General features: G+C 30.7%; 3 protein-coding genes, 1 long non-coding RNA gene and 1 other non-coding gene across 12 annotated transcripts; all 5 read right to left on the bottom strand.

The window, feature by feature from the left end:
• Window positions 1-249: 249 nt before the first annotated feature.
• On the bottom strand, window positions 250-336 carry LOC128193434 (small nucleolar RNA snoR114). The gene has a single exon (XR_008244656.1). It is a non-coding gene; the product is annotated as a small nucleolar RNA snoR114 (small nucleolar RNA).
• A 1,828-nt stretch (window positions 337-2,164) lies between these two features.
• LOC108338101 (uncharacterized) lies at window positions 2,165-15,311 on the bottom strand. 8 transcript variants are annotated; one of them, XR_008250297.1, is made up of 10 exons: window positions 14,710-15,307; window positions 9,585-9,770; window positions 8,430-8,522; window positions 7,960-8,142; window positions 7,735-7,837; window positions 7,473-7,655; window positions 4,362-5,281; window positions 3,812-4,248; window positions 3,265-3,656; window positions 2,206-2,423 (listed from the first exon to the last, which is right to left on the bottom strand). XR_008250297.1 is itself a non-coding variant. In XM_052879884.1 (10 exons), the coding sequence occupies exons 1-9, from the start codon at window positions 14,956-14,958 to the stop codon at window positions 3,596-3,598; spliced, it is 2,415 nt and encodes an 804-aa protein (XP_052735844.1). In that variant the 5' UTR covers window positions 14,959-15,310; the 3' UTR covers window positions 3,080-3,510; window positions 3,580-3,595. The 8 variants fall into 8 exon arrangements, 6 of the variants coding, with proteins under 6 accessions (XP_017430294.1, XP_017430295.1, XP_017430298.1 ...); XR_008250296.1 differs by having other exon boundaries at window positions 2,206-2,420; XM_052879884.1 differs by lacking the exon at window positions 2,206-2,423 and having other exon boundaries at window positions 3,080-3,510; window positions 3,580-3,656; window positions 14,710-15,310.
• A 7,544-nt stretch (window positions 15,312-22,855) lies between these two features.
• LOC108337306 (expansin-A8) lies at window positions 22,856-25,142 on the bottom strand. The gene is made up of 3 exons (XM_017573802.2): window positions 24,956-25,142; window positions 23,417-23,705; window positions 22,856-23,219 (listed from the first exon to the last, which is right to left on the bottom strand). The coding sequence occupies exons 1-3, from the start codon at window positions 25,095-25,097 to the stop codon at window positions 22,916-22,918; spliced, it is 735 nt and encodes a 244-aa protein (XP_017429291.1). The 5' UTR covers window positions 25,098-25,142; the 3' UTR covers window positions 22,856-22,915.
• A 7,607-nt stretch (window positions 25,143-32,749) lies between these two features.
• LOC108337118 (expansin-A4) lies at window positions 32,750-34,871 on the bottom strand. Its single transcript, XM_017573576.2, has 3 exons — window positions 34,681-34,871; window positions 34,162-34,474; window positions 32,750-33,330 (listed from the first exon to the last, which is right to left on the bottom strand). Exons 1-3 carry the CDS (start codon window positions 34,826-34,828, stop codon window positions 33,027-33,029), a joined length of 765 nt encoding a protein of 254 aa, XP_017429065.1. The 5' UTR covers window positions 34,829-34,871; the 3' UTR covers window positions 32,750-33,026.
• Window positions 34,872-51,220: 16,349 nt separating this feature from the next.
• LOC128197673 (uncharacterized) lies at window positions 51,221-51,940 on the bottom strand. The gene is made up of 3 exons (XR_008250295.1): window positions 51,787-51,940; window positions 51,650-51,693; window positions 51,221-51,393 (listed from the first exon to the last, which is right to left on the bottom strand). It is a non-coding gene; the product is annotated as an uncharacterized LOC128197673 (long non-coding RNA).
• Between the last annotated feature and the right edge of the window lie 9,008 nt (window positions 51,941-60,948).

Raw genomic sequence — 60,948 nt, 5'->3', positions numbered from 1 at the left:
ATTTGACACTGAGGGTATCTTTTTCTTAGAAACTTTGCAAGTGTGATAGATATTGAACCTGACAACAATTATATCTTTGAAAGCCTTAAGGAAGAAATCATTCCCTGCAAGGTGTAAACAAAATGCCATCAAAACATTCATGAATGAACTGTATGGTGCTTAGAAATGTGAACCTGTTAATAAGATATATATTTCAATTATCTTATTAAGCTTCAAAATATTATGAGTAAGATGAAAAATGTTAACTTTGAGCTCTGAGGTGTTACTATTCGTCTGAAAGATCAGAAGAGTGAGATAGACCCATCTACCACATCGAACACAGTTTCGTCACTGCTCGACAACTGCACCAGCCGGGAATCGAACCCGTGTCTGTATCGTGGCAGAGTACTTTTCTACCACTAGACCACTGGTGCTTTTGTGTTTACTAAGTAACAGTTTAATATATATATATATATATATTTAGTTTAATGCGTCTTAAATTCATATTTTATTTTCGATATATATGAAATATAAAATCATAAAATAAAATTGACTGATTAAAGAATAAAGAGATTAAAATTGTAATTTTTCCTCTAGATTTAGTAGGATATTTTATAAATGAGGCTTTATTGATATGTATTTTGAATAAGGTTGATAAAGTGGTGCATGTCACTTTTTGTGAAAAACTTTGCAGTGGATTTTATATTTGAGGAATGAGATTAGAATATTTTTGTTGGTAATGATAAGGTAGATACATTTAAATTTATTTGACATATATTATAGGATAAAATAATTATAAAAAAGTAATTTTTTTGTAATTTTTTAAAAAAGAAAAAAGTAAAAAATAAGAAAGAATAATATCAAATAAAAAAAATATGGATGTATTAAAGTATTATTTTTCTATTTTTTTTTCTAAATTTACTCTCGTCCCTTGCGTCTTTTAACTAACATGCTTATATACCGTCCTAAATAGACTATTCAAATTGGTTTCAATAGCTAAGGCAAACGAAATTAAAAGAAAAATGACTTTAGTTGCAAAAAGATTTTAAGAAATCAGAATTTGAACTTCCCATAAAAATTAATTTTTATTTTATCATTTATCCTCTAAAATAGCAGTATTTTACTTTGATACTTCCTAATATACGTTTTTATATAATTCAATTCCTGAAAGTTTAAAATTACTTTATAATCTATCTAGTTTTAGCATCTCTTAGAACTTGGAATTTTTACGAAGTAAATTACAGAAAAACATACATTCAATGATTTAATGTAACGTTTGTCTTTACGAAATTGTATATAAATATTAATAAAAAGAGTTTATATATTATTTAACAAAGAAAGCTTTTATATTATATATACATGACTAAACTTGCATTTAAGAAGAAAACACATCTGAAATATCTTACTAAAAATACAAAAAAACAAAAAGAGTGCCCTTTATCAGAAAGTAATTAAAATTTTTCTATAAACATGGTTGAATAATATAGGCTGATATAAAAATTAAGTATTAGATATTTCAAATAAAAAAATCATTCCACATTCGACTTATTAATAAATCAATTAAATAAAAACCATTAATATATAAAAAGTACATACATAATTAACATAATAACTCTTTTAAATATTCTAAAGTTGGTGCTGTGCTGGAATGTTATTTCATTATTATTATAACTTAAAAAGGAATAACAATTATAATATTTGGTAAAAATCTTTACTTCATATATCAAAAAGTTAATTGTAAATAAGGTAAAAAAATTAATTAAAAATAATATAATAAAAGTAAATTTAAGTTTTAAGTATATATAAATTTCTAAATAATACTATATATGATGATTTTCTTATTTAATAAGTTAATATTTTATTTTATTGAATTATGTACTTAATAACGATATAATTTTCCTAATTTATTTTCATTCCATATCTTAATATTTTCCATTTTGTTAATTACATTAACATTTAAATAATTAAGTAAAGATTCAAAGGAGAAAATTATTTTAGATCTAAATGTAAAAATTATATACAGGAACTAAAAAAAATCAATAATCTTTGAATTTTAAGATATTCGCTTAAAAAAAGTTTGGAAAATGACATATTTTAGTTCTACTAAAAAACAATGTAGACAACAAAAACAGTACAAGGCAATTCTACTCGGGTTTCTCTTCGCACCAAATAGCCTGATGAAACATTCTACCAAGATAAGACTAGTTTATGTACAACCATAAAATCTTCACTAGTGTAAAAATACAGCTCACATTCAAACAAAAAATTATGCTAATTCTTCTATTTGAATCCTGCTTTTGGCTGGATTATATTCAATCAAGCCTACGTCTATTCACAAAATCTTATCATTATGAGCTACACAACATGATGATTACTACCACGAATTTTTCTGGGGGGCGTCATCAAGGCAATTCGAATGGCCAAGAACTCCACCAGAGACACTGCTGTCATGAACAAAAATAAGTATAAAATATCATATAAACCGAACAATATTTCGTCTTAATTTATATAAAATTAAAGACAACATATTGCTAGGAAAAACATCAGCCACGCATCAAGCATCTACAGTCAGATACAGTAACATCTGGGGCTGGGCTAATCTCACCAAGTGAAATCACAAAATGAACCGAATAAAGTCACTACTAAAAAGACTACATTCACGAAAGACAAAAAAAACACTTGAAGGTCTTGTGTAATGCTTCTATTGAAGCTTTCTTCAATCCTCTTCCAACTCTTTCCAGATTTCAACAAACTCTTACTGTTTTCTTTTCACATAAAGACTAAACAATCTTAAGAGAGACTCCGTCATCTTTTCCTCAGTACACTACTTCAGATTTCACATATCCCTGCTGATTAATAAAACACAATTCAACACCCAATTTATCATATTGCATCGACCATGTTCAACAGGAAGCAAACAAAAACGACCAATAAAGATTTAGGTGAATCACTGATTTCTCCAGTGGCCTCTCCTCACTGACATAGCATTTCAGCCATTCAGACCTTTCTTCAATTTTGTGATCATCAAGCAAGGTCATGAATAAAATCATGGGCGAACACCCAAATTCCAAAGAAAATACCTAAATATACTTTCTGAAACTGAGAAAATTTTGGGTATCCATTTCAGTAAGATATCTAAACCTTCGGTTGTACACTTCAAAGCTACAAACAACAGAACAGAACTATAAACTCAACCTCAGGAAATCACCTGATATATACATCCCTAAATAATGAAAAATAAAAACGGATGTAAGAGGCAAAAAAGAAACCAGAATATACATGCACCTTTTGTACAAAGGACCAAATGAAGAAAAGAGGGAACACGGATAACATAACACTCCATCTAGTTTAGTCTATTTCGTTAGTTTCTAAGGCTACTCCCAGCAGTTTTCTACTTATTTGGTACTCTCATTTCTATCTGTTCTCCAATCTCTAGGAGAGACCCAGTGTCGAGGGAAGCTATCTTCTTTTTTGAGACGAATGCACATTGTTCTTACTTCTTACAAAATCGCCATCCTTTGGTAGCACCTGCTGAAAGGTAGGCAAGTCATAATAGTTTCCATGTATTGACCATTACTGCTAATGCTATTACATATTCACCATCCTTCACTGGCACTCAGTGGGAAAGTGGAGGAAAGTCATCTTCATTCTTCAAATGATAAGCTTGCTCGTCAATCCTGAATCTCAAACCAACACCCCCTTTAAAGAAGATGAAAACTAGGAGTACAAACTATAATTTTAGTGCTTAATCTCTAATGAAAGTTGCTATCATTGAACATCATAAATAATCTCAGTAGCAACAAAATAATCAACACTGGAAGAATTATATTACCTTTTGGAATCAACTACAGACAATGAATTAGGCTTCTCCTCTGTCACCACCCCCGTGTTAGGCACAGTGCCCCTAGATGTAGAAATCCCAGAGTCTGGGTAATTGCTCATGTCAGTTCTTGAGGCTACACGAAGCTGAGGGACCACAGATCCAGATTCAAGTTTCTCAGATGAGTGAAGGAAACCGTTGGTATAATGTGACCCCCATGTAGAAGGTTGAGGGAAATAGGTTTCAGATGATCTTGCTTTGGTGCTACCAATAGCAGAGTATCCTTCTAGAGAATATTCAAAGGTTCCTTCCGAAGACAAATTCATTTCTTGTGGAGCTAGGGCCAAGCCATTGTTACGAGTGTGTCTCTGCAGATGCCCATGAGAACCTGGTGCTTGGCCCCTTCCCCTTCCTGGAATTGGCCTATTATCCCTGTACGGACGAGAAGTCTGCAAAATTAAAAGCTTAACAATTATTAGATGATGACTAAATCACTAGAAAGTATGTGTATGCATATATTAGAGGTGTCTGTCTAGTTTTAATAACTATAAACATTAAATACCATGTTAGGAAAGTATGCGCCTGTTCCTCGAATTTTCCTTTTTTCTTCTGAAGCAAAAGTTGTCATTGGAAGTGTAGGATGATTTATGACGTAAACTTGTTGCCCAATGACACAATTTGAGTTTGCCTGAGATCGAAGACTGTGATTAATTTGTACACATTGACGAACAGTTTCCCATGGATTCCTATTTTTTGGGAACTTCGGAGATCTAGGAGGGCTAGGCACAACAGGAGAGACAGTATAACCATTACACATCTGACCATATTGTAAGTTTCCGATGTGACTGTCATAATCCCCAGTAAGGTCCAACAACGACATTGAAGCTTCAGTACCCCCAGAAACACTAGTGGTGTATCTATCACCATGAAAGAAATTATTTTCAAGGATATTAGCATATGTTGAAACAGCTGAACCATAAGATGCCATATTCTTTTCATCAGTATGTGATCTGGGAGAATTGCTCACTATACCTTCATCAATAACAGTATTTAGAGCAGGTTCACTGCTTGAAATATTACTTTCAATTCGCCCATTTGAACAATATGACAAATCATTAGCGCTTGCTATATCCAATACCCCAGATGTTGCAAAATCCCTAGAATCTTCACTAAGTTTATAACTTGCGACTGCATTTCCATCCCCAGAGGAATCAAGGAACTCCCCTGCCAAAGAGGAGTCATCTTGGATTTCCTCTCTGCTTTCATAATTATGTTGATTTCCAGGTCCTACATCCCTTTTGGATGCTGTAGATGAGCTCAAAACTGACTTGTCTACATTCACCTGAGTGCTTCCATGCCTTTCCAGGGTGTTTGCAAAGAACCTAATAAGCTCATCTTCTATTTTATCGTCTGATAACATAAGAATCCAGCCAAGTTTACGGGCACCATACTTAAAAGCACTGCGTATTCGGAAAAAGTTCCCTGAAAGAGAAAATATAATGCAATCATCAGGAAGAGACATTGAACAAAAGCAAGGCCTCTAAAACTATTTTTTTATACTTCTTTGTGTCCATGGAAACTATATCAAACAAAGTATACATAGTCTCGTGTAGACCAAAGTATGGAGTGCCAAAAGCATGGGATGAGAAAGAGACATTGATCTTTGCTTGGCTGGGAATTCTACAAATACATTGATTAGTGATACCACCATGTTTCCCAGCACAGCAAACGAAGTTTAAGATGCAACTGAGAAAACTTATTCCAAGGCTAGAGATGCTAATCAAGTGTATGATGTACAGTAACTTCGAATGAAATTACATTATTACAATGTAATGAGGCCTAATTGTGCAAAAGATGTTGTTATGAAGGAATTTATGGAACAAGATAGGGTCTATGATTTTATTATAGAATTAAATCATGTGTTTTATCAAGTCAGAATCCAAAACATTGGAAAACCTAACCTTTAATAAAGTGGTTGCCGATATAGAAGTGAGGAAAGTCAAAGAAATCCTTAAATTCACTTTTTGAGTATCGATCAGTTCTTGTAATAGCTTTATATATTTGTAAAAACCAAGAGTGGCTCAATGTTAGGAATAAAAGAGGGAAGTAACATAATGCCGAACGGTAAGGCAAAGAAGAAGTGAGGCCGAACAGAACGAAAGGGGGAAGCGAGGCCGAACGGTCCGAACGGTAAGGCAAGGGGGAAACTAGGCCGAACGGAGTAAGAGAGGGGAAGCTAGGCCGAACGGTGTAAGAGAGGAGAAGTGGACAGAACGGTATAACAATAAGGCAAGGGGAAGTTAAAGGCCGAACGGTGGTTGCAAGGGAAGAGGGAGTTAAGGGCCAAACGGTAGCAGGAAGGAAGGAGGGAAGTAGATGCCGAACGATAACCAGAAGGGAGGATGGGAGTGTAGACCGAACAGTAGCCAGGAGGGAAAATGAAAGGATAGACCGAACTTTATTTAGTAGAAGCAATTTGGGTTAGCAGAAAGGTTAGGGCTTGGGAAGGCGACACTATAAATAGTCTTCCTGTAACTCTATTCAGGTAGGTCATTTCATTTTGAGTATAGACTGAGCATATTTGCTAGTGGAGGAAGATAGGCTTCCTTGGGGGAGATTACACTTGTAATTTTCTATACTTTACAGAATCAATAATAATACATACATACATACTTTCATTCTGTTGTTCAGTGTTTGAGTGAGAAGAGAGGCTATTGTTTAGGTTCCTTGATAAAGGAACCTAACACTCAATAAAAAAGACTAAATTGTATTATTAAGCTCCGGTGTTTAAGGGTGCAAGAAGTGGCATAGGGAATATTTGTAGCTAGAAAAGACAAAAAATACTTAAGTCAGGAGTAGCAAAGTAAAAACTCATTTGTATTCATTGTAACTAGTGGAATCCTTTATGGGTTGTAAAGGAGATTGAAAATAACTCAGTATTTACTCTTGTCCTCGCTAAAAGCTTTTAGAATTGTGTATTTGAAATTTTTTTCAAGATTATCTAACACTATTCAACCCTCTTTCTAGTGTATACCTGTATTTTTCAACACTTCAATAGTGAAGGTCAGCACAATGCTTTTCTACTCTTTCCTTCTTTTTTACAAGGTCTTACAATGCTCATATCATCATATTTAAATCTCCTCTCCTGAAAATTGACTTTTAAGTCTTGCGCAACCTCACAAAACAGGTTTGTAATATGAGATTTAACTGATTTATATATTATAAGTTCATCATATCTTTAGTCAATATAGATCTCTAACACACCCCGTTTATGCAGAGGACTAGACAACTCACGAGAATAAATATTTATGGATGATCCAATACCGACCCTATAGCAAATGACATGATAGGCCCAATAATCCCAGACTCTGATCTTATCATAATAATGGATCTTAAGTCTAATTCAACATCAAAATCAGTTTTTAACTGATTTTCATCCACTTATATACTTAATTGATTATATCTCTAATCAATGTGAGATCTCTAACATCTTTGGAAGAAGAATATAGTTATCTCTCAATAAATTCAATGGTAAAGATTATCCCCTTAAAAGGATTTAAACGAAACAATCTTTAAAAAACAAGATAACATGACAAATATAGGTAAAGAACCCAACCACAACATTAAAACACAATTCAATAGTCATGGAGACTAAAAGTTAAACATTACATGCCTTTATTGACACTCCGGCCAAGATTGTTGTTTTCCTTCAATGGATCAATGATGTTAAGATGTTTCTGGGGAAATGCACGCAAATTTAAATCAGGCCCTCTTGATGGTACTGAGAATGATTCCACACAGCTTCTAATGAATTCTTCAGTCAGTAGGGTATTTCCTCCCTTTTCAGGAACCTCAGCTTCACACAGCAAGAAACCAATAAAAAACATAAAGCTGCTTGACAAAACCAAAAAGAAAAAAAAGAAAAATATGCCTACCTACTATATTAGGCAGAGAAGATTTGCTAACTGGTCCCTTCAAACTAACACAATAGTTGTCCCAATCAAATTTGCTGAAGTAGTCCAAAAATCTGTAGAGAACCTGGAAAAAGGGCAGAGTGGACAAAATTCTTACTGAAAGGACGCATCACCATCATCATCTGATGCTGATTTTCTTTTCCATAAGCAAAAGTATGATCCAAGTATATTTGATGGAGAACTTACTGCTAGAGGACCATCTAAGGATACATGAAACTGATGGAAAATATACAGAACCAAGGTTTCCAAAGCATATGTTGAAATCAGACCATGATGAGCACCCAGTACACGGCTCTCATAATAGCACCAAGCTTTAATCAGGATAATACTACGTTTGAAAAGATGATCCTTGGCAACAAGTTGATCAACCTATAAATTATAAGAACAGAATTTATATAATACCATACACCAGGAATATATGTGCTATATAATATTATAATATAAAACAAAAGGTAGAGTCAAAGTGTAGTAACACAATACTCCAGACTGCAACATGTGGATGCATATAGATTGCAATATATAATACTTGTTTCTAAAGTCTTGAGACTCAAACAAAATAAAGAAAATGGAAGAAAATATCATTATGCTATCTGAAACATTAAGCGAGGATGAATTGTATTAAAATTATTGTTGTGGCCTTCAGAGGTCAGTAATACCTTCTCAAGAAAGCATAATGTACTGAGTCCTCCTAACTGATTGAAAGAGATGTCTACAACAATATCCTGTACTATGCATTTAACAAGCTTAACCTGCAGAAAAAGAAACCCCAACATACGAACTATAAAAATATCAACACATTAAATAAAAGTAAAAATCAATTCACAAATATTAAACCAAACAAAGATGCACGTTAGGCATCATGGATAAATAAAATATTTCAATAGGTATATAAGGAATACTGAAATATAAAAGGTATGCCCACAACGAACTGTGCACCAAAATCAGCCAAGCATATCAACTTAGCAAAGTTATACAAATACACTGATTATCCATGTACGATGAGAAAACATAAATAAATCTAAAATCAACAAGAATTGTTGGGTGCTGCTCTAGATCTAGTCAAAGCTATCAAAATAAACTACCCTTGCATATATTGAAGTAACTGTTAAGAAATGAACTTTAAGCCTAACTCAATCCCACAAAACCGGCTTATAATGTAAGGTTTTCACTCACTTATATACTTTAAATTGGTTTTATCTTTAGTCGATGTGGGACTTCCAACACACCTCCCTCACGTTGAGGTATAGACATCATTTCGAGCGTGAGACTAGACATTAATAGGTGGTCCGATAACGGCCTGGTAGCAGGTTGAAACAACATGCCCAACAAACAACAAATATCATTAGGATAGGCTTTAACATAGCTCTGATACCATGTTAAGAAGTGGAATTTAATACTAACTCAACCCCACAAAACCGGCTTGTAAGGTGAGGTTTGCACCACTTGTATACTTTAAATTGGTCTTATCTCTAGTCAATGTGAGACTTTCACAGTAACAAATTGAGAAGCAAATTTCCATAACTTACGGGAAGAGAAATAGGGGGAACCAAGAAGCAATTATTTGGATGCTTTTAAACAACTCAAAGTTCCAATACATGAGAAAAAAATGCTTGCGCCCATACTTGAGTGAAAAATATTCTCCTCCAGTAAAATGTAAAAGCAAATACAGATCCAACTTTTTCCACGCTCATGAGTCATAACAAGTTGACAACTCTATATTTCTAATTTACTTAGGCAGTTGGCATAAAATAAACTTAAACTAAAATGCATTCAATTTCTGATAAGCCATCAATTAAGAAAGCAGAAATAACCTCTGCATCAATGAAACGAACATCCTTCACTTCATATTCAGCTGCTTCATTAATTTCCTCTCCATGAAGAACAGCACGAACATCAGATACCAAGCCATCCTCAATGTTTTGACAACTGAGTGCAGTTAAATCAATATCTCCATCTGGAAGATATGTTTTTAATGGAACTGATCCATATGGAAAAACCTGCAATGAATAATATTTAACATCAATATGTATACCACATTAGAAAGAACCCTGCCAATCACTGCCTGAAGTCAACAACATTTATTCATCAAAATCTGCACAGCAATCAGCTGCATTAAATTGAATAAGCCCTACAGAAGAAAAAAGGAACAAACCACCAGCCTCGATCTATGTGGCAGAAATATCTTCTTTTAAATTGAAAGGAACTAAAATAAAAACAATAGATTGTAGTGCATTGATAAGCACTCAAGCATTTGGGGAACTCGCTAAAGAGGGAGAACCCCACACACTCAAATACTTCATCGAGCATTAAAATTCAGTAATAAAGGGGAAGAACCAAGCACTTAAATACTATACCAAACATCCCAGAATACCTGATGGGGGACTTGACAACCACAATACTTTAGACCTATCACATACATCCAGTACAACCATTGCACTGGAAGGTGTCCCGGGTAATATCAATTCAGCACCTTTAGTCAGACAACATAATGGCCCCTTAGGCACACTGTTCTTGTTCAAGCAACCGATGCCTTTAGAACCTTGCTGATTATAAAATAACTGAAACACTAAGTCTTTTAAACTATAGAGAAGAGAGAAACATTGAACCAAGACCATGTGTTTCTGAGACAGTTCGGGTGATTTACTTATATTTAGAAAACGGAATCAAAACAATAAATAGAGGAGATTTAATATTTTCTATTAACAAAGACATGATATGGGAATAAAGAAAAACATTCTACATATATAATCTAGATATTCTTAACTATATAGGATGAACTCCTTATTAACAAATTCAGTTGAGTACATAACCATGTATCCATAGATGAGGGTAGAAAAACTTCCTTTGTTAATTGGACTTTTTCCGCTCTAATTATTACCATGAATGTATGCTTGAGTAATTGACTATGAATGTTATGCTTGAGTAATTGGTAAATAGTTGCCATACAGAAAAACTACAGAGGTATTAGAAGAAAAAATCAAGGAAACTACAAGAATTCGGAAAAAAAAAATCAAAATTTAATTAAATTTACGAACATGAAAGTATAAACAAAAAATAAGCTTATTGTTGGGCTTGGAATCACTAAAAACAAGAGCAATCTTACTTGATTTTGATAAAAAAAATCTTATGCTTAGAAATCAGCATAAAAAATAAGACTTGAATTGATTTAGAAATCAAATTCCAAGTTTGCTTGGATAAATTGATTTTAAGTCACATTAACATTAAATTAATTGATTTTATATAATTAACAGAAATCAAATGGCAATTAAACTCAAACCAAAAACAAATCTACTCAAATCCATTTGGTTTTAAATGGATTTAAATTAGTACAATATAACAAACGGAACAGCTTTTCCAAACCAAAATTAATTTCTATGGTATAACTTCATAACAAATTTTTTCCAAAAAAAATATTTTCATTCATCAAATCAACTCTTGATTCTTCAAATATTTGATTCCAAATATACTCTAAAAATAGTTATTACAAACACAAGTTAACTTATGGCTAATAAACAATAATTGATGAGATAAAGAAAGGTACGGACAAGAACATAAGTATTTGTTGAGTGCAATGCTCACCAAAAGCTGTTTTTCATACATAGATTAAATTGTGGCGTCAATAGACAATATATTTATAGAAGATATTGCATTCACCTCAATGATTCGCACTTATTACACCAATACATTCCTTGCTTGGAAAATTACACTCACCTCATTTTGTTGGTTATAATTATGGGTCACTTTATAAGGTTAAACATAAAGTAAGAGGGAGATCGGTATAAAACTCTAAGGAAATAGATTTTAAACCTAACTTAACCTCACAGAATCAACTTATAAAGTAAGACTTACACCAACTTACACATTTAAATTTGACCATATATCTATTCGACATGGGATCACCGACATAAATAAACAAGGGTACATGGGTGCAAGAGCAGTGCACAAAATAAAGAAAGGATATTGGTTTTATTCTGCAAACAAGGAAGGTTATAGAGTAATGAGAATCACCTCAAAGGAGATCACTGCAAATTTCCTTATTTAAATGGAACTTAATGCAAAGTAGTCACATATCATACTGTTTGTGGTTTTTAATAATGTTGACACCTTTCTTAAGGCATGTGCTTTTTAGCACCTACAGCCTCAAATCAATTATAAGTTTACAAGTAGCAAACAATATGCATAAAAGGGAATGTTAGAAAAGTGCATTTTGTCACATATAGAAAAGCACCAAACTAATGTACGCCAAAAAGAATTATACATCATTGTTTTAGAAAATATTTGCTTTATCTTATCTACAGTTTTTGGATATCAAGAAGACATTAATTATTTCTTCCTATTCTTGTCTCTTGAAATCAATAATAAACGAAATGAGAGAGCATTAATGGAATGATATCGTAAGAGGTGTAATATAAAACCATCCATATGGCACAATTAGTTAATGACATGGTATCAAAGCTTTTAGTACCTCACGGTCTAGAGTTCAATTCTTTCCAACCCCATTTTTCTAATACAAACTTCAAGTATAACACAATATAAATGGACCTACGCCCTATCCACACTTGATGTGGGGGGAGGCACTGGTGTTAACGATGCAACAATATCACTCTTGGGTCTTTTACCTGACAGCTTAAAATTCTGGATGATAGGACATGGCACCAAAGCCTATATGAGCAAGTCTATAGATGCTGGTTTAAACTTATGTAAGCACTTTTGCAAATTCCAAACAAAATTGGCATTCCAATTAATGAATTGGAAAGGGAGGATTTGTTGCTACTAGGATAAAAAGTACGTTTAAGCTCTGTCAACTAATGTTATCAAACTTGAGCAACGGAAGGGTGGATAAATTTTGTACCTTAATGATCATAAAAAGATCAACACAGATGACAAATATCCTTCCAACAATGCATAATAATTATATTTATATACATCCATATACATAAAAAAAATAGCTTATAATAAAATAACTAAGAATTCATAATAAGTCATCAATCACCAAGAACATAAAATAATGTCCAAACGAACCAAAGACCCAAACACACTAAAAACAGATTATGATAATAGGCCCAAACATAAGGCCCATTTCAAGTTGACCCGCAAGCCCAAAACCCACCTTATCATTTTGTTTCTTTAGATGTGAACCCTAATCACTCACCTAACCATGTGACTAGACTCTTCCACCTCTACAACACACTAAAACCTCATCACCTCTGCCACATTCAATGCAAGACAATAACAAGAATGGCAGTTGCTAAAAGGTCACCAAAAATCCTCGATGACATTTTTCATGATTTTCTCAATGTAACACCGTCATGTAGCATTTTCAATTAAACCTGCAAAGGTGACAGCAACGTCCGACAACAATGTTGGAAACATTCAGTGACAGCAATAGCAATGTTCGACAACAATAGGAGATACAGGATCCTTCATTTATTTTAAAAAAGTGTATAGGAGGGATCAACAATCCAGCAATTTTCTTCTGAAAACCGTGATTTGCATAAGCAGTGGTCCCCTCAGCAAATTAGCATGGGACTCACCAAAACTCATAAGATCATGCGAATTAGCAAGTTTACTCATGCCATTGTCACAACATTGCTTTCACTTCAATCCAAACATGCACTTAAGCTTCTGGAATATTTGGTTAGTAACAGGTAACATTTCACGCATACTAATAGTAATACTGATAAAGTACAATTCTGGGAAATGTAATTATTTTTTCTAATAAGAGGCCTATTCGATGCCTTTCTTAATCCTTGTGCAAAATCCAGATGTTTTGAAAGAGGTATAAAAACATATGTAATGTCAAATTGACTGCATGTTAATTTAAAAAACCAGAGTTGCTATTGTACCCTTATGGATATGGTCTCCAAGCTTAGTTGTCAAGCACTTGCTGATTATTCATATCAGAATAAACATTAAGGAATTTCTTAAATCTAAAAATATAATTAATAATTTATACAATGCTTGACAACTCACTTTGATATCAAACCTGACAAAATGAGTACAAAATTAATGCCCTTCAACAACTGACTTCTCATCAAATAACTGATTTGCCCATTTTCACCATATTTATCATACTCAAAAGCATGATAGACATGGAAACAATACAGCAGGCACTAGAATTCAGCAAACTTAAAAAGTTAAAAGACACAACACTGCTTTACAACACTTAAATCAGTATAACATTAACATAAAACACATGTCTTAAATCAAAGACAGAATGGATATGTCAAAAGTGAACATAAGTCATTTAAGAGATAATAAAGCACTTCAATTTACCTAATCATTGTGACATACACATTCATAGAACGGATAATAAATACATAGCAAAAAAGTTGTACAAGCATCTAAAAATATTCAAAATTCCTGTAAAGTGTCCAATTACTGACATTAATACGAGTTCACCACAGGTAAGTAACAGAAATAAAGTAACAAAACAAACTTAAACACTATTTCGAAGTGGTAATCCTTACTCTGTCCCATGGCCCCAACTCAGAGCAAAAGCATTCAAGACATGAACAACAACACCTCATTTTCTTTCACATTTAGCTGCCCTAATTACCAGTACCGAAAGTGAACTTGACTAATCTGACAACTTCCTGACGAAAAGCAGATAGAGAGCAAGTTCATTCCATTATCAATTCAGCATTGCAACTACCACAATTCCTAATGAAGAAGTTATCATTTCTCATCAATGTCGCCCTAATTTCAAAAGCAACGCCCTCAAAACAACACAAATAAGTCCAAATTCGAGTCCAACACCTTCACAATCACCAAAACCATGAAAACAAAAATCTAAACAGCCAACAAGCACGCCAAGATCGTTAAACTGAATCCAATACAAAAAAAAAAAGCAAGCATCCACGCAACCAAAACGACGCCGGTGACACCGACCATAATTGAATATTGATGAGAATCGAAGAGAGCAAGCAACATCACCTCGCAGCGCGCGCCGTACCGAATGAGCCTCTGGACGTAATCGACGACCTCCCTCCGCCTCCGGTCGGCGGCGAGCGTGGGCTGTATGCTGCGGAGAATCTCGCCGGTGGTTTGCTCGGCCGCCCCCCAGGCATCCGCCGCCACGGAGGACGGATCGGGATTTGAAATCGGAAGCGGCGGAGACGGCGGCGAGGACCCGCACGGGCGATCCTCCCCGAAAACGATACCGTTTGCATGAAGATCGCCCATCACTGTCGTTAAAACGGGCACAACCCGACCCGGAATCGGAGTCCGGGGCAGAGGAGAAAGAAAATAAAACGAAAAAAGAGAGCGTTGGTGTGAATCTAGCAACAGTGGCGCGTGTCTGGTTTTTGAAGACGGGAAACCGAAAAGCGAACGAAGAAAGAAATGGGAATAAAAAAATGGATATCTATCTGCGAGGGAGCGAAAACCCAAAAAAAAAAACAAAAAAAAAAGTGAAGACAGAGAGAAGAGGGAAAAAGAAAGAAAAAATAGGGCAATAGGGCTCGTCTTTGTTTCTTAGAGTAGTCTCCTATTTCTGACTTTGATGAAATAATAAATGGATCAATATTTGGGCCCTTGGAAAAAAAATTATGTGTTGCATATCTAGAATCAGGAAAATGGTTATTCAATAGTCAACTTCGTGAAATCATAAATTTATGGACAATTATGGATTTATTATGATAGGCATGGGAGGTTTCTATTTTCCTTCTTCTTTCCGTTTTTAGGGTTTGTAATTAACTTGCACGAAATGTATGCTCGGAAAGTGGACCTTGGTTGTGTTCGGTGAATAGGTGTCGGAGTTATCAAGAAAGACAATAGTAATCTATAAAGTTCTGTAAGTAACCACTGTATGAATGTTTTGTATAAAACAAAATGTGTAATTTGTAATTTGGATATTATTACAATGAAATTTAAATTTTTTTCCTTATTTGTTGGGAAGTAAAGTGATTTTAGTTAATAATAATTAAGACCAACTATATGAGTAAATAAACATAGTTTGATAATTAAATTATTTATAAATGGACATTAATTATCTCAACGTCTTTTTAGTTGAAATTGAAGTAATGATAAAAGATAAAATTTCCATACTTAATCAGTATTATTGAAAGGGAAAATAGTTGTTGATAATAATGATATCACATTATTAATTAAGAGAGTACTTATAAATAAAAATGTCGTTAAATACTAATATTTTTATGATTAAAGATGCATTGTGTTTGAAAATGTTTAGATTAATTTATGGTATATTCTTTTATTGATAAATTAGTTTTAAATTTATATTTATGCACGGGTTGGTATTTATTTATATGTTTGTTAAAAAAGATTTAGAAGTTAAAAGAAAAAATAATAAATAATTTTAAGTTTATAATTAAGTTTTGAATAAAATTAAACTGAAAAATGATTTATAAGTTTAAAAATTCAATATATGTTTGTAAAAATTATAAATAATAGAGTTTGTAAAAATATAAAGAATAAAACATATGCAAAAATACAAAATAGACTCTTAAAATATAAAAGGTATTGAGAAATATGTGAAGTATACTCGTTAAAAATACCAACTAGTGTATGAATAAAGTGGTATGATGTGTATTGTTAAATTCGTCTAATGCATCAATTGACAAACTCATTTGATATGCATTGTTACACTTATCTAAGTAATATATGGACACACTCGTTTAACTTGTATTGTTAGACTCATTTAAATTAGTATATGAACAATCTCGTATAATGTATATTTACTCATATACTTATAAAATGGATAGAGTTGTTTATTAATAGACTCATCTAATATGTATATATGAATATACTCGTCTAATGTATTATTAAATCTATCTAATCAATGTATGGAAAAACTCGTTTAATGTGTGTTGTAAGACTCGTCTAACTAATGTATGGGCAAACTCATTTAATGTGTATTGTTAGAATCATCAATGTATAGAATGACTCATCTAACTTTTTTGCTATACTCATCTAATTAGTGTATGGAGAGACTAGTTTAATGTGTATTGGTAGACCTATCTAATGTTTTTCGCTATACTCATCTAATCAGTATATGAACATGCTCATCTAATGTGTATTACAAGATTAGTCTAATTAGTAAATGGATAGACTTGTGTAATGTGTTTAATACACTCCATTAATTTGTGTATAGAAATACTTGTCTAATGTATATTGTCTGAGTCGCTTAATCAATATATGAGTTACCTGTCTAATGCATATTGTTAAACTCGTCTAGACAATACATCGAAAAATCCATCTAATGTTGTTTGTTATACTCATCTAATCAATCAATGTATTTTTAAACTTGTCTAATAACTTTTGTTATACTCATTTAATCAACTTATAAAATGAATTTTCCAATATTTTTTATATATATTTGTCTAATCAGTATATGAGCAATATCGTTTAATGTATATTGTTAGACTCATTTAATGTTTTTTACTATATTTATTTAAGGTGTGTTGTTATAATCATCTAATAAATGTACGTCTAATATATATTTGCTTAAATAATTCATTTACAAAAACAAACACATAATTAATCATAAAAGGTTCTACCTAAATTGTAAGTCTCCATAACATTACCTTAGGACACAAAACCCTTATTGATACAACCTTCTTTAAAAAATTCCACCACCCAAAAAAAAAAAGAAGGGAGGAGGGGATAAGATTAATTTCTCTTACACGTATGTTAAATAAAAAGGATAAAAGAAAAAAGTTATCTTTAAAGATAAAGAATGAGACATAAATATAAGAAAAGAATGTAGTGATGAAATCTCCATAATACCCATTATTGGACTATCGACGCCTGTTAAAAAAGAAGGGGTTTCATTCAAAATTGTGTTGTTACTTTTTATATTATGAAATTTTTTTAATGCATATGATATATATGTTATCTATATTAAAAAAAAATAAGACTAAACAAGAATAATATTTGTAAGATTAAGGTAAGAGGTAAGACGTAATATACTAACTCTTTAAATATAGTTTGTCATTCTTTGTACTATTTTGATTGGGATGTTTCTTAACTTTCTAGATAGGTTTGTTTTGTTACACTGTTATTGATGCTATTAATTACATAAACTTTTGTTGTGATGTATATATTAATTTGTTATGGTAAGTTTGAAACTATGTAATAAGATAATTTATAAGACTAAAGCAATAATATCATTTTTGGGTGACAAACTCTAAAATGTTTTGGGGTTCTTCAATTCTTTTAGTTGTAATCATTATCTTGTTTTATATTCCTTTTATTTTGTACTTTATTTATTTGTGTTACTATTTTAATAGAATTTGGAGATTCTAATATTTTGAAAAGTTATTTCTTTTTCAAATGAGGTATGTTTGATATTTTTCAATAAAAACTCTCTATTGTTATTTTTCTTATTATGGATTTTTTTTAATACTTATGATATAATATTTATATTAAAAATGGAAAAGCATAAGAATAATGTTTATAAGATTGGAGCAAGAGGTATGAGGTAACATATTAAATTTGATTGAATATAGTTTGTCATTTTTTGTATTGTTCTGCATTTGGATGATTATGAATTTTTATTCATATAGGTTTGCCTTTTTGTTAAATGTATGTAAGCAATGTTTTTACACGATTATTGATGCCTTTACATAGGCTTTTACTATGATATATATATTAACTCATTTCATTTGGTAAGTTTGACACTTTGTTGGAACATGTGATTTTTGAAAATTGAAGCAATATTATAATTTTTAGGTAACAAATTCTAATTTGTTTTTGAGTTCTTAAATTATTTTGTTTATAGTTATTATCCTATTTTATATTTCTTTTTCTTTTGTACATGCTTATATGTTACTATTTGAATATTTTGTTTATAGTTATTATATCCTACGTTATATTTCTTTTTCTTTTGTACATGCTTATATGTTACTATCTATATGTTACTATTTGAATAAGATTTGGGATTATAATATTATGAGAAATTGTTTCTTTTCAATGAGAAATGTTTGGTTTTTCATGATATTTGTATTAAAAAGTAAAACAAAACAATAATGTTGTTTGTAAGATTGAAACAAGAGACAGGAGATAACATATAGTAACTTTGTTTTTTTAAATAGTTTGCCATTCATATTGTACTTTTTTACTTTGAGATGGTTGTTAATTTTTTTTTTGTTTTAAATATATCTCAATAATGTATTTATATTGTTATTGATGCATTTACATATACTTTTGCTGTGATGTATATGTTAACTTGCTTTGGTAAGTTTGACACTATGTAAGAGCATATGATCTTTAGAATATTAAAGCAATGTTACTATTTTTGGGTGGAAATTTTTAAAAATATTTTGGGTTCTTAAATTATTTTATTTGTAGTCATTACTCTGTTTTATGTTTCCTTTTCTTTGGTACATGCTTGTATTTGTGTTACTATTTGAATAGGATTTGTGAATTCTAATATTTTGAGAAATTGTTTCTTTTTCAAATGAGAAATATTTGATGTTTTTTTCATTTAAAACTCTATATTGTTATTTTTTAAAATTGGATTCTCAAGTTATTGCTAAAAGTACATCATATAGAGAGAGACATACGCACATACAATATTAGAATATATAAAAACAACATAACTAAATTCCTATTATTCATATATATAATCATATTTTTATTATTAAGGGATGTTTCGGTAGAATTGTGGAGGCCGAGATACGTGCGTAATGAATCACCTCCGCTCCTTCCAGTGATACTGTTACCGTCGCGTCTCCTTCCTGTGTAAAGCTCTTTGAGGGAAAATGGGCTGGGTACCTGCAAAGGCACTCCGACGCTCAAGTCAGAAAAAGGATGGATCGAACCTTTTTCAGTTCAAAACGAAGAAGAAAAACAATATTCTCTTTCTTAATTTCTCTCCAGGGGGAAAACGTACATTTTCTCCTCCTGCCTTTTCATATTTATCCTAGTAATTAAAATGAACCGTTTACCTTAAAATCCGGTTGGTTGAGAATCTGACTCTCTGAAAAATGCAACCGTTAAGTCGTGCTTGATACTGGGTCAGTTGACTCCGTGATTCGCGACGTTATAACCGGATACATCCAACCGCTTGCTTCTTAACTTCTTAGGATTAAGATGTCAATTTTGACTAAAATTGACCGATCGCCCTTTAGTTCAATCAATAGACGATCGTAAATTGACCGATCACCCTTTAGTTCAATCAATAAACGATCGTTAGACAACGATCGCTTATGATGGTTGATGTCAAGGGCGGCGAAGACCAACCTAGGATGTCTCTAAACGATCGTTTAGGGACGACCGTAAATTGTCTATCTTCAGTAGTCGTCTGGGTTATTAATCGATTGGTTCAGGTAACCTACCATACAAGGGATATAATAAGATTGTTATTATTTAGGGATATAATAAGATTGTTATTATTTAGGGATATAATAAAAATCTCTTTTATTTAAGGTTATAATTAGATCATTATGATTCAGGATACTTTCATTCTACAATTTAATTATAAATAATAAATATGAAATAATAAAATACGATAGCTATCCCTTTTAGCATGATGGGAGCAAAATATAACAATTAAAAAATTATTAGACTTAATTACAATATATGTTTTTTTTCATCCTTTTCAAATTAGATTGTTCTTAATTTGTTAATATAGCTTTTTTTCAATAATGTCTCAGTAATGTATTTACATTATTTCTTTTACTATGACTTTGTTTTTTAGTGTTTATACTAACCACCTTTTATGACTTTGAGTTTTACGAAGACTGAAGCAAAAGGTAAGAACTGAAAAAACTAAATATCTTTGAATACAATTTATGTTTCTTGCATCATTTTTTATTTGGATGGTCCATAATTTTTTAATATAGTTTTTTTTTTTCAACAATGTCTTAGTAATGTATTTACATTTTTGCCTACTTACATGTTATGATGCTAATATGCTACCTTATTGATAATATAGTTTGTGCTTATGAAACTTCTAATATAGGTTTATTTTGTTTTACTAGTATTTGAATTGTGGTCTAATAATCTACATGTTAATGTGCTAATTATATTTCTAAAATGTTGAATTTCTTGCACAATTACATTTTCATTCTTTTAGTAGGTTTTATTTGTTAATGTTTATATCATGAGACTTCATTTTATTTGGTTGCTTTTTATGTTAACATGTTTATATGTATGATTTCTTAGTGCATATGTAGATTTAGGTTAAGATACTCAAAATGATCATTGTGGATGACAAATTTATGTATAAGTACTCAAAATCTTATTTTAAGTATTTAGACATATGTGTAAATAATCATTCATAATTAAACTCATTCAAAAAGCCACTGATGTGTTCATATCATAGCAATATATTTCAATCTTGTTACAACTCAATATGAACAAACTTTGTTGCCATAGACTTTTGTGGCGGTGATTTTGCCAGTTAATTGTAAGAGCTTAGTATATTGGTAATAAAACAAAAGGTAAGAGCTAATGTACCAATTGTATTTCAATTCAATTTATGATTCTTGCATCATTTTGAACTGCGATGATTTTTTTATTTTTTTTAAAATATAAGTTTATTTCAATTTAAAAATGTGTTAACATTGTATTTAAATTGTTGTTGTCTTTACTCAAACATTTGTTGTATTGTTTATAGTAACACTTTTTTTCGTAAGTTCGAGATTGAAAGAAAATGTAAGAGTGTGAGATCTTTGTAAGACTATAAGGTAAAAGTTGTCATTTTATATATCTTTCAATTTAAATTTTGATGGGTCTTAATCTTTTAATATATATTTATTTTATTTTAGAAATAACTCAATAATAATTTTACTTTGTTGTTGCTTTAACATGGAGGTAAATGTAAAAGTTTAGGATATTTCTAAGATAGAAGCAAAAGGCAGAAACAAATGTATTAACTATTATTAAAAGAAGTTTATTATTTCTACCTTATTTTGTAACTTAGATTATTATAATTGTTTAATATTAGGAGTGGCAAAAAGAGTCAAGCCAACGAGCTAGCTTGGCAGTCCGACCAAAAAGAGTAGACCAAGATGATCTATTCAACCCGACAGACCGACATCGTTAAAATTAAATATAAGAAGTTTATTCTTGTCTAGCCGACAATTCGACATCATTAAAAAAAAATCTATATGTATGGAATTCGCTCTCACCCAACCCAGCCAAGCTAGCTTGACAATTCGTGATTTAGATGATGAAGATGGAAGAGTGGTAGATGGGAGTTCTTCTAATACTGCATCTAATAACCTTGAAACGGAAAATGATGAATATTGAATGAAGAAATGATGATGAAGTTAATTGTTGATTTTTTAAATTTGTAGTATTATAGTGATCAAATGATTATAGGAATAACGATTATTTAAGGTATGAAAATGTTTTAATATATTATGGGAAATTCAAATGTAGATAAAGATGTTATATTCAAATAAGTGATAAATTATTCAAATACAGTCTGACATCAACCTAATAGTCCACTTGACAACCTGACATCAACTCGACAACCCATCTAATAACCAAGCATCAACCCATTTCAGTCTCACAGGTTAGCAACTCTCAAATTAGATTATAAAAATCAATCCATTATTAAGTGATGATCTAATCCGACTCGTTCGATAAAATAAAGTCTGATTGAACTTAAAGGGATCCGTTTTGTCACTCTTATTTAGTATATGATTAATTACCTGTAAAAAATAATTCAATAACGTTTAAATTCTTTTAGTGTATGAATTTTACTTTCATATATACCATGTTCTTCCTCTTTTATTATGTCTCATACATATATACGTATGTTGTTTATATTCCTTACAATTTTTGATTGTTTCAGTGTGAATAAAGTAATTAATTGAGTGAAAAGAATTAATGTAATTTAAGTAAAGATACTGAAAATTGTCACAATTTATAATTCTTACAACAACATATGCAAACAATATTATTACTAATAGAAAAATATTTTAAAAAATTGTTTTATATTTGTTTTATATTAAATAATTGTTTTATATTTAACATTTTTCATATTAATTAACAAAACAAAATAAAGAGGCCGCCTGTAGATAAGGGCATTAAACTAGTTGAAAAAGAATAAGAATAAGACATTGGAAGCTTACTTTTAATTAAAATTCAATATTTATAAGAAGGGCACAATTGTGAGTGAATGATAGCACCTAGAGCTATTCAATTAACCTACCCCACATTGCACAGTCTAAAATTGACGCCCCTCGAAGGTCTGACCAAACTGCCAATTAGCCGGTGCCACGTTGTAGCTTGTGACAGTTCTACGGTCACTGGTGGTGACTTGAAAAGAGAGACTCTGTCCATTGAGGTAGGAGTTGCTCTGCCAATTTTGCCCCCAGTTCCTTGACATGGGTTGCCACCCTGTTTTGGACCCTTTGATGGAGACTGCATTGACATCCCCTGCACCCGCTACGTTGATGATCAAAACCAGGTTGAAGTAAGAGTGTCCATTAATTGTGAACCTTATTCCTCCCTTTTTCACACAAGGCACTCTGCAATCATCACAAAATAAAATATATATAAAATAGGAAATAATATATTTAATATAGTTGATGATTTTACATATATTTTTAAAAAGGAGATAATATTTTAGATAAATAATAATTAATTATAATAATATCAATTGATAAGATTATTAAGCGTGATAGAGTTAATTATATAATGAAAAATACGAATAGACGAAGTTTACCTTCTAAATTGAACAGGTACAATTCCAGCTCTGAACTGAGCAATTTTGAGGAAGGCTGATTCTGCCAAGTTGAAGTGTTGTGAAGGAGGGCTGCACCAACCACCTGGAGGGCAGAAGTTTGTAACAGTAACAACAACAGTGCCAGGTTTGCACCATTTTGCGTCATTAACACACCTAACTTCAAAACATGCCCCACAAGAGAACCCATTGTTGAACAAAGCAGTGCTTAGAGCTGTAGTATCACTTCCGTATCCCTCTGCAATCACATCCCCGTAACCACATGCTCCTCCTGCGCGTATATAATGGCAAAAGGTTTTTAGCAAATGCCACCATATCTCTATATAACGTGATAAGTGGAGTTAGAAAACAGGATGAAATTAGATGGTTTTGGGATGTTATTTTTTACAAATAATTTTTTTGCCGAAATTCCTTCTTTTTTTTAAATGAAAATAAAAATAAAAATCTAGTATATCAGCTTACACCCTGTCAAAATTCAAAATTCCATTTTTGAGAAACCGAGTTATGAACGTAAACAGTAAACTGTATTATCCATGTAATCAGTAATTAAAAGACACACTATGTTATGTGGGAAAGAAATTTAAAAAGGTGCTAAGTGATGAAAAACTCATCACTTTTAATCATCTTATAAACTATACACTTTAATTAGTACAACTTTAATTTTATTATTTTAGTTTGAAATTTCGTTAAAGATTAATATAATTGGACACATATTTAACTTAGTGATACGTTTTTATTAAAGTGAAAAAAGTAACGCTAATATTCAAAGAATATTGAATAAAGTTCTACGAATTTTAGATAATTTATATAAAAAAATTAAGATAAAATATTTATTTCAAGTTTAATTGATTATATATTAATACTATTTTTTTAAATAAACACACATAATAATTATTAAATATTGAATACGTACTTTGTTACTTCAACAATTTACGGAATTAAAACAAATTTTAACAAAATTAAATTTATTGTACTAAATAAATAAGTTGTTTTGTTGTATTAAAAATAAAATATAAAAATATTTTCATAATCACACTTTACTAAATTATTAGAAGAAATATGTGTTTAAAAGATAAAAGTTTTTCTTTTTAAAAAACTCGAATGTAGACCTTATTTAAAATCTAAAATTTTAAATTTTGCATCATGTAAAGAAAATATTTTATAAAACAAAATTAACACCTTTCAATAAAAATGCCCTAAAAATTAAATATGTACATCAAATCATATTTACAAATCTTTAAGTTTGTATACCATCTTTATAGTTAAAAATAAATATCTCCATATCAATGGAAAAAAAAAAGTAAAATAGAAAATTATACAACTATATTTATTAAAGTAGAAAAAGTAGTATATTCATGTAAAACAATATTAAAAGACAAGTTAGAAACTAATTTAATTTTTTTGAAACACCTTACCCAGACCATATTAGGCCTCCTTCAGTGAAAAACCTAATATCAAACACAAAATCAAGAAGAAAAAAAGAAGAGTTAACAAATAAAGAATTAATCTTACTAAACGTACCCATGGTCTTAGAAGAACCAGTATAGAAACTAGCATGGCTACCCTCCCAACCATGATCGGTAGCAGTGGCACCCTGCAACTGCGTTCCAGCAAACACAGAAATGAGAAGAAGGACAGCAGTTGAATATCTACGGATTGCCATTGCAAGTGCCTTGGTTCAATAGGGTACCAAAACAGGACACTGATGTTTTCCTGTTACTGTGGTTTGAAGTTGAATGTGGAATAGGAGACCTCTATTTATAGAAAACAGTCGGTGAATAATAACAGGTACAGTTTGTAACATTTCTTTATTATTTATTTTATTTATAATTTACAAGAGTATTCAATGAAAGAATTATAAGATTGTAAGTTTAATTACGGTTTAAACGTCTTCGTATTTGTGTGTCAATATCAAGTGGATCTTTATTTTTTTTCGGTCTCAATCGGATCTATAAACTTGTAAAACTAATCCAATTGGGTCTAAATATTTGAAATATTGATTCAATTAAGTTCTCTCCGTTAAGTTTTCACAGACGACACTAAAAAAACGTTGAGCTGTAATTTTTTTCCATAACGTGACATTGTGTATTAAATTGAATTAGTGATCTATTGTACAATCAATAATTCCACGTAGATGTGTAGAATTTTTATATTTTTCCTTACCCAAAAGACTGAACCAAAGAGCAAAGATTGTGAAAATTCGTCCCATCGGCCGCGGCGGCCTCTTCTCCTCCGGTACCCGTTGACCTCGACTGTCGGAAAGATTTCTCAACTGGATATCACCGGCGAAGTGTTCCATCAGCCCCAATCCATTCCACACTGCAACACCCAACACCTGCAGTTATAGGTCCGTTAACGCTGCCTTCAAGGGTTCTTCCAGTTCCTCCACGCAATCCCCCAATCTCAACCCTGACAGCATCGACCTCTTCGGCGACGCCCACGTTGTCACCAACAACAATGCCGCCCCCCACGTGCGCCTCACCAATCCCTCCCTTTCTTCCTCTGGTCTCCTCCGTGTCCCCGAGCCCCCTGTCTTTGTCGACGTTACTACCACCCTCTCCACCGAATTCTCCTTCTCCATCTCTGGCAATGGTGACCCCAACTCAAGCCACGTTGGCATCGATGTCGGAAGCCACTTGTCTCTGGCTGTTGCGAATGCTTCCTATGTGGGTCTGGTTCTCAATAATGGGAAAAGTTGAATGCTTGGGTTGATTATGAAGGTGGGCCTAAGGTGATGGAAGTTAGGTTAAGCAAATAGGGTGAACAAAAGCCTTCTGATCGTGAGGAAGAAAAAGAAGATGGGGAAGGGAATGAAGATGATGATGACCCCTCAGCACAGAAGAAACCTCGTGTTGTTTGGTCTGTTGAGCTGCATAGAAAATTTGTTGCTACTGTTAATCAACTTGGCCTAGAAAAGGATGTTCCCAAGAAAATTCTTCACCTGATGAATGTTGGAGATTTTTGTACCGCTTCTGGTTTTGGAAGGATCTCAAACACTACATTACCATCATATGCATCTTCTGGAATTTTCAGTAGGCTGAATTCCCCAACTGGATTGAACATGCGAGGAATCAATTCTTCTGCACTTATCCATCCTGTTCATAGTCAAAACATCAACAACTCCTTAAACACACTTGGAAACATTCAAATGAACTTCAACACAAGTCTTGGCTTCTATGCTGCCTTCACAACCACTCCAAGCTTCTATTAATCACCAAAAGAAAATTATATATAAATAAGAGATTTTTTTTTCTAATTCTAAAAGAGGTGGATAAATGAGAGAAATTGAAAGCATTATTTGAATGTTTGGGAGCGAAAAGTGAGAAGAGAACCTCGGATTGGGGAGTGGGAGGGGCTTCTTCTTGGGCAACGACGGTTTCCACGACGGAAGCGGCGAGGGTGAAGCGTGTGGTGATTGGAGGAGGGCGGTGGGATTGGTACAAAATTAAAGCCCCAATCCATTGCAAAATACAAATTAAATAAAAAATTCCACGTCATATAAGATGTATACATATGTGTGCACCACGTCATCACAGTTAGACGGCGTCAGTGATAACTTAACGAAGATGACTTAATTGGCTCATTTTTACAAGTTTATGAACCCGATTGAGAAAAAACGAGAACCCACTGGAGATTGACACATAAATATGAGGACAAATGAGAGTTTAAATCTTTAATTATTATTTCCCTTAACAAAATCCCATCAACTAATTTAATGAAGATAGTTTTTTTTAGACTTGTCAAAAGATATTATTTGATTAAGGTATATTATTGGTTAGTCAACTTAGCTCATTTATTATTAGCAAGTTAAAAAAAGTTAAAATTTAATCTGGTTCATCATTTGTTAATAGGTTAAATAGGTTACTTTATTTGATTACAATTTTTTTTTCTTCGATCTAAAATTACAATTTTTTCAATTAAAATCTAAATAAAATTTAATCTAAAAAGATGTTAAACTTTAAAAATAATATAAAATCATAAAAGAAACCATGCAATCTAAATATATTTAAAGACAAGAGAAATTCATTTTTGAAATATAATTTAATATTTAAAATATATAAACTGGTGAGCTAATCTGATTTTTCATGAATTTAATTTGGGTGAACTCTAAATAAATCGAGTTTTTAGTAGATTTGATTATTTTTAACTTATATCGAAATTTTAATTTGTTTTTATTTCAACCTACTGACTTTCTGATAGATCAAATTGACTCACATATTTTAATCATTTTGACTGCTAGACCTTTTTATTTATTTATACTTACAAAACGTTGATTTTTCATTAATCCAACCATATGGCAGATAATAAGTTTTAATGGTTTAATTATTTATTTTTTATCATAAATTATTCATCAATCCTTTAGTTCTGTTTGCTCGTTAACTTTTTATAAATTTTCTTATTTCTCTATTCAAACGTTAGTTTCAAAAGAGAGTAAGATGTACACAAATTGCTACAAGGAAAAATCTTATAAATATTTTTTAAATGAAGAAAGTGTATTCTATTTATTGGTTTCTAAACAAAAACACCTTAAACTAAATTAAAAAATAAATTGGTGAAGTAAATTTATGGTTTTAATTTTTAAAGTTAAATTATAAATTGACTCGTATGTGCAAAAATTGCTACGCTAGTTTTACTATATCGTAAATGAGATTAATTATAGTCTAATGGATTGAAAGAAAACAAGGAAAAAAACTCAAATTATTTACAAAGTATGAAAAAAAAAGTTTAAATTTTTTATTTTTTCAGTATAAAAAAATAACTCATGTATTGTGATACTCAATATATTTAGGTTTATGAAAATAGACTGAGTCAAATGAAAAATAAAAATGTCTTTGTAAGAAGGTTTTAAGTAGTTTAAAACAAATTATTCCTTCTTTATTATAAAACTTCATCTTTCAAAAACAAAATCTAAACTTTTTTGTACATTTTTTCAGTCTATAGACTAATCGTCCGTTCTCTTCTTCATCAACTCCAAAGTTTAGAACGTAATTGAATATAAATCAAATTCTTTTAATCATAATCTTAATTTTGGTAAGTTCCTTGTTCTTCCACAATGAATTTTTTTGTTTTTTACTCTTTTCGTTTAAGTGTGGGGTTTTTGTACTCGTCTTATTTAATCATCCAGCGAAAATGAATTTATTAGTTGTTTGAACAAGTTTAGATGATAATTTTTTAGTTTATATATTAGAAGCTGTTTAAGAGTTCTAGAAAATCAAGGTGTACCTTTGAAAGTCTATGGGCGTTGAAGTTAATGCAAACTCTCAATCTTACTTAAAAGCTATTAAATTATTATCTTGTAGTTAGATTATCTTTTTAAAACTTATTAGTACGTAGATTTGTCAACGTGGGTAAAAAAACCCCGCAGCATGAAAAAACTCATAAACACAAGTTTATATAAGAAAATTACACAAAGATAAAATAATAATGATAAAACATAAAATAACAGTTCAATTCATAAATCGTACGATAAACATGATTGGTTAAGTTTGAGATAATTTTACTCTATCTTTTTATTTGAGTCAATTTAACTTAATCTTTAAAGATAAACTAGATTTGGCTCTATCAATTCTTTATACATTATTAATGACTTATCGACGGTCAAAAAATTATCGATAAAAGTATCATTGGTAAATTTCATTGACGAATTTTTTTCTTCAGTAATTAATGACAGAAAAATATGTCAGTAATTACTAAAGAAAAAATTCATCGATAAATCCATCGGTAATTATTGGTGGAAAATCTATCAATAATTATCGAAGCAAAATAACCGTCGGTAAATATCGCGACATGGTTCATCTTTTTCTCCGTTTTCATTATTTTTTTATCTTTTAATTTTACCAATTCAAAAGATTTCAAAACGGTGTAGGTGGCGAAATGAAATGAGAGAAATTGTGTGCTCGTTGAAAGAGAGAAGGGGTCTAAATGGAAGCAAGGTTGGACAACAAACACTCTGTGCTCTTTATCTGCACCATTGTACACACAACCATTATCAATTTTTCTAGTTTTCATCTTGCTTATCCCCCTGTTGGACACAACTAGTGTAGGTCTTCCTCTTGTTGTCGCCCTTGTTCTTGTTTTTCCTTGCCTACACCATCTTTAAACATGGATTGTGCCTTGTGCTTCTGGCTTGGCGCCTTGTAGCTGTTGTGGTGGAGCTGAAATGGAGAAGAAGGAAAAGATGAAGTTGCCTCGCGTGAAGAACATGTAAAAATGCAAAAGAGAAAAAGTATATAAGGAGTTTATCTCGCGGATAGAGGAGAAAAATGGGCGGGAAAATTCCTGCTCATTTTACCGATGGATTTAATGACGGATTGTCCGTCGGTAAGTGAAAAAATGGCGAAAAATTCCCGCTCTTTTCACTGTTGCATTATTGACGGATTTACCAATGAATTTTTGGTTGGTAAGTGACATGCACATTACTGATGGATTTACCAACTGATTTTTTCGTTGATAAGTAACATAAGCATTAGTAACATGTTTAGCGACAAATGTTTTCGTCGGTAAGTGACATACACATTACCAACGAATTTACTAACAAATTTTTTTATCAGTAAAAAAATTCAAAATTCGTCGGTAATGAAAATTTATCGACGAATATATATCCATCGGTAAAAGTCTGTCGGTAATTTTAAGAATTTTTGTAGTCTTAGTTTATTTTAATATTAAAAGTTCAAACATATAAATACAATTTCAATTAATGAGTTTCAACATCTAAAAGAATATTATCTCTCTAAAACTCTTTTTCTACGAACTTTATGTTATCTCTCTAAGCCTTTTCGTCATTTGTTCATCTGTTTGAAGACCAGAGAATGTCTAAGTGATCACTGAGGCAATATTTTGAAGTCTATCTGATTAGTTCTTGCACAATAGTAAGTTAGTTTTTATTCTTTTCTCTAGTTTGTGCATTGTCCCATACATATAAATGATGTTCTATCGTATGTGTCATCTAAGTCTTTTATATGATATTTAATCAAAATAAAGTAATGTTTTCATAATTAAATTTGAAGATGAAATTTAATTGCAGCGTCATTAAAAGTAATAACATATTTTGTTATTTATTTAAATAATTTTATTACAATGATATCACTATTTTAACAATTATATTATTTTTATACACTTCAAATATATCAATTAAATATAATATATTTGAAGGTAAATTAAAAACAAAAAAATATTAATATTATTTTACACTGAAAAAAATGATTGAATTTTAATTTTTTTAACTTGTAGTAACAGTTTGAGAAAGAAACATTTTATTTCATAAATAAAGATAATGTAAAACTTAGAAAATGACATTTTAAAAGTGATATTGAGTTAAAATTAGCGAGACTTGATTATTTTAATATTAAAACGTTTTAATATAAATAATTTTGTTATAAACGAATTTCATTATTTTAATACATATTATTTTTTTAGAAACTACTTTTATAGAGTTATTTTATTTTTTACTAGGAGTTCTCATTCCTTGTTCATCTGTTTGATGATCAGAGGCGGCTAGGTAATTCTTGAGGTGAGTTATTCACTTCCACTCGATTAGTTTCTCTAATAGAATACATTGTTTTTTTGCTTCTCTTTAGTCTATTTCGTTCTTCCTTTGCATGCAAGTTTGTTGTGGTTGCATATGACATTTGAGTCTTCTATAAGACTCTCTACTGATCAGTGGTCCTTACAGTTTATTCTGATCATGTTTCTATTGTTCTTAAGAGCAAATAAAACTTCCTATGCATTTGAAATTATTTTAGGATTTTTATAGTGGTTTAGTTATTTGTCAGGTAAGAGAAGCTAATTACATTGTTTTTACACTACTTTAATAATTTGAACTTACATGTCTGGGTTACTCAAATTGTTAGTTGAGCATATTAAAATTTTGTTGTGTTTGATGGTTGTATGCTGCTTGATTTTGTTTAAAATGGTCTTGAGTTGAGAAACTGAGGATTTGACCATTTGAGCAAATTGGTAGGCACTCTGACATTAAAAACTGTTTTTGAATCAATAATATGTTAGGAATACCAATTTGATCATTTGAACAAGTCCATGTTTCCTCAAATCACAAATTTGAATGTGCTGGTTTTTTATACAGCGTTGAGCACATGCTTAGTTATGAAGGTCTGGGAGCCTTTAAGCTCTAAAACGCTAAACATCAGGTTTATGCCGCTGAGTGACCAAAAAATGCGCATGGTATGCCACTGAGCAGTGACTTTGTATTGTTGAACGCCACTTTTCTCTACAGGTCTGAAACCATTTAATTTCAAGTCGTTGAATGACAAAATGTTTTCATTGGGTGAGACAATTTGTGAGAGGTTTGGTGATGAGCACCAGAACTGGCGTTGAGCACTTTCCTTTGCGAAAGGTCTTGCGTTGTGCATCACTTTGAGCGCCAATGTATGTTTTTAGTGAATTTTTGATTCTTTGAATTGTTTGAAGTTATTTATCATGGTTTCTATGTATGGTTATTATGGATTGTGATGTTTATGGATCGATAACCTGATTGTAAGTATGTATGGTGTTTATTCATGTATGATAATGTTGTGAATGTGAGTTGGTTAAATTATGGTATGAAAGTGATGATGAAGTAGTGATTTCTGGGGAGGGAATTATGTGGAATGTGTGTTTCAGTAGGATATGCCTTGAGGTAAGGATTGTTCCATTTGATGTAGCTATCATGAACTCTACTAATCATTCATACTCATGTAGAGGAGGGTGATTAGGTGGTAAGAGTGACAAGAGGTTATGTCATAAGCACGACCTTAGGGTTCTTATGACCATGACAAAGACTAACCTTGTGTGTGTCAGCTTGGTAGAACCGTATGTTATCACCACAAGTTCATGACTCCACTAATCTGACTCAAGGACACGTATCTAAATAATTAAGTCTAGTACGAGTTTTTAAAATATGATATGATTATTTTTATGAATGAGTGATGTATGGTAATATGTGTTTGTTTCATGAAAACACTTTTGAAACATTAGCTTACCCTTTCTTCTCTGTTTGTTTGTCTATTTATTTTTTTTTAATTACGATCATCACCTTAATGATGTAAGTAGATAAAAATATTTCAGTTGATCCGATGTATGAAGAAGATGTCACAACCTAGTTAAAATTGTTCTATCATGTATAAGATTTTTTTTTTAAATTCTAGCTTCATGTTAGTATATATATATATATATATATATATATATATATATATATATATATATATATATATATATATATATACTCAGATATATTTATAATAAATATACAATTTAAATTAAAATTTTGATCATCTTGATTTTTCTTCAATTTTAGTCTTGAAACGTGTGAAGAATTAAGGATTTGATGAAATTAACAGTAACTGGAATTGAAAATTGAATATAACAGTACATTTGTGAAGTCCCTAGTGGGTGCTCTAATTTATATATTGTACCATATATAAATCACCTCAGCTACTTTCCATAATCAATGCCTCTCTTAATATTTTTGTGGCATCAACAACAACTAAAACCTCTTCAATTATTATCCCGTTGGGGATTAATTTTCACACAATATATATAGGTAATCACCTTTTTTAATTTACTAAAATAAAATTAATAACATGTGATTTATTTTCTCCTAAAACTGACCCCCTTGGAAGGTCTGACCAAACTGCCAGTTAGCTGGTGCCACGTTGAAGGCTGTCACAGTTCTACCGTCACTGGCGGTGACTTTAAAAGATAGGCTTTGTCCATTGAGGTAGGAGTTGCTCTGCCAATTTTGTCCCCAGTTCCTTGACATAGGTTGCCAGCTAGTTCTGGACCCTTTGATGGAGACTGCATGGACATCCCCTGCACCCGCGACATTGGTGATCAAAACCAGGTTGAAGTAAGAATGTCCATTGATTGTGAATCTTATTCCCCCCTTTTTCACACAGGGCACCCTGTTATCATCATCACCAAATAAAAAAGCAAGAGGTTTTAACTGATTAGGTTGGTAGGTAACTAGAACAAGTTAAATCAAATTCTATATACACTCTCCTATCAATATCAAATAATTAAAGATCTCAATACAGAAAATAATTGAAAAAAAAAAGTTTCTCTTTTTGGTTGTTTTACCAATTTAAAATAGATAATTTATGGAATTTGTCATAAAGAGGGCGAGACTTTTACTTATTATAAAAAAAGAAATATTAAAACAATTTTTCTTCTCGTAAGTTATGGGATTATTAAAAATTTCAGTTAAGTGTGGTTAATTCAGTTAGGTAGTTGATAGTTTAAATAGAGGAATGGAGTTAACAACCTAATCATAATGAAGAAATGTGATTTTGAAAGAAAGAAAAATGAAAATTTTACTATCTTAAAAATTGTGATATTATACGTTAGAAATACAATTCTGAGTTGAAGTCTTAAACTATATAGAGATAAGATGAGAAAGAATATTATATAATGAAAAAAACTTGTAAATTTATTGTCTGTTTTAGATTATAAGTATAACGAATCTTTTATATGAATTGAATTTATCACTAGTTATTGTTGTGTTTGCCCAATCTTCCTAAAAGGAAATCCATAATCATCATTATGGTATTCTTTAGAAGTTTTAGTGACCACATTATTCTTTAAGTTAAATTATGAATGTAGAAATTGTTTACTAGTTTTTGTGCATGATGCAGTTTGCACACTCACCTTGGTATGAAAAATGCAAACACAGTTTCTCTTATTCATAAATGTAGCAAAACTATGCTTGAGTTATGTTTTTGGATTTGGTGACGTACCTTCTAAATGCCACAGGCACAATTCCAGCTCTATATTGAGCAATTTGAAGGAAGGCTGGTTCTGCCATATCAAAATGTTGTAGGGGAGGGTTGCACCAACCACCATCATTGTTTGGCAAAGCAAAGTTTGGAGGACAGAAGTTTGTAGCAGTCACAACAATGGTGCCAGGTTTGCACCACCTTGGGTCATCGTCACACCTCATTTCAAAACATGCCCCACAACTCAAGCCATTGTCGAACAAAGCAGTGCTTAAAGCTGCAGTGTTAGTTCCATATCCCTGACTGTACAGATTTCCATACCCACATGCACCTCCTGCACACATCAAACAAAAGGGTCAGATATTAGAAAACAAGACAAAAATTAGATAAAAGCAATGTCAAAATCACTAGATGTCCAAGAAATTGAAGACATAATCATGTTTACTAAAAGTCCCAATTTGTCAATGTGTCGTACATGAAGTGGTTCTGAATACTCAGTAAATTTGTTTGGAGATAGCTAAAGACGAAAGTTAAACTCACCCATTGTGCCAGAAGCATCACCACCACCATAGAAAGTGGCATGACCACCCTGCCAACCGCCATAGTCAGCAAAGGCACCTTTTGAGTGCATGTGAAGGTGGATAAAAATGAGAATAAGTAGGACAAATGAAGATGCATGGAGTGCCATTTGAAGTTCCTTGGTTGAACAGAGGAATGTTAATTTGCTCTGCTGTGATGCTGAATGCTTTAGCCAACCGAGGGGTGTGTATTTATAAGCATGATCTGGTTTCTGACAGGCACAATGGTAGGGTTATTTCCTTAAAGTCACAGAACAAGTGCCAAATCGAATGCACATGCGATGGTTCTGGTTGAGATTCCCAACCGCTAATCTAGTAGGCCAGAGAACAGCACATGCATCCCCAACGGCCCAACAAACTTTATAGGCCTATTATCATATTTCTCTTAGCCATTACTTTAGTAGCATTACTTAGGGTACTGTTAGTTGGATAAGAGTCATAGAATAGGCAGAGATTCTCAAACTCACGGAACAAAAACGTCAAGGACATCTTATTAATACTCAAAGGATCACTGCACAAATTCAAATCTCAAACAGTTTTACTTGATTGCAGTAATTGAAATAGTATGCTATTAAAAAAATCTAACTGAATATTGACAAAATTGAACATCTTATAAAAATAAAGATCTATAAATTTATCTTAAAATTTCGGGTTAAATAGATATCAATCATAAAAAATTGTATATCTTATTTATGTTATATCTTCTTATTTTATATTAGAAGATTCATTATATTTATCATATTTAACGTTTAACGCTTAGAGAGCTTACTCTATATCATATTTGACGGCGAAGAGCCATAATCAACGTTTTATTTACAAAACTACAACTAATATCTTTTAGGCTGAATTTTTTTGTATTAGACGATAAATGTGTGACGTTAAACACTATTTCTATTCTTGTGTTAATATATAATTTGTCAGATGTTACCTTAAGAAACTTCACATAAAAGTTATAAAATTGAAAATAAAGGAAAAAATTACAAAATCTCATGATCATTATTACAAGAAAAAGAAAACCAAAGCAGCATAATGTCAATAAAAGATAAAGAATAGTAAAACTAGAATTTAAACAAAGGGTATTGATAGGTAGCAGTTTGTGGTGTAGGTGTTTTGAGTTGGAGTGACAATCGATATAAATGCACCTCCAATTGAATTGAGTAGGGTAGGGTCTTAATTAAGGAAATCACAAACCTAACATTATCTTTGCACATGAAAGGGTATCTGTCTATCTGGGCAAGCAAAAGCAGGAGCATCTGAGGGCATTTCCATGATATATGCCTCCCCTTTTTCACGCGCAAAAAGACGATAGTATCTTCTATGTGCTTCACAGTTTGGCACATAGACAGGATTTCATAGACTATGTGTCATTAACTATGCGGTTTCTTCAATATAATTAAAGTGTTTTGGTCCATAATTTATTATAGAAACAGGTTGCCAAATCATGGTTGGACTCATACGTGGCCTAATGTATTATCCCCGTGTGTCAAAAAGAACTGAAGAATGATTGAGTTGATGTGCATGCTCAGAGTTTTTTATTAGATCAGATGAAACTAGTTGCGGAACATATCGTTTTCTATCATTTGACACCCAATTAAGGCATTTGGATAAACCAATCTTGCAAATTTTGTTCTCTTCACATATTGGAAGTACTTTATTGCATTTAGATGTTACTTGATCAAAATCATATCATATAATCGTCGTCACATGCCATAATCTTTAGAGGGAATGAATCTTTACTATCTCCAGATATTCTAGAAATAGTGATTCCCATTTCCCTCATTGAAATTAGGTGTGACAAAAAATCTCACCAGCACATATTTGTAGATAAAATTTACAATAGATAATTAATATACGTGAATATTTATCATCTACGCGTGAATATTTTAATACTTACTTATAAACGGGTCAGATGTGAATGTTATACTATTTGTATTCATGAATAAAAATTTAATTTATATTTTATTAAGTTAAATTTAATTAAAATTAAAATTAATTTATATTTTATAATGTTAAATTTAATTAAAATTAAATTTTAGTTTATATTTAATTTAATTTATATTATATTTTATGTATTTTTTTAAATTTTATTTTAATAATTTATAAAAATATATATTTTCTAAATATTTGCACATCCGCATGTATCTACAAATATTCGTAAGCTTTAAAATATTCACGAATATTTTTAAACAGATATCCTGCAGGTAATAAACTAGATGATGAATGATTTTTTTTGAATTAGACTACGAATAAGTACTATCCGTCTTCGATCCGACCGTTACTATTCCTAATTTGGAGATAAGAAGTTACAAACTTTTAAACTTTTATCTTTAGATGTAAGGGTTATATTTATCTGCACGTTTTTTCTTAGAGGCTTGTATAGTATTTGGAGCATAGGCATAGGAGTTTTTATCAATTTTTTTTTTTTCATGTATGAGTTCTCCTCCCTATTGATACAGTGTGCTACCCAAGTGTGGAGCTCGTCCAAGTTGGCAAGCGGAGAAATAAATATATTGGAGGTAAGAGGAGGAGATACTATTCTGACGGTGATTATATATATATATATATATATATATATATATATATATATATATATATATATATATATATATATATATATATATATATATATATATATATATATATATATATATATATATATATATATATATATATATATATATATATATATATATATATATATATATATATCAAATGCTAGTATATATGATTATGACTATAATTAAGATCTTACATAAATAAGTAATAAATAATGTTTACAATCATTCATTTACAATTACATTAATTATATAATAGGTAATATTAAAAAATAATATTGATGTACAAATTAAAGGATTTTATTTCTAATTTCTCTTTGAACTTTACGATGAAAGAATCATCCTAAGTTTGTCTTTATGTTGGTTGAATTATGTATAAGTTAATGTTTTAGTGAGATAGTCAACAACTTGATAAGTTGATAAAACATAGGCCACAATTATTTTATTTTGCAACACTTGATCTCTGATATAATGCACATTACTACAAAAATAAGATATTGCATCGGTTATCTAAAACATATTAGAAACTAATGTTGTTTAAGGTAATATAATAAGTGGAACATATATAACATCGATGTCTAAGAATCGATGTTATATGTCTTAATTTTCTTTTTTATAGAAAAAGCATGGTGTTGTGAAATAAGCTAGGGTTTAAGTAGTAACGAGTAAGGTGTTGCAAAGTCTCCTTTGTAATACAACAACTGTAGCATAGTATGAAGAGCCTATAGTGGTGAAACAAGTGCGAGCAGGGAGGACAAAATTGAAATTAGCACTAGCTAGAGGAGTCTTCACAATAGTGACATATGGAAGGTGATTCTTGCATGCACCTCCTTCACGTGATAGTGGCGACACCTTTTTTGCAAGGTGGCGATAATAGTGGCTAGGGTTCAACACGAAGTGGTGAAAGGTCACACCTCCTTCACATGACGACACATTCTTCTCACAACAACAATAGTGCGGTGTGGAGGCTTCTCAATGTTGAAGGGTGGCGCTGGTGAAACTAGCTAAAGAGACGAAACCAACAAAACTTTTCTAAACGAAAATAATGACTCTGTTCTTCTTGAGTGCAACTATGACAAGTGGGAGCTAGGGTGAGAACGGAGGTCAAAACACAAGACTTAGAAAAGGTTCTTATGAAGAGAGGAATATGAAACAATGAAGGTTCTGGAAAAGAGAATGAGAACAAAAAGGAGAGAGGCGCAAGCATGGAGAAGAGAAAACAAGGGTGCAAAAGAGGACAAAAAGCTTTGGAAACAAAAGGAAAGAACGCGTAAATGCATTAAAAGGTATACTACATCAGTTTTATTGAACAACCGATGTAGTAACATGTTTTTATATTAAAAAACAATATATTGATACTTTTTTAATTTTATTTTACAATCGATGTAATATGGTTTCTAATATTTACGAAACTATCATCGAACGATTCATCACATCGTTTCTTTAGGAATTGATGTAATATCCTATTATAATATCTCTGTTCTGCGTTGGTGGGATATCAATCTCAATGTGTTTGGATTGACCATGCATGATTAGTTTTGAAGAAGCTAGAGCCTTGACACTCAAGTTATCACACCACAATGTTGGTTTTCTTAGCAAAATGACATATTAACTCATTAAGGAGTGAATAAATCCATTTTATTTAGATAGCTAAGTCAGTTAGGACTTTATTTTTTAACTTTGTAATCTTGAAACTACCTTTTTGCTTATTTGAGGACCAAGAGACAAGTGTTTCACCAAGAAAGACATATTGACCAACCATGAATTTTATATATTCACATTCATGACTTGATATGCATTTGAGAATCCTGTGAAGTCCAAGTAAATAGATGGTTTAATGTGTAAACAATGGTGAATGGTACCTTGAAGATGCCTAAGTACTCTTTTTATACCTTGCCAATGAATTGGCTAAGCTTGTTTATTGAGAATCTATGTCATGTCTTGTATTTGTTAAGTATGGCAGTGCTTCAATAACTTACTTGAACTTGGTTGAGTCTTGTAATTTTTTCCTTTTAGTTGTAAATGGTTTGTTAGTTATCGTAGGTTGGGTAAGGTGAAACATTTTCCTCATAATGTCCCTTATGTACTTTGATTGTTTCAAGTACATACTAATTACACATCTCTTTAAACTTCTATACCTAAGAAGTAGTGTAGGTGACCAATATCCTTAAGTGAAAACACAATATTGAGTAATTTGACGAAAGACTAAAATAATTTGGTGTTGTTTCCAGTGACAATTATAACATCCACATATATCATGTTCTCAAAACCCTAACTAAGTAGGACATTTTTTAATTGTCAAACTAGACTCTTGGAGCTTGTTTCAATCCATAGATTACCTTAGATAACTTGCATACATGATTAAGTTTAGTCGAGTCTATAAACACCTATACTTGTCGTATAAACACAATTTCTTCTTGGTATCCACTAAGAAAAACATTGCCTATGTGATACTAAGAGAAGAGTTTTATTTTACATAAAGGCTTTATATTCATTGTTCATGACTTCTTTCTGCTATGGTCTTGTGAGTGATTCTTTGCATTTTTTGATTCCTTTTCATATGTGCAATTTTCAATTAATTCAACAAAGGGTTTCTTTGGCTTGTGAAAACTAGTCTCGTTTTTGGTGTAATAATTGTTGATGGTAGTGATTGGTTCAATATATATATTTAAATAATTAGGTGAGCTAATTAAAGTAACTCAAATTTTAGATTATTCAAATAATTAGATAAGTTAATTGAAGTTACTCAAATTTTATATTAACTTTACTGTTAAATATATCTTTAAGTTGAAAATGACTAGTTAAAACCACAATTAAGAATATTACCAAGAAACATTAAAAGAGAGTAAGTTTTTTCATTTATGTAAAATAAACTTTTTAAAATAAGTATAATATTTTTTTTATAATGAGTCAACTAATTAATAAACATAATTATAATTGTTTACATAACTTTAATGAATAATACACAATTTATTTTACTTTTGTTTTTATCACAAAACTGTACATTTTTATTTTTTTATTAGGTTTAAATTAAAAATTGCGATTATATATATATATATATATATATATTAATAAAATTATTATCTATATATTTAAAATATAGTTATTTATTGGATTTGTTTTAGGTTGAGTACTTTTTTGGATAATTATTTATTTGTATAATTGACTTAATAATTTTTTATATTTTTATTTTTTTATATGATTTTTATATTTTTTAGTTTTTTGTTAAATTAATATTAGCTTCGTTTAGAAAATGATGATAATACAATTATTTATATTTTTGCGTATTTATTATCCAATTACTTTATAACATAAAAAAATATACTTATTCTAATTTAGCATAAATAGTCACATTAAATTTTTAAAAAGTTTATAAAAATCACATTAAGTTAAAAATAAAAAATAATTAAATTATTGTTATAAATATTTTAATGGTAAAAAAAAATCTGACTACAAGGAAATATACTGTTAAAAAATGAAAATAAATATGAACTTAAAAAAATGTAATAGCCTGTTTGAAGTGTTAAAAAATATTTAGAGATATTGTTCACTCTTACAAAGATAGCTTCAACATGATTTATTCTATTTTTATCTCTACAGTCAGAGTTGCCGTCACTTCTAATGAAAATGAGAGAAACTGTATTTTATTTATTTATTTATAATTTCGTTTTACCTCTTACTTTTATTTTAATTTATTTTAAAATTTAAAATATTTTTAAAAAATATATAAAAGAGTACTAAACATATTTTTAAATATCTTCCTCCATTAACATTTCTTGTAATAATATTATTGGAAACGCGTAAAATCTTCAAATAAAACTATGCGGATCTCTTATCTCTTACAATCTTTCAATTTATGCTAAAATCAATTTAGATTAATTAAAATACTAGGTAACAATATTTTATCATACTAGTTTAATTAAAAAAATAATTTTTTTTCTTAAATTTGATAATAAGAATAAAAAAATAAAAACTATTTAGAATAAAAAGTTATTAGAGATGAAATTGTAATTAAAAAAAATTTGTTTTAAAAAAAATTTCATTAAATAATTAAAATATAATCAATTAGATTTACTGCTACTCATAAAACCAACAGTATTTTTTTAATTACATTCGAAACCACACGAAGTACTCAATAAATTTTATTAACACAATTTTCCAGTTTTTTGGGTAAATTATATTAGATATCCTTTCCTTTCCCTTTATATATTTAACATAGAAATCTCTGAGAAAAATACATTTATGAATATCTATACACATATGTAAAAAGGATTTGTTTTTATTTTTTTTTTAATTTTACTGTTTAAGAAATTATAATTTTAAATATAAATAATTATATTTTTATTTTTACCTTTTAACTGATCTTTAATCAAAATTTAATTATTTTTTAACATAAAATAACTATTTTATTCTTTTAATAACTATGTTTTAAATATAACTAATTATTTATAATAAAAAATTATTCAAATAATTAATTTTTATAATTATGTTTAATAAAATAATTTTATAATTATACAAATTTTTATTAAAATAAATAAAATAGACACACTTCGAACATGTATTTCCATTAGTATGTATAAATTTTTTAAGGTAAAGTCATATAGTATATATGTAAGCCACTTTAATTTTTTATAGTAATTTTGTCTAAAGTGACTAACTATAATCACTTGATCAAGAAAAAGAAAAAAATAAATTTTTTGTTGTTTTAAAAAAAAGTCGCATCATATGTATATTGGGATCACGATAATTTATTATAGCATTTAAATATTAAAGAGTTGGTTTTTTTGTTTGGGTTTAGGGATCAGTGACAGTGCCCTTCACAAGGGACTGTCCCAAAATGGTCACATTGTCATATCAAATTAATGATGTTACGGTTGTGAGAGACCTATGGATGCTATTTTATTTTTTGAGGTTCAATCAGAAGTCGGAAAGTGAGAACACTTTGTGCATATAGTATTTATTTGAAAGATTTAATTAAATTTTCTTTTATGACTTTCAATTGAGTTCTATTTTTAAAATATGTAATTACTTGGATTTTTGTTGTGTGTGAGTATTATATTAATATAGTTAGGTATATGTAGTGTGTCATTTTATTGTTTTTTTTTTAATTTTTAAATTTAAAAAAAAATTCTCTTGTGGTCAGTATAATATAATATTGTACCAGTATTATATAATATTGTATCAGGTAACAATTTAATTCCTATTTGTTATTTTAATTTTATTTAATATTAATTTTTTTAAATTTAAATAATTATTTTTTTTAAAATTATGATCCAATTTAATTTTTATAAAAGTGATATATTAATATTTAAATTAATATTTATTTTTTTATTAAATATTTTTAACTATTCAAATTTATATATTATGTTGAGCTTTGTTTAAAATTTGTTTTAAAATTTTAAATGTTTTTGTATTGATATTTTATATCAAACTTTATATTATTTTTTTATTTGAATTTATATTTCAAATAATTGTATATGAATTTATATAGAATTATAAAATTATATTACATATATTTGTATAACATTATATATTAATAATTTTTATACAAATATTAGAGTTGGTTTAAAAATAAAAAATTTATAAATTCAAATGTAAAATTTTAAAACAATTTTATTACAATATAAAATAAATATATTTAAAATTTAAATAAAGTTTAATATAAAATATAAATTTAAATAAACTTGTTAAAAATATTTTATAAAAATATTATTGTGATATTTATATAAATATATTATTGTGATATTTATATAAAAATTAGAATTTGTGAAATTAGTGAACTTAAAAAAGTAACCGTAAACATAAGCTCATACAATTAATTATTTTCTCTTTAATATTATAAATAATATTAGAGTTAAAAATAAAATTATACTTTTCATTTAAGATTATAGTTCTATTTTATTTTTCATAAATAAATATATGTAACAGTAATTGATAATACTAAGGTGTACCTTGTAGAATACTCTCAACCACCAAAAGCAACTCACTCTGGTCATTCCATGCTCAGCCGTGTATTCGTACGTTTCCGAACATGCTGTGAACCCCAAGTCACATGGTTGCCCCTAGAATGACCACCGCCACTGTTCTACTGTCCACCGTGATGCTAATCGCCACCATATGATGATTATTACGATAAACTGGTAGAAAGTTTAATCGATAATAAGGTCGATCTATAATATATAAGTGGATGCAAATCTCAATTTATAAATTGGTTTTGTAGATTGAATTAGGCTTAAAGTTTACTCCTTAATATGATATCAGAGTTATGGTTAGAGTCTATTTTAACGAAATTTGTTTTTTGTCTATACCTCGGCGTGAGAGAGATATATTGGAAGACTCACATCAACTAGAAATAAGGATAATTTATAATATATAAATGAATGCAAATCTCACCTTACAAGTCAGTTTAGGGTTAAGTTAAACTTAAAGTTCACTTCTTAACAAAATTTATTACTTCTAAAATATGAAAATATGAAAATGAATGAGATTTGAGATCACCTTCAATATACTTTAATATTATTTATGAATCTTTAATTTATTTAAAAAAAACATAATATTAATAAGATTTGAGTTCAATTTATATAAAAAAGTGAAACCATTTTAATTCAAAATCATAGAACTATGTGATAATGAACTTTCATTTATTTTTATATGTACTCAATTTTTTTATATTTATCAATTTAGACACATTTGAATTTCCAATAAGATGTGATGACATTATTTTTACTTTCAAATAAGTTCATGCTAGGTGTACGATATGTTTCTTCTAGTCAACGAGCTGACCAAACAACCAACTAGTTAGTTGAAAAATGTGATATTTTAATATATTAATTGAACGACTGAGTTATCATTTATACAAAAAGATCGAGCGGCCAAGGTGGAATGACTTAAAGTATAAAACCATTCTGATTAAACTCCTAATCAAGATTTATGGAGTTTGGGCCATAATTAGGCCAATAATAATAAAAAGTTATCATAAAAATTATAAATAGAGGTCTAAGATAAGATGGTAGAGATAAACTCTTAGAAAGAGATTGATCGACCCCGCATACCAGCCAGGTATCACTGCTGTTACATAAAAGGAAAAGGAAAGAAAAACATGAAGGACCACACTAAACCCATAATAAAATTATATCGCACACATAGGAGGAAAAAACCTCTTATGAAAAAAAAAATAAATGAAAATTCTTCCATGCTTTGATCTCCATATACCAGGAAAAGACAAATTCTTCATATTATTAAAATATTTACCATTAGTGAATCTTTTCACATTCAAGAAAGACCTTTAATTTTTAAAAGTTTGTTTTGAAGGATTTAATATTAACTTTCTTTGGTCTACTCCTACGAGGTTTTTTTGTAGTTTGAACCGTCTCATCATCCTCTTCAGAATTAGAATATTTCTTTTCATCATATTAGTCTATTCAGAAACTATTTCAATTCTTTCGCAAAACAAGTTCCTTAGATATAAAATGATTAAGAATTACGGTTAAACTAATCTACTTATTTTAAAAAGAGAAGATTCATTCACAACATAATTATTATCATGATTATCACTTACTCAGGTTGTGACTGAGCAAAAAACTATATCACAACACATTGCATCATACTAAACCATAAATTTTATCATAGGTTTCACCACAAAGTCTACTATTTGAGTCAAAGAACCTTTAATTAGTCTAATGTATGCACTAACTACTTTAAGATGATAATGCTCTTCAATATATTATCAATTTTCTCATTTCTGTCAATAAGAAAATTTCAATTTACATTTAATTTTTATACTTTTTTTGCAATCACATAATAATAAAAAAATTATAACTATATAAATTCTAAACTAAAATAACAAAAAAATGAATATTTTAATAATTTAAAACACAAATAAATATAAAAGTAAGATATATAAATTTATTCACATTTTTATACTAAATTTATAAAATTAAATATTTACCTCAAAATGACAGTCCGAGTATTATGACCGGATTTTCAGGGTCATTTTATCCTTTTATTTTTTATTTGGAAAAAGTTAATTAGATTTTATAAAATTATTGGTATAGATATTTTGTTTTCATTTTTTTAATTATTTTTTCATTTCTCTTTCCGATTTCCCCTTTTATCTTAATTCTTGCTCAGAACCCATCACCACTGTTAACGCACCCTAAACAACCACGAAACATGAGACTAAAATTTGAAATAACATAGATGGCTGATGTTCATGCTTGGTAATAGCAGTTACAGTGGATAATTTGAAGCTTAACATATCTAAATTAAAAACTACTAACTAATCTTTAGCCTACCATTACATTAAGTCATAAAAGTTGAGATTGATTTGATCTTCAATGGCTTTCATAATCTCCACCTTCCTTAACCACTCTGGCTTCATCAATCTTAAGTTCTTCCATCTGCTGCGTAATTGTCTGCATGCTCACTTCAATCAAACCCAGCAACCCTTGAAGCTCTTTCTTGGTCAAATCTTTCAGATTAGGAAATTCTCCAGTTTCATCATGCACTTGAAGCATGTCAAGGAACAATTCCTTCAATTTATTCTCCTCCCTCAGCTTCATCAGCTCCTTCTTCGCCTCTCTGATCATATTTTCTACTCTCTTCTCTTCTTCTCTCTCCATCCTTCTTTGTTCCTCTTGTGCCCAATCAACCAGTTTCAACTCTTTCAATTTCTTCACCATGTTTTTCTTCTTGAATGTTGCTTGCCTCACTAACTTATGCCTCAAAACTATAACTTTCACTCTCCTCTGAACAAACATGGCTTCTTTGTTGTAGTGAAAAAACAGAACTAATTAGGGTTTACACTGCTTTTTGTTGTGTGGTTTTTAGATGCAAAACGATGTGGTATTTATATAAGTATTCTACCATACAAATTTCTCTTAGGTTTCTTTAGAAGGAAAGAGATTGAAAAAAGGAAGCTGTTTATCAATTAAAAATAACTTATTTGTAAGTTATGAAAGAAAAATATTAAAAAAAAGTTATATGTAGTTTTTTATAAGTTAACTTATAAAGAAAAATATTAAAGTCAGTTATATGCAGTTTTTATTTTAAGTTAACTTATGTACAAAATTATTTTTATTCTATGTAGAAACTTATTTTTTTTCCTCTTAAAAGTTTATAGGACAAAACGTACGGATAAATTTGAATGTTTTTTTACACCTAATGAGTAGTACCAATCTCTTAATTATATTATTTACTAATATAATGGACAGGTATAATTTAATAATTATTAATCAGTTGGACAGCTAATAATTAAATGATAAGTTTAATATAATAAAAATTAATAATATTAATAATTAGTGAAACTTGATAGATGATAATAAAGTAACGTGTTAATTGAAATGATTAATTTTAATCTAATAAATTTAATAATTAGTATAGAAAATTAAATAATATTAATGATTATTAATATATTTGATAATTAGTAATCAGTTAAGTCATATATAATAATAAGTAATAAATGAATAAATGAAATGACAGATGAAATTTTAATAAGTATAATTTAATAACTATTTATTGTTAGTGATAATTAGTAAGTTTAATATAATAATAAATGATAAATTTAATAAGAATTAAAAGTTTAATGTAGTGATAAATTAATATGATAAATACTCACCAAAGTAATTAATATTTTAAACATAAATAATTTGTAAACTTTATAGCAAAAAAAATGTAAAACTTAATGATTTTTAAGTAATAAATTAATGAGTGAAATATAATAAGTGATAAATTTATGATTTTGCTTTATGTTTAATTATCAGGAATAAAATAATTAGAGATAAAATATTCTACCCAAGCCCCCATTGATACTCGCAAAATATCTGTAAAATATAAGGTGAAATAATAGATGATTTTCTTATAATTTTGAAATACATGAGTGATTTATAATATATTTTGTTATTAAAATTAGTCTGTATTCACTTTTTTGTATTTGAACATTTTATTCAGTATTTTTTTAAAAATATAATAAAAGATAAAATAGTAATATAAAATATGTGTATTTAATGAGAGAATTTTCTTTATATATACTAGTGTTCAATTTTTTTTTATGATAATAAAAATTAATAAAATTATTGCTACTATTACGATAAAAATAAATTTAAATGATTTTTATAATTTTATTGTAGGTAATTTTTAATAGATAATGTTTTTATTATAAATATTTATTTTGTTTCAAAAGAATAGTTAAATTTAGAAAAAAAGGAGTTAAACTGAAAAAAGGGTTAAATTTAAAAAAAATAGTAACTAAAAGAATAAAATTGATAAAATAATTATTTTTTATTTTAAAAAATACTTTAAATATAAAATTGGAAATAAAATATGTAATAGATTATATTATTTTAACTTATACAAATAGTTATATATATATATATATATATATATATATATATATATATATATATATATATATATATATTAAATCTATTTTTATCATGAATTTTTAATGTAATTAAACTCCTTTAAAAATTTAAATTAATATAAACAGTATTGTAATTAGGTCTTTACTTGTCGAGGAACGTATCAAAATAATAAATTAATAAAATTTATAATTTTTATTTTAATGCAAAATTTACGACATAGTAATTACTTATTCGGTATTATTTTATGGTCAACTATTATGTATTATGAAGTTTTGTTTAACTTAAACTAAAATAATCATCATTACTACTCAATTTTATTGTTTATAACTCTTCAATAATATATAATAAACATAGATTAGAATTATAAGACCATATAAATATAATAAACTTCGTATGTCTCTATACATTTGAAAAAAAAAATCAGTGCAATTCTTGGACTTGGACCTATACTATATATCATAACAGATTATAAAAAAAAACATATATTATTTCAAAATCCGAATATATTTTTGCAAAGACCTTTATTTCAAGCATTGTATTTTTCATGTTTGACACTCGATATTTGACGGTAATCCTTATACAACATAGGGAAAAATCTTGCAAAATGTTTTCTGACCATTTAAGTAATTAATTGGTCAAATCTCAATTAATATAAAAGTGAATAATAAATTATTATTAATGTTTTATTTATAGTGTATTACTTTGTTGATCATGAGTTCAATTGGATGAACCACACTTATGGCCCATCAACCTTGAAACTCATTACAACAATCACTACAAGAAAAATCACAGTTACATACGGTCAAAATCCGTATATAACCTCCAAAATCCGTATATAAAATGATATTACATACGGATTATATACGAACAAAAATCCGTATATAAAAGAAGCGTAGCTAAGTTATATACGGATATATCCGTATATAATTTACATACAGAAAAATCCGTATATAATTTATATACGGAAAATCCGTATATAATTATATATGGAAAATCCGTATATAATTATATACGGAAAATCCGTATATAAAATCTGTATATAATTATATACGGAAAAATCCATATATAAAATCTGTATATAATTATATACGGAAAAATCTGTATATAAAATCCGTATATAATTATATACGAAAAAATTCGTATATAATTTATGATTTTATAAAAAATAAATAGTTGATTCTGCATCTGTATTTAATAGTTATGAGTTTCTGATAAAAGTCAACATAACTAACAAATTGCCAAAAATCATTTAATATAGATAAATATTTACAACTATTTAATAAAAGATATAATTCACTCAAAACTTTCAACATTTATCAAAAATAAGACACAGGTTTCGAAAACTTATCTTAGCTTATATAACGTAATAAATGTAATATATATAACAATATATCAATCAAGACTAACATCCTATACAATAAATATATATGCCCTGCATCCACACTATACAAATATATATTAAACAAGATTTTAACCAACTAATACAATAAAATATTTATGTAGCATTTGAATCAACACAACAAACAATTTTCTGCAGCATTTTTATATCCAAACATCAAATAATTTCCTGCAACATTTTTATCAAAACAGCAAAGAATTTTCAGCAGATTTTTTCTTATTTTCTTTTCTTAAGAGTTTTTATCTAAAATATTATGAAAAAGAAGTCAACTAATATTTCAAATGCTGAATTTTTATAAGGTGCAAATATCGAATAGAACACAATTTCCTTAAGAAAAGTTATGCAAAAATGAGCATGAATTGAACCTTAAGTAAAAACAGAAAACAAATAACCAAAGGAAGTTCTTCTGCTAATGTATGACTTTTCATAGTACCTCTTCGTTTAAGCGTTCTGTAACATTCTTCTTGGAAGATAAGGAAGAACCTTTTCCCTTGTCCTCGTCAATCTTTCAAAAGAAAACATGTAATTAGACAATAGCCTTAGTTACATATGATATGATAGTTGATGCAACAACAGCACAGTTCAATGCTTGCTCAAATAGTAGTTATGAGTATGGGATGTGAAAGTAATTTTATAAGGCGGAGAGTGACCTTATTTGGGTGAATTATATAAGAAATTGTATATGAAGCAGGGTGCTTTTCAGGATTTGTTTTTTCTCCCGGAACAGCAAATGATAGATTCCCATATGAAATTGTCCCTAGCAATACAGATCCGGGTGGAGAATTCTGCAGAAATTTTACAAACACCGTTATATACTGTCAGTAGCAATATCTGAAATGTTGACAGGGGATAACAATGTACCTTGGGAAGTTTTTATTTTTGTGGTGGACCAATATACAGCCCTTCTTTTGGTCCATCTAAATGAGCCATTGGGGTCCATCCACTACTCACGGTTTGCTTGGCAAAAATGCATAGCCACATTGATGAAATGAACTCACGGCATATGAGAGAATCAAATTCTGAATTTTATCAAGGAAAGATGCTTCATGGCCCACATAGGAGAGAAGTACATTTTAATTCTTTTTTGAAGCTCACCACTCACGGTTTTCTCATTTGGTTTTGGCATCACCCACGAAAGAAAAAAAAACAAATACAAGGGGCCACCACTTTCACGGTTTTGGCTTGCTAACAACTCACGTCCACATGGATCTCCAAAATGCAACCAAACATCATTTTTAAATGGAAAGAAGGGCCACCTAAATGAAGCAAACACGACAACCACCACACAAATGGGAATTCTTCTTTCTTTAAACAAAGAGCATGGAGATGTTGCAGCCATTTGCTCACGGGATGGAAAAAAAAGCACCAAAAAAAAAACACCACGGCCCCATACAAAAGAAATGGATTCGGATTGGTTTGAAGTGGTGTCACGGTGGCTTTGGTTTTGATTCTTCCATTCATAAAAAACACACACGGCCTTAGTCTTTGAGAAAGAAACCCACGGTTGGAAGGAATTAACCATGTGAAAGGAGAAGAGTGGAAAGCTGAAATATTTTGTTGAAGAAAAGCTGAAGCAGCTGGAAAATTCACGTGCAGCACCTTGGTCCATCTTGGAGCATCCAAACACAGCAAGCTTACGTCCAAGTGCAGCTCACGGCTTATGGTTCCATTTGGAGCAGCAACCAAGGGGGAAGAAAGGAGAGAAAATTCACGTTCCCAAAAGCAGCAAGCTTACGTCCAGCAGCCACGTTGAGAAGGGAGAAGAGTGCTTGGCTGGAATGTCCACGGTCTTGGTCCAGTTGAAGCTGCAACGTGTAAAGTGGAGATGAGGAGAAGAAGGTGTTGTAACGTCCAGCAAAGGAAGAAGAGGAAGAAGAGTGCAAACGGATTGAAGAAAAGACAGAGGGGCCCACCCTATTTCTTTGGCACACCTAGGAGGTGAAGAAAGTCTTCATGGGGACACAAACATCACAAATCTGGATGGAAGGCAGACCAAGAAAACCGTGAAAGCTGGAAGTTCACGGGTTTTCAATTGGAGATAAAACAAAACAAACAACTTGGTTAAAATGAAGGAGGATTTTGGCTATAAATGGAGGTCTCGGTAGTGGGAGTAGGGCAGACGACCTTGAGGCCTGGAAGAGGCTTTCGGTTCTTCTCTTCTTTAATCGACTTAGTAGCATATGACTTGGTTTATTGAGCTTAAAATATTACTTCAGATGGAAGTTATAGTTGTTTCAAAATCGTATAATTTTTTAAGCATCAAACTTACTTTCAGTTGAAGCCCCTATAACAACAATCCAAGAAAATTAATTTAAGAAACATAATCACCTGTGACCGACAAGAATCATTGCTCCCACTTGCTGCATAACGTAATAATCGTTGCTTTAGACCATATTCATTTATTAAGCTGAAAACATAATGGCTGATATCGCAGGGTAAATGATTTACAACTTCATAGTTAATCATAAAAAGAATAACAATATAGATTAAAACATGAAATGCATAAACTATAAAAAAGTAATAACCTTTCCCACATGCCATCAAATTCTTTTGTAGGAAGAATCCATTCATTGAAACTGGAAGACTGGCCATCAGAGCTTATATCCTCACATGAACCTTCCTCGCTAAGCTGACAAAGAGAACTCCTCTATTCAAGCATCCTGCTAAATCAAGAACAGAAATAATCACAATTTGGAATAAAACAAAAACAGAAACTTTAATTTCTAATTTGGGAAAGAAGGGAAAGGGGTTACCTTCAAAGCCTGAACAAACATCTTCAATTTTATCGGTCGCGCTCACCGGACAGTTGTAGAGGCGAGGTCGTTGATACCACCGTTGCAGTGGCCGGAGAGCGTGGTAAGATGGACAAAGCCGTTTGCGTCAAAAATGGCGAGGGAGCCAGCGTCGTCGGCAGAGATGAGGTTGCGGGGGAAGTGAAGATTGGGAGGGGCGTAGAAGGAGAGGGCGGTGACAAAGGTAGAGTGTTGGTGGAGGGAACCGAGGGAGGAGGCGACAGAGAGGTGGTAGAGGGGGATATCGTCTTCGCCGCCGAAAGCGACGATTGAGCCTAAGACGGCGACGATTTTGATAGAGGAGAGGTGGGAAGGGTAGCAGAAAAGAGGGGTTAGGGATTGAGATTGGGGCTTTAGGGTGAGACCTAGATGAATTTATCGTACGAACCTGCAACCAAACTCATTCACATTTTATATACGACTTTTATATACGGATTTGTCGTATGTAAAAATCCGTATATAATATCTGTATGTAATTTATTTTTCAAAATCCGTATATAATATCCATATATAATATATATATTATATACGGATTATAATCCGTATATAATAATCCGTATGTAATAATCATATTTCTTGTAGTGAATTATCTATTCAAGTCCGACCACAAGTTTTAATCCTTTGACGATCCATTCATGCTCTTAAAAAAACAAATAAGTTTACTATTTCCCCCAAATTGTAGAACACACATTTTTTTAATTCCTAGAGAATCATTACATTGCAACTTCCATTAATTCAAATTAACAAAACCTCAATTCCGACAATCTCTTTTCATTCTCTTCCGTCAATCTCAATCTTTGCCACCACCATCAAGCCAAGGAGCCCAACTTTCGTGCCCTTTACCTTTTCTAAACATGAATTAAGGTTTCTCCACACTCTGAATTCCACTTCACAATTCCTTCATAATGAGATGATAGAGGTCGAAAGGTTGAGAGAGTGAGGGAGGAAGGAGATTGACCATGGAGGGTATGGGATGAGGAAGAGCCACATGGAAGGTAGAGGAGGGAAAGAGAAGGGTACACATGGACACACACACTTGCATGACAATACCATTTGCTACATAAAAAAGTTTAACATTGTTAGCTGAGCAGTAATGCATTCATACCTTTCTTAAGTAGAAGGACCAAACATGATTAGGAATGACGAAAAAATTAATTTATAAACGGATCGTGTGCGGGTATCATACTACTTTTACGTATTCGTTAATAGCAAAAAATTAAAATTAAAATTTAATTTATATTTTATTAAGTTAAATTTAATTAAAATTAAAATTAATTTATATTTTACTGGGTTAAATTTAATTAGAATAAATTTTAATTTATATTATATATTTAATAAGTTTTTTGTATTTTGTTTAGATTTTATTTTAAAAATTTATAAAATATCTCTTTAAATATTTGTGGGTACCCATGAATATTCGCGTGCTTTAAAATATTCATGAGCTTTTTTAAATGGATATCCAAGAATAACGGGACGGGTAACAAATAAACTTTTTTATTGTAAGTAAATATTATTCGTGTTCAACCTAACCTAACACATTATCATTCCTAAACATAATCAAACTTTAAAATGTGAATGAATTTCAAAATCTTGTTATACTTTAAGGATAAAAAACATAATTAACCCTAAATACATAAGTGAATAATAAATTAATATATATAAATGATAATATTAGATTCAACAATAAATTATATATATTTTTTGAAAAACTGATTTTAATGTCATATATATATATATATATTGATAAAACTTCATAGTACTAAAGGAGGCTTTGACCACTACAAAATATATAAAAAAGTTTTTTTGGTTTTAGTATTTTTGTATATGTGATATATTCTCAAAAAATTTTACATATTTGTTTGACATCTTTAAAATATTTATTAAAGATTCGTTATTAATGTCATTGTAAATACTAACCATTAATTCGATTAAAGACTTATATTAATAACGAAGCTAAGAATCAATAATAAATCAGAGTTCAATGGAACTTAAATAGTTACTCATGTCAAAATGTGCAAAAACTTTTTATTAGCTTATGATTAGAAGATGTCTTAGTCTACTGAACTTAAACTATCAATGAAACAAGACAATCTATATTATATCATATATTTCTTTAATTAATACACAAATTCAACCATGTAATTACAAGCTTGTCAACTTCAATATGCAAATCATTAGAACTACATTTCATAATATCTTACATTACTTAAATAGATTAAACCAATGATGCTTAACATTGTCATATGTCAATAATGACATGTGGAAGGGAGGGACAAATGTCTCAAATAAAAGAGATTGAACATTTTATATTTTATAGAACTTTCCAAACCGCATCTCATCTCATTTTCTCAGAATCTGTATCTCTCTAAAACTCAAGTCTCTTCTTTTCTTCTCCTTCTCTCTAGAAATTCTTCATCTCATTTCATCTTTTCAATCATCATACCACACTTAATCACCCCTGGTATCAAGAACTTCAATTTTTACCAATCAAAGTCTTATTTAGAACAGGTAAGTCTCAATCTCTAGGGTTCTTGTAGGATTCTGAAACTTTCTGACACATACAAGTCACATTTATGGTTGCATGTGTTCATCAACTTCTTCTTCTTAATTCTGATCATTTTTCTAGTATTTTGGGTTGGTCCGTTATCGAAAATCGGTGAACTGTAGGTTCTTGAAATTTTATGGTGTTAAGAGAAAATTTCTGAAGTGGTAGAGCTGTTCAGTCCGGTTAAGAGGTAAGGGAAGCTATATAATTTAATTACTTAGTTTTGATGTATGAAAATGTTGTTTGATGATGTTGTATGTATCTGAAATTGAATGATTTGGTGTTCGCTGCTGTTGGTGTGGAATATTGATGCTGTATTCATGATGATTGTGTTTCTGCATGATTATGGTTCAGTGGCCGAGTGAAATTGGAAGGAAGTGTGGTAGTGAAAATGGGGGAAATGTGTTCGATTTGAGTTTGGTCTGCATAAGACATCTAATTCTCGGTTATTGAGTTCATGATTCTGCAGAATTGAATCTCAAATCTGTGATGAAACTCTCTTAATGATGTTAGAAAGGTTTAAACAATCTTAATCAAGTGTAAATGAAGTATTGGATATATGTTTGGAGGATTAGAAGTTGGAAGATTGTAGTGAAATTGGTAAGGATTGGTGTTGATCATAATTCTGCAGTTGATCATAATTTTGCAGTTATTCTGCAGAATTATGTAGTTCGCTGAGGGTCTTTAATTGACCGTTCGACTTCTCTCTGGTACTCGGTCTTAACTGAGTTCTACTTTTGTGGATTCTTAGTTAATGATCGATCGGTCTTGTGTTGATATTCAAGTGAATATAACAGTCGGTCCAGACATAATATTTTATTGTAAACAACGTTCGGTCTATCATAGGCTTTAACTGTTATTGACCGCTCGATCATGTACTGTCTTAGTAGTGCTCGGTCTTATACTAAGCGCTCGGTCTCAGTAGTGCTCGGTCTTGTACTAAGCATTATGTCTCGTCATAATACTCAGTCATGTATTTGTATTAGGTACTATTGGTGTTCGGCTTAAGCCAATAGTGTTCGGCCTGAGCCAATGACATTCGGTCCAAGACAATAATGTTCGTTCTAATTTATAAGTGTTCGGTCTAAGATTCAAGTTCTCAGGTTTAACTTTAGTATTTGGTTGTTCTAGTGTTCAATCCCAAAATCGTGTTCGCCTCATGCTTGAGTCTTACTCTTTAAATGACCGTTCGGTCATGTTCACATATGGGGAGGGTTTTACCGTCCGGTCTTGTTCATAAGATTTGTTGATCTTTCCGTTCGGTCGTGCTCAAGGCTGATGTTTGTTTTACTGTTCGGTTTGATGTTATTTAAATGTGTTATGGATAAGGAAATATGTTGGTATTGAGGTATGATATTTATAATGTGATATGAAAGAGAATTCCAAGGAGGAATGTCTTAGTGGTGGTTTCAATGTGGTGAAAGTATGAATATGGTAAGACTAAGCTGGCGTTCATCTTGACATTCTAATGGTCACCGAGTCTCAAGTAGAGAATGGTGGCGCATGTGGTGAGAATAGTAGGAGGCCTGGTCGCGTATAGCTTGGGGTTCCAGCTAACGGACTAAACTCATGTGTAGTTTGCGGTTTCCAGCTACAGTGAGAGATGAAGGGCTAACCTCGTGTGGTGGCTTGGGTTTCCAGCTATGGTATTCATGAGGTTTCTAGTTTACCTTTCCACGAGTGCAAGAACGACCATAACTACATATTCATACAGTCCAAACAGTCAGAGTAAAAGTGGTCGGTTATAACATGCTTGTATGATTTCTGTAGATGTATGATTGTATTATATGTTTCTATGAATTGTATGTTTATATAGTTAATTAAATTACACTAGCTTACCCTTATTTTCCTGTCTGGTCATGTTGTCCGTTCGGTCATATTTGTCATTGCAATGATCACCCTTTGGGTGTGAGCAGAAGATGAGGAGTGTTATCTGGAGCAGGCGCTGACAGAAGAGGATGATTTTCGTTATGAGTAAGACCGTTCGGTCTTGTTCTTGTTTTCGTTTTCAGTGTAGGACCGTTCGGTTGATACACTTCTTGTATGACCGATCAATATGCTTTTATGGTTTGTATCAGTGTAGGTTTCTGTAAAGTTTTTAATTTATGGTTATTTTAGGATAACTGTAAGTTAGCTTTATTTTCTGTAACTGTTTTGTTTTATTATAAATGTAAGAACTCTTAAATATAGTTTACAACTATATTTTTAGGATGTTACATCATCACATCATATACCATACTTTTTTACTTCATTATATTGTATCACAATATCATACATATTATCCTTTCACTTCATTATATTGCATCAGAATTTAAAAATAACTCATAAAACACAAAACATTTTATAACAATTGTTAGAAATAATAAATCTTGTCGAGTTTCACCATATATCCATACTTAAAAATATAACTCATAAAAAAACTAATATGATAAATTGCTACTTTTATTAAGAACTTAAGCTGAAAAGAAATATCTTATTTCGCTTAAAAGTTCAAAAATCACAATAACTTTAACTAAAATTATCAGCTTCACATTAGGTCACTAAAACAACAGTAACTATTTTCTAGACATATATTTTAATTGATTTTAAGGCCATTGCAAAGCTAAAAACCAAGGAAAAAACTTTAATGAAGACTACTAAGCACAATTCGAAAAGCATTGATTTTCTTAGTGCATAAGTGAAATTAACAAAATTCTTTCTCCACTTGTTTTTGGGTCTAAATATGCTGAACACATTTTTATCTGTTGAGAAGAGCGAATTACAATTAGTTAAAGTGTATTCAAGTTTAAGAGTGATGTTAGTTCTGTTGGTTCAAACAAGTATAAACAAGATATACAAAGCAGAGATAACAAAAAAGGAAACAAAATAATGTCTAGTATTTCTGTTCACAACAACATACAACTTACATCATTCACATTACAGTAAAATAACAAAAGAAAATAACCCTCCATAACTGTTGAGCAGTTATGCACAGTTATGCACAAAAAGAAAATAAAACTGTAATGAAGAGTCAACTATAACAGTTCTCCACCTTGACACTTCAATGCAGTTTGTACAACTATTCCCATGAAATCAAACATGACTAAAACCCACCATGCTTAAGCATTTTTCAAACTTATTTCTAGGTAACACTTTAGTTAACATATCTGCTGGATTGTCACTAGAGTCAATCTTCACCACTTCAATAGCACCTGAATCAATCACATCTCTAATGAAATGTAGTTTAACATCAATATGCTTGGTCTTTGAATGATACATTTGATGATTGACTAGATGAATAGCACTTTGGCTATCACAAAAGATCTGTACACTATTATGTTTGAATCCAAGTTCAAAGAGCATTCCCTTTAGCCATAAACCTTCTTTTACCCCTTCAACCAAAGCATTATATTTTGCTTCTGTGGTAGACAAAGCTACAACAGATTGGAGATTTGCCTTCCAACTCACAGCTGTTCCAAACAGAGTAAACACATAACCTGAGAGAGATTTTCTAGTATCAGGACATCCAGCATAGTCAGCATCAACAAAACCTTCAATGATGGATTTAAAATTACTCTTTCTCTGATATAGAAGACCAGAGTTTAGAGTTCCATTCACATATCTGAGAATCCACTTCAGAGCTTCCCAATGAGCATGTGCAGGTTCTGCCATGAACTTACTCACAACACTAACAACATGTGCAAGATCTGGTCTAGTGCAAATCATTCCATACATAATGCTGCCTACTCCACAAGCATAAGGAATAGGTTCCATCTTCTTCCTATCATCATCACACATGATGTCTTGACTCCTTGAGAGTTTCATGTGATGGGCTAGAGGTGTGCTCACTAGTTTAGCTTTATACATTCTAAACCTTTCCACAATCTTTTTCATATAAATCTTTTGAGACAAAAATAAAGTACCTTGCAGCTTATCTCTGATGATATCTACTCCAACAATTCGACTAGCTTTTCCAAGATCCTTCATTTCGAATTCTGAATTTAGTGCATGCTTTAGATCATTAATCATCCCTTGGTCTTTGCTTGCTACTAGAATATCATCTACATACAACAATATATACAACCAAACTCCCTTTTCGAGTATATAGACACAACTATCATAGCTACATCTCTTGAAGTTCAACTTCATTAAGAAGTCATCAAACTTCTTGTACCACTGTCTGGGACTTTGTTTTAGACCATACAATGATTTTTGCAAGAGGCATACCTTATCATCAACTGCAAATCCCTCAGGTTGACTCATATAGATTGTTTCCTCTAAGTTTCCATGTAGAAAAGCTGTCTTGACATCCAATTGCTCCAAATATAAACCAAACTGATTTACAATTGACATCAAAATTCTCACTGAACAGTGTTTCACCACAGGTGCAAAAATCTCATTGTAATCCACACCTTCGACTTGAGTAAACCCCTTTGCCACCAATCTTTCCTTAAATCGAGCCTTCTGAACTCCTGGAATCTCACCCTTCTTCTTGAAGATCCATTTGCATCCAATCACCTTTTGGCCCTTAGGTAACTTTACAAGTCTCCAGGTGTTATTTTTTCTAAGTGATTCAAGTTCTTCTTCCATTGCACACAACCAAAGCTTTTGTTGTTCACTCTCAAGAGCCTCTTTGAAATTTCTTGGTTCATCTGGTTCATTTATCTCTTCAGCTGTATTCAAAGCATAACATATTAAATCAACTTGTCCAAATCTCTGAGTTGGTTTGGAGATTCTTCTTTCCCTGTCACGAACAAGTTGATAGTCATTGGTGGCTTGATTGGAAGATGAGTGCTCAATGTTACGTGATGAACTTTCTGGGCCATCATTAAGATCTTGTTGAGTTTTATCAATAGGAGTCTCCACCTCAAATTGTAATTTCTCCATCCCTGATTCCATCCCTGATTCCTGGTTTAAAGTATGCATTCCCATCCTTGCTTCATTAAAGATTACATCTCTGCTAATTATGAGTTTTGGTGGTTTTGGATCTAGCCTCCACAATCTGTATCCTTTAACACCTTCTACATATCCAAGGAACACACATTTCTCAGCCCTGGCTTCTAGCTTGTCTTTCTTTACATGAGCATAAGCCAAAGCTCCAAATACCTTTATATTTGAGTAATCTGCAGGTTTACCACTCCAAACCTCCATTGGTGTTTTATTCTCTATGGCAGATGATGGACTTCTATTTATCAGATAAACTACTGTGTTGACAGCCTCACCCCAAAATACTTTAGGTAATCCAGCACTCAAGATCATGCACCTGACCTTCTCAAGAATGGTTCTATTCATCCTTTCTGCAAGACCATTTTGTTGTGGAGTTGCAGCCACAGTTTTATGTCTCTTAATACCATGATTAGCACAATAGCTATTAAAGATATCAGAGACAAATTCAAGTCCATTATCAGTCCTTAATACCTTTAACTTAGACTCCTGCTGATTTTCAGTTTGAATATGCCAATCTTTAAATTTCTGAAACGTTTCAGTCTTATTTCTCAATATATAAACCCATACCCTTCTTGAGTAATCATCAATAATACTCAAGAAATAGGATCCTCCTCCATGAGTTTGAGTCCTAGATGGACCCCATAAATCTGCATGAACATACTTAAAAGGTCTTGTGGAAGTGTGCTTACCAACTCCAAATTTCACTCTATGAGCTTTTCCCAAAACACATTGATCACAAAACTTCAACTTATGAAGTTTATCACCCATGAGCAGTTGTTGATTCTCCAATTTGAATAATCCCTTCTCACTTATATGACCCAGCCTCAAATGCCATAATCTTGTCTTGTCTTCCATGGACTGACTTGCAATAAATGCATGAGATATAACAGTGGATCCATCCAAGATATACAAGCCATTAACACGACTACCTTTGGCAATTACAGATGCTCCTTTGGTCACCTTCATGAACCCATTCTCAACCTTTGTAGAATATCCCATAAGATCAAAAGCACTTATGGAAATCAGATTCCTTTTCAGTTCTGGAACATACCTCACTCCTTGTAACAACATCTCATGATTATCAAACATTCTCAGTCTAATCACTCCAATTCCCTGCACTTTACAGGCTTTATTGTTCCCAAGAAGCACTGTTCCACACTCCTTCAAAACAAGATTCTCAAAATAATCTTTGATTGGACACATATGATATGTGCAACCGGAATCCATAACCCAACTTTTCTGGGAATCATTCGATGAAGCCACCAAAACTCCAGCAGATTCATAGCCAGATTCATAGTCATCTGAAGCCTCTGCAACATCAACAATTTCTTTCACCTGAGAGTCTTGGTCATTATTCTCAGGACAATACTTCTTAATATGACCAATTTTCTGACATTTGAAACATCGAACCTGCTTCTTGATTTCTTGCTTCACCTTGCCTGATTTTCCTTCTCTCTTCTTCCACTTTATTCTTGAGACTGCAAGCCCAGAAGATATTTCTTCCATATTCTTGGAATCTTGAAGTTTCTGAAATTCCTTGGTTCTGATGGAAGTGATGACTTCTTCCAACGTAATCACTTGATCTTTCCCATACAGTAAAGCATCTCTGAAATGCTCAAAAGTTTTAGGCAAAGCATTTAGAACAATCACAG

This window comes from Vigna angularis, chromosome 7 (assembly GCF_016808095.1).
Source record: "Vigna angularis cultivar LongXiaoDou No.4 chromosome 7, ASM1680809v1, whole genome shotgun sequence".
Taxonomy (NCBI): Eukaryota; Viridiplantae; Streptophyta; class Magnoliopsida; order Fabales; family Fabaceae; genus Vigna; species Vigna angularis.
The sequence above is the reverse complement of the archived record's forward strand: the minus strand, read 5'-3'. Positions and strand labels throughout refer to the sequence as shown.

Bases quoted from the DNA above. Each gene is read 5' to 3' on its own strand.
- LOC108338101 (XM_017574805.2), bottom strand. From the start codon at position 14,958: ATGGGCGATCTTCATGCAAACGGTATCGTTTTCGGGGAGGATCGCCCG. The intron at 7,838-7,959 runs GTAAGTTCTCCA...CCCTTTTTCCAG, and splicing joins CCTTAGATGGTCCTCTAGCA to GTTCTCTACAGATTTTTGGA. The intron at 2,424-3,811 runs GTAATATAATTC...TGTTCATGACAG, and splicing joins TCTGTAGTTGATTCCAAAAG to CAGTGTCTCTGGTGGAGTTC.
- LOC108337306 (XM_017573802.2), bottom strand. From the start codon at position 25,097: ATGGCAATCCGTAGATATTCAACTGCTGTCCTTCTTCTCATTTCTGTG. The intron at 23,706-24,955 runs GTACGTTTAGTA...ATATACGCGCAG, and splicing joins TGGTTCTTCTAAGACCATGG to GAGGAGCATGTGGTTACGGG. The intron at 23,220-23,416 runs GTAAACTTCGTC...TGATGATTGCAG, and splicing joins GTACCTGTTCAATTTAGAAG to AGTGCCTTGTGTGAAAAAGG.
- LOC108337118 (XM_017573576.2), bottom strand. From the start codon at position 34,828: ATGGCACTCCATGCATCTTCATTTGTCCTACTTATTCTCATTTTTATC. The intron at 34,475-34,680 runs GTGAGTTTAACT...TGATGTGTGCAG, and splicing joins TGATGCTTCTGGCACAATGG to GAGGTGCATGTGGGTATGGA. The intron at 33,331-34,161 runs GTACGTCACCAA...TGATGATAACAG, and splicing joins GTGCCTGTGGCATTTAGAAG to GGTGCCCTGTGTGAAAAAGG.